This window comes from Lissotriton helveticus, chromosome 6, assembly GCF_964261635.1.
Source record: "Lissotriton helveticus chromosome 6, aLisHel1.1, whole genome shotgun sequence".
NCBI classification, from domain to species: Eukaryota; Metazoa; Chordata; class Amphibia; order Caudata; family Salamandridae; genus Lissotriton; species Lissotriton helveticus.
Window position 1 is genome coordinate 859,378,309 of NC_136067.1, and position 72,089 is coordinate 859,450,397.

Sequence of the window (72,089 nt, forward strand, 5' to 3'; positions counted from 1 at the left end):
TACGGATTTAGGGCAAGTGGATCCACCACAGATGGACCTTACCACAGCATTCGACTGCGTCAATAGGGAAAAGCTGTGGGCTCTAATGAGTAACCTGGGGGCAGACCAAGAACTTATAAAGATCATGAAAGCCCTGCATTGGAATACCTCGGCAAAAGTAAGGTGTATAACACAGAGGGGGGATGCACTGAGTCCTTTATCTGCACCAGTGGTGTACGACAGGGGTGCATTTGTTCTCCTTATACATAAATGGCTTAGAACAAGCCCTACTATGTTTAAATGTGGACTCACCGAGAGTAGGAAGCAGAGCAATACCGGTTCCGCTTTTATGCAGACGACGCGGTCTTGTTGGCACGCACTCCACTGGGCCTACAGAGATTGATAAATGGCTTAGTGGACTTTATGAATAACTTAGACTTGTCTGCCAACCTGACCAAGTCATATGTACTGGAAACAGGGAGTAAAGTAAGGAAAAGCTATAACTATAGAATAGGCGCCCATAAACTAGAGAAGGTACAGACCTTCTCATATCTGGGCATTTTATTTGATGGGCATCAACATTTTAAATCTCTAATGGAAGAACGTTGCAATAAGCTAGCGTCCAGCACAGGCGCAATCATGAATTTTGGCACCAGGCTCGGACGCTGGTCCCCAGACCAAATGATGGGTTTATATAACTCAATCTGTTACGCCAAAACGGCGTACGGGGCGGAACTCTGGGGGTTTGCTGAGGTCGAGAAACTACAGGTAGAGGAGAACAAATTCAAGAGAAGACTCCTCAAGGTCCCACAGTGTGTCCCCTCTTACATTGTTCACGAAGAACTGGGTGCGGCTCTCCATATAGAGGACAAAGTTCAGGTCAGACCCCTGTTAGCTTGGCTAAAAATCTGGAACAACCCAGAAGCAGAATTAACCAGACAAATAATTACGGACTGTCTAAGTAGGGACAGGGGAATGAACATTCCATGGCTAAACTATCTGAAGGCCGCTTTTGAAGCAACCGGTCGCAAAGATCTCTTCTCAAACCCGGGTGGAATAACAGGTGGGGATAAGGTTAGTGTAAAGAAGTTTTTTTTTATGTATAAAGCATCTTCTAGAGATTGGAACAAAAAGTCGGTCAAAGCCTATTGACTGGTGAGGTCAAGTGAAGGAATAGAACCATACCTGGCCCTCATACATAACGCCCAGGACAGATTTTTAATTACACGTTTTAGGCTTAATCTTTTACATTATTTATTAGCTGATCCGGCAGGTTTTAGTAGCGTTATTGAGCCAAAGGGTCCCTAGGGTTTTTTTATGTATAAAGCATCTTCTAGAGAAGGGAGAGATTGGAATAAAAAGTCGGTCAAATCCTATTGGCTGGTGAGGTCAAGTGAAGGAATAGAAGCATACCTGGCCCTCATACATAACGCCCAGGACCAATTTTTAATTACACGTTTTAGGCGCAATCTTTTACATTATTTATTAGCAGATCCGGCAGGTTTTAGTAGCGTTATTGAGCCAAAGGGTCCCTACAGCTGCGATCAACGATCTCCGCAGGATACCCTTCATTTTGTATTATTGTGCCCTTTTTATTCATTACCAAGGCGCCGTTTTTTAGTACATTTGCTGAAGAAGAATACATTCAAACAGGCTAAGGTGGCCCTTTTATATTTGCAAATGGCACAAGACCCCCTGACTCTACTCTCCATTGCGAGTTTTTTAAGATTAGCAGTCAGGTTAAGAGAAACAAGAGAGGTCTGTTGAAAGGAATCCCTAAGGAATATATGGGCAAAGTGTGGGGAGAGGATCAGAATCAAATGGGTTGTAAATAGATCAGTTTGTGAAATCCCCTTGAAGGGAAAAATGGACATATATGATATTGTTTTAAATTGTACTTTTATGGTGTTTTCAAATGCCGAATAAAGTTTCTTTGAATTGAATTGAATTGAATTGAATTGAACTGCTTCATATTCCAATGTGTGCTTCGGAAATGTGGAATTACATGTGTATATAGGTTCTTACCACTCTAAGTTCAGCCCATTTCTCAGTTTTCCACAGTACATTTTTACAGGTTGGACCTGCTGAAATTTTCCAGTGAAAAATTGTGGGGTATGGTAATTATTACATTACTCATAATTCCGTTCCCTGTACAAACTCTAATTTGAGTGGACATCAATTGTAAAATATTATATATTTTTTATATATTCTACGATGTATAACACTCCACACAAATTATAATAGAATTTTTAGTAGGACCGGGTATAATTTCTATTCTGCTGGAGTCATTGGAGTCATTTCAGTAATTCCGCTTTACTTTTTGATACGAAATTACCAATAATAACATGCGTAATTAGGAGTAATTAGGAGTAATTTTTGGGAAAAAGGTAAACTGTGAGAGTACATTTAGGGAGCGCGAACAGCCACTCACGCTCGCTATTTGTTTTCTGCTGCATTTAGTGCAATTTGGGCGCAAGGATGTATTTGCACTAACAAAATAGCGCTGAATGGTAGGAGTAAGTTGGGGGAAAAATCCTACCTCAAGAGCACATTTAGTAACCGTGAGTGCCTGCTCAAACTCACTCTTCATTTTCTATTGGATTTAGCTCTAGATTAAGGAGTGAGTTCAATGAATTTTATTGTGTCAGGTAATTAAAATTGGTATAAAATAATAAAATAGCAAAGCATCAGTCTGTCAGAGGGCATGCGCTGCTCCATGCTGTAGAAAGCTTAACCAAAATACAGAATCTTATAAAAATGGTCAAGAAATAAAAGGCAGGTTGTACACTGCTCCAGCAGAGGTAAACCTATACAAAGTTAAAATGGAGAAAACATTTAAAAAACAAGCAGCTTGTATCTAAAGTGATCTGGTGCTTCTGTGCTCAAGAAATACCCGCTGCTTTCGCTTGCAGGCTAATGGCATGGAATATTGAGTCAGCCTACTTGCCAAAACGTGCCAGGGTCATGAGGATTCTGTTTGTGAGGTAGAAGTGCATGGCGTCCTTGCAGGTCGAAATCCCATTCTTTAAACACAATGGCTTCAATAAAGTGTATCTTTAGGTAAAAATTCAGGGAAGCAGCAAAACAGATGAATCATGGACTCTCTCTTATAATTGCAAAACTTGCAAGGACCTATTCCAGAGACTGATGCACAGCCAGAGCGAAATTAATTGATTGGGAGTACTATTAGGGGTCCATTAGGATGTCGGGCGGTGGCACCACCGCGGCGGTGGCGGGGCGGAAAAACAGCTTTTTCCGCCCGCGAGCAGCGGAACTCACGTCCGCCACATTAGGATAGGTAAACACAGGTCATGTCCCGTCCGCCGCGGAGCGCCGCGCCCCGCCATCAAGGTGCGCCCGCCACCGCGGCGGCGGGAGCCAATCGAGACCCTCCGCAGCGCCCGATGACGTCCGCCCCGCTCGACAAATTAGGATGGCCCAAACAAGCAGACGCACCGCAGCGGAGACACCGCACGGCTGAAGCAGGCGGAAAGTCGACAGCGGAGCACGAACGCCGAGACCCGATATGAACCCCCTGAACCCAGCCATCCACATGCATCCGGTCATGTACCTGCTGCAACACTATCGCCAGATGGGCCGCCGCGGACGCCACTACACATATGCACCACACAACACACATGCCGACACAGGGCCCAAGCACAACACTGGCATCCTGCTGGGGGGCACAACACATCCACATGGGCACCCACACATCACCCACCTCACAACAAGGCACCCCACGGCATCCGGAACACACAACGTCCGCCAACCTGCAGCAACGTCACGGTCACGGACACGTCACCGCCGCGGTCAACACATGCGCACTATGCAGAAGGCAGGGCCACACCAAGGCATGGGAAGGTCCCAAACATCACAGTGACACACCACCCCAAACAACACTGCACCCCACCCGAGCTAGTCACAGGCCAGGTGCCTATCCCGTGCACCCCCATGCACACCAACAAGCACTGTAACAACAAGCACACTACACACACACTGCAACACACAACCAGGGACACAGGCACTGCAGGATTGGCTGACAAGGAACACACAACACCAGTGCACTCCCCACAGCCCACACAATTGCATACAATCATCCACACAGGGCAAGACAAAACAAACAACAGGCATACAACTCCTGGCTGACACATGTGTGTCTCACACCATAATGGGGCACACATACATACACTAAAAACTGACGCCCTCCACAATACACACCTCTGCCACACCCAACACCACACATGCCATGTAAGCCATGCCACCAGGACTATGTCATGTCTGAAATGGGGTGGCTGAGTGGGCTAAAGAATGGTGATGGATTAAACCCAGATCAGTTGACTGGGGGTGAGTGTTTGATTTGCTCAAACGCTCCGTCCATCATCCCCTTTTGTATCGCTTTGTTCGCCCTAAGTTTGGCAGGGTATGCTCAGACGTGAGTCCCTTGCTAACTTGGCCACTGGATTCAAGATAGCCTGGCTGATGAGGATTATGAATCCCAAACCGGTCCCAGGATGCTTGTTTCCGGTCCATGGAAGACATGGCTTGGCAGTTCGGGCTGGACTGTTCCCATGAGGCACAGGGTCAGACTGATTTGCATATAGCCATGTCTGAAATGGGGTGGCTGAGTGGGCTAAAGGATGGTGATGGATTAAACCCAGATCAGTTGACTGGGGGTGAGTGTTTGATTTGCTCAAACGCTCCGTCCATCATCCCCTTTTGTATCGCTTTGTTCGCCCTAAGTTTGGCAGGGTATGCTCAGACGTGAGTCCCTTGCTCACTTGGCCACTGGATTCAAGATAGCCTGGCTGATGAGAATTATGAATCCGAAACCGGTCCCAGGATGCTTGTTTCCGGTCCATGGAAGACATGGCTTGGCAGTTTGGGCTGGACTGTTCCCATGAGGCACAGGGTCAGACTGATTTGCATATAGCCATGTCTGAAATGGGGTGGCTGAGTGGGCTAAAGAATGGTGATGGATTAAACCCAGATCAGTTGACTGGGGGTGAGTGTTTGATTTGCTCAAACGCTCCGTCCATCATCCCCTTTTGTATCGCTTTGTTCGCCCTAAGTTTGGCAGGGTATGCTCAGACGTGAGTCCCTTGCTCACTTGGCCACTGGATTCAAGATAGCCTGGCTGATGAGGATTATGAATCCGAAACCGGTCCCAGGATGCTTGTTTCCGGTCCATGGAAGACATGGCTTGGCAGTGCGGGCTGGACTGCTCCCATGAGGCACAGGGTCAGACTGATTTGCATATAGCCATGTCTGAAATGGGGTGGCTGAGTGGGCTAAAGAATGGTGATGGATTAAACCCAGATCAGTTGACTGGGGGTGAGTGTTTGATTTGCTCAAACGCTCCGTCCATCATCCCCTTTGTATCGCTTTGTTCGCCCTAAGTTTGGCAGGGTATGCTCAGACGTGAGTCCCTTGCTCACTTGGCCACTGGATTCAAGATAGCCTGGCTGATGAGGATTATGAATCCGAAACCGGTCCCAGGATGCTTGTTTCCGGTCCATGGAAGACATGGCTTGGCAGTTCGGGCTGGACTGTTCCCATGAGGCACAGGGTCAGACTGATTTGCATATAGCCATGTCTGAAATGGGGTGGCTGAATGGGCTAAAGAATGGTGATGGATTAAACCCAGATCAGTTGACTGGGGGTGAGTGTTTGATTTGCTCAAACGCTCCGTCCATCATCCCCTTTTGTATCGCTTTGTTCGCCCTAAGTTTGGCAGGGTATGCTCAGACGTGAGTCCCTTGCTCACTTGGCCACTGGATTCAAGATAGCCTGGCTGATGAGGATTATGAATCCGACACCGGTCCCAGGATGCTTGTTTCCGGTCCATGGAAGACATGGCTTGGCAGTTCGGGCTGGACTGTTCCCATGAGGCACAGGGTCAGACTGATTTGCATATAGCCATGTCTGAAATGGGGTGGCTGAGTGGGCTAAAGAATGGTGATGGATTAAACCCAGATCAGTTGACTGGGGGTGAGTGTTTGATTTGCTCAAACGCTCCGTCCATCATCCCCTTTTGTATCACCAGTACTAAGGGCCAACACAAGACGACCATACACATACACGCCTGGGCACACAGAAAGGAAAACACACACACCTCATGACATCACAGACATCTACAAAACCACTTAACAGCTGCACACCCTGTGCTGCCAGTGTCCCCCAAGGTGATCTGTGAACAGTGTATGCAGCAATAGCAAATCACCAACACGAAAACTGCATGGCCTGTACAATATCATCACAGAGTACAACATCAGCAGGGCCAGAATGGACTGAAGTCCCTGTCCCCCCTGTCTAAAAATCATATGGCCACAAAGAGCCTTGCAATGGTGAATTTCAAAATAGAGCATGGTACTCAGTCAAGCAAATGCAAACAAGAAAAGGACTTTAATCAGCAAGGAGACTGAGAAAACACACCAGAAGTAACTGTATTTATTCACATATTGCATGCACAGATGTAGCTACACAACATTAGTAGACAACAGCAAGTCACAAAATCATGTACAAATGGCACAGACTATGCACTGGTCAAACACAATCAGGAAGTGCAGAGTCCATGGCAGGGGTGAGTACAGCACATCAGAGCAACAGGCCCAGAGTCCTTGGCAGGGCAGGGGAGAGTACAGCACATCAGAGCAACGGGCCCAGAGTCCTTGGCAGGGCAGGGGAGAGTACAGCACATCAGAGCAACAGGCCCAGAGTCCTTGGCAGGGCAGGGGAGAGTACAGCGCATCAGAGCAACAGGCCCAGAGTCCTTGGCAGGGCAGGGGAGAGTACAGCACATCAGAGCAACAGGCCCAGAGTCCTTGGCAGGGCAGGGGTGAGTACAGCACATCAGAGCAACAGGCCCAGAGTCCTTGGCAGGGCAGGGGAGAGTACAGCACATCAGAGCAACAGGCCCAGAGTCCTTGGCAGGGCAGGGGTGAGTACAGCACATCAGAGCAACAGGCCCAGAGTCCTTGGCAGGGCAGGGGAGAGTACAGCACTTCAGAGCAACAGGCCCAGAGTCCTTGGCAGGGGTGAGTACAGCACATCAGAGCAACAGGCCCAGAGTCCTTGGCAGGGGTGAGTACAGCACATCAGAGCAACAGGCCCAGAGTCCTTGGCAGGGCAGGGGAGAGTACAGCACATCAGAGCAACAGGCCCAGAGTCCTTGGCAGGGCAGGGGAGAGTACAGCACATCAGAGCAACAGGCCCAGAGTCCTTGGCAGGGGTGAGTACAGCACATCAGAGCAACAGGCCCAGAGTCCTTGGCAGGGGAGAGTACAGCACATCAGAGCAACAGGCCCAGAGTCCTTGGCAGGGGTGAGTACAGCACATCAGAGCAACAGGCCCAGAGTCCTTGGCAGGAGAGAGTACAGCACATCAGAGCAACAGGCCCAGAGTCCTTGGCAGGGGTGAGTACAGCACATCAGAGCAACAGGCCCAGAGTCCTTGGCAGGGGAGAGTACAGCACATCAGAGCAAAAGGCCCAGAGTCCTTGGCAGTGCAGGGGAGAGTACAGCACATCAGAGCAACAGGCCCAGAGTCCTTGGCAGGGCAGGGAAGAGTACAGCACATCAGAGCAACAGTCCCAGAGTCCTTGGCAGGGCAGGTGTGAGTACAGCACATCAGAGCAACAGGCCCAGAGTCCTTGGCAGGGCAGGGGAGAGTACAGCACATCAGAGCAACAGGCCCAGAGTCCTTGGCAGGGGTGAGTACAGCACATCAGAGCAACAGGCCCAGAGTCCTTGGCAGGGGTGAGTACAGCACATCAGAGCAACAGGCCCAGAGTCCTTGACAGGGCAGGGGAGAGTACAGCACATCAGAGCAACAGGCCCAGAGTCCTTGGCAGGGCAGGGGAGAGTACAGCACATCAGAGCAACAGGCCCAGAGTCCTTGGCAGGGCAGGGGAGAGTACAGCACATCAGAGCAACAGGCCCAGAGTCCTTGGCAGGGGTGAGTACGGCACATCAGAGCAACAGGCCCAGAGTCCGTGGCAGGGGAGAGTACAGCACATTAGAGCAACAGGCCCAGAGTCCTTGGCAGGGGTGAGTACAGCACATCAGAGCAACAGGCCCAGAGTCCTTGGCAGGAGAGAGTACAGCACATCAGAGCAACAGGCCCAGAGTCCTTGGCAGGGGTGAGTACAGCACATCAGAGCAACAGGCCCAGAGTCCTTGGCAGGGGAGAGTACAGCACATCAGAGCAACAGGCCCAGAGCCCTTGGCAGGGCAGGGGAGAGTACAGCACATCAGAGCAACAGGCCCAGAGTCCTTGGCAGGGCAGGGGAGAGTACAGCACATCAGAGCAACAGGCCCAGAGTCCTTGGCAGGGCAGGGGTGAGTACAACACATCAGAGCAACAGGCCCAGAGTCCTTGGCAGGGCAGGGGAGAGTACAGCACATCAGAGCAACAGGCCCAGAGTCCTTGGCAGGGGTGAGTACAGCACATCAGAGCACAGGCCCAGAGTCCTTGGCAGGGGTGAGTACAGCACATCAGAGCAACAGGCCCAGAGTCCTTGACAGGGCAGGAGAGAGTACAGCACATCAGAGCAATAGGCCCAGAGTCCTTGGCAGGGCAGGGGAGAGTACAGCACATCAGAGCAACAGGCCCAGAGTCCTTGGCAGGGGTGAGTACAGCACATCAGAGCAACAGGCCCAGAGTCCTTGGCAGGGGAGAGTACAGCACATCAGAGCAACAGGCCCAGAGTCCTTGGCAGGGGTGAGTACAGCACATCAGAGCAACAGGCCCAGAGTCCTTGGCAGGGGAGAGTACAGCACATCAGAGCAACAGGCCCAGAGTTCTTGGCAGGGGTGAGTACAGCACATCAGAGCAACAGGACCAGAGTCCTTGGCAGGGGAGAGTACAGCACATCAGAGCAACAGGCCCAGAGTCCTTGGCAGGGGTGAGTACAGCACATCAGAGCAACAGGCCCAGAGTCCTTGGCAGGGCAGGGGAGAGTACAGCACATCAGGAAGAGGTGTGGCGCCGCGGCCAGGGCGACTGACGCTGGAATCTGGGGACCACGGTTCGATCCCCGGCTACGGCAGCAGGTCAGCCCAGCACCATGTGACTCTGGGCAATAGCTCGCTTAATCTTCCCGACGGCCCCCCAGCGCCTAGAGACCCTTACGGGTGATTGTGCGCTTTACAAATGTGGACTTTTATCAGAGCAACAGGCCCAGGAACACACCCAGATCGCTAACAATGGTCTAGACTAGCACACCTCTCTGTGGCACGGGAGTATGAGGGTGTTGACAACTCACTCCTGGCTGTCATGTGCAGTGGGACCTGGCTGTGTGTCAGGGACTGCAGGTCCACTTGACTGGTGTGACAGAGGGACATGTGATGTGGCTATAACAGAGGGCCTGCAAGGTGGAGGGCTGTGCGGACCAGGTGGCACCGTGGCACGTGGAGGTGGAGTCATGCACGCCCTTGACACAGTGTGGGTGGGAGAGGTTGGAGGGGTGCCCTTCCACTTCTTCGGAATATGAAATTGCTTCCCTGTCATGGGGTTGATGGGAAGTGGCGTTGACACCACCGGCACACACCCCAACTGTCCCACATCAGGGCCAGACACTGGCACTCCCTCTGGAGAAGTGCTTGATCCTGCAGTACGCTTGGGCTGGCTACGCCTCCGGACCACCTTACCCTCTCTGGAAGGTGTACCCCCTACAGTGACCACCTTCCCACTTACCCCAGGGGTGGTGTCTACAGTGCCCTCCTGTCCCTTCTTGCCAGGGATGGCCACACCACTGCCCTCCTCTACCTGAGTCACTGGCCTGGACACAACACTGCCCTCCTCTGCCACAATGACTGGGCTGGTCACAACAGGGCTTCCCTCAACCTGCCTCGATGTACTTTGTTCTGGGGTTGATGTGGTGGGTGGTTGTGTCCCTGTGCTCTCCCCAGGTGTAGCCATGACATCCCACACATCCTCTGTGGGCATAGCTGAGTCAATTTCTGGTGATGGCTCTGCAGCATGTGAGCCTGATGTATGACAAAATGCTCTTCTGGCCTTGCTCTTCTGTGACTTCACCTTGTCTGTGCATATTGGGGGGGCCCTGCTCTTCATTGGGGATGGAGTCTGTGGACGGGATTGTTTGCTTTGGGTCTGACCTGTGCTCCTAGTGTTGTATCGTTTAGTTGATGTAGGTCCCAAGTGGTCACTGTCATCTGATGTGGCCACTGACTGGGTGGACGTCACAGGCACCTGAGCTGCAATGGGGGCATGTGCTTGTTGGAGGGCTGACGTGACTGTTCCTGACAATGACAGGAGTGTACGATGTAGGCCACCCACGTCAGAGTGTATGCCCTCCATGAATGCCAGAACCTGGCCTAATTTGTTATCGTGTGCACTGAAGGCATTGAGCAGGGCGGTCTGGCCCACGCAAAGTTGCCGCAGGAGCTCTACGCACTCTGCACTGAGGGCAGCAGGGGGGACAGGTGCAGGTGCAGCGGTGCCATGTGTGAATGTCACACGTCCCCTCTTAGTGACACGGATACGGCCAGCCCCAGAGGAAGTGGATGGGAGGGTGGGCAGTGGCCGCTGGTTGTCAGATGCTGCAGCAGACTCCCCATCTCCTGTGGCTGATAACAGGGACGCATCCCCCCTGCCCTCAGATGAAGTGGTACTCTGTGTCTCAACCACAGATTCCTCATGCATACTCCTGTCACCCTCAGTAGCACTGGTGTGCTCAGTGTCACTTGGCTCCGTCTCACTTTGCTCTGCTGCCGCTGTCGTGCTGGTCTCGCCACCACTTTCAGGATCATGTTCCACCGTGGTGTCTTGCGAATCTGCATTAGTGACAGAAACATCGTTGTGTAAGTGTCATCATCTGGTCACACGATTTCAGATCAATGCAGCACATGAGAGGCCTAGAGCTACATGGTAACCACCACACCCTCCAATCACTGTGCAGCTACACACCATATAGACCACAACAGTGCCTGTCATGCGGACAAACAGGCAGGAGTGGAGCAATGTCGATGTCACACAGCACTACACCCTGCCCATGGATGGTGTTCCCCCAGCCCACATTGACCTGCCCCATGGACATGATGTAGCCACAACACACATCACCACTTACAGCCCAAAAGGGATCCAGAGGGGAATACACACACCTGTATTGACTACACATGCCACATTGTCAAATAGGCCATTACAATCAACATGTGCCAATCTGGGTTCACTTTGTCGTCAGATGTGTGGGCCTCTACCATGAAGGTGCATGCAAAGTAGACAGACATAGTGTCACACTCATTAAGTGGACACAGCTGTACGGCAGAATATGGACTCCACCCACCATCACAAAGAAGAGTGACCATGTGGACACCAAAAATTGGTCAAGGACTCAAAACTGCAGGCAGGAGCAGCACAGTAAGGCCATAGTGGCCCAATGCCTCATACAGACACACATCACAGTTGCCACTCATATCACATATCACAGCATGTCAGCACACGCACATCACATGTGTCACCGCTGCCACAGGCACTGTACACATGCATCCACACCGAGACAAACTCTCCCTCCCCGGATACTCACCATGTCTGTCTTGCTGCTGAAGCCCCTTCAGACGTGCATCCAGGTCTGGATTGGTCACTGCCAGTATGCGTTCCATCAGCGGAGTCATGGTGCGCCGTGCCACACGCCCTGTGCGTGGTACCATCCCCCAGGTCATCTCTGCCACTTGCTTAGCCAGCCGGCTGATGTCGTCCCACCTCTTGTGACAGTGTGTGTGTCGTCTGTTTGATACCCCCAGGGCTCGCACCTTTGCTGCTATGGCCCTCCAGACAGCCTTATGTTGGTGTACCTTGAGCTGCAGGTATGAGAGTAAAGAAGGCCAAATGAACAATTACACAATGTCATATGTCTGCATCTATCAGTACAGCAGCCAGACACTGATTCGGGACTCACAGTGACCTCCCTCCCTCCAGAACTGGGGGTACGCTCACAAGGCCACTCTGCATGGCATAAACATTAGTGAATGCATGCACACATTGAGGTTTGTAGTCTCCATGATAATCACACTAAAGCATGATGCTTCAACACAAATGCATCGACAGCACTGTGTAATTCAGAAATTGTACAGGGCACTGATGGGGCACATCCACTAATCAGTGTGAAGCAACTGTAGCATGTAAGTTGGCTGATGGTCAACGTTTGGCTGTGCAGCCACTGAACCTACTCTGTGGGTCACACTGACTATGACTACAGGGTCACCCTGATATTTCATCACAAGCGTACACTGTCCTGGCATCTACAAGGCAAACAACCGTTGGTTATGTCTGCCCGAAAAAGTAGCAAATCCCACTCACACATACAAGTATAGGCCTAGGACAGAGTCACAATGCAAAACACACACTCCCACCACCTGGAAACATCTTGTCTGTCAGTGTTTGTGAGCACCCCACATCCAAAAGCACATACTGCAGCATCATGACTACACGTCTGACACCACCCTGCCCTACTGCTCCCTTCATGGTGACTTACCACGACATTGGGGCCACCAAACAGGCGTCGGTACTGTGCCAGCACCTCGTTCACAAGGACATCCAGCTCCTCACTCGTGAATGGACCGGCACGGATCTTATCTGTTCTTGACATCCCTGTGGATATGGCAGACCTGTGGCGGAAGTGAGTTGTGAGGTCTCCCAGGCAGCAGGCTCTGTGAGCATCAGGAGAGGGTCCCAGGCAGCAGCAGGAGAGGGTCCCAGGCAGCAGCAGGAGAGGGTCCCAGGCAGCAGCAGGAGAGGGTCCCAGGCAGCAGCAGGAAAGGGTCCCAGGCAGCAGCAGGAGAGGGTCCCAGGCAGCAGGCTCTGCGAGCAGTGGGAATGTGTGGCTCACTCCCACAGATTTATAGCCCCCTGGGGTCGTTAGGAAGCTAATAAGCTGCTACAATTGGTTGTCTGGGTCTGCCTTATTCAAAAGCATCCAATGACCGCCTCCGCGGCAGCGGAGCACAGCTTCCTCAATTTTCAAATCTGCATCATGCCACCGCGATCATCGCTGCCATTGGCTGTATGCAATGCCCCATGGCGGTGATGCACCGCCGGTGACCGGCGGTAGGTACCGCGACTCATGCGGCGGAGCATAGCCACCGGCATGTACACAAGTCTATGTGCCCGGGGTGCGCTACCGCGATGGTGCATCATTCAAAAGCATCCAATGACCGCCTCCGCTGCAGCGGAGCACCGGTTCCGCAATTTTCAAATCTGCATCATGCCACCACGATCATCGCTGCCATTGGCTGAATGCAATGCCCCATGGCGGTGATGCACCGCCGGTGACCGGCGGTAGGTACCGCGACTCATGCGGCGGAGCATAGCCACCGGCATGTACACAAGTCCATGTGCCAATGGCTACCTTGGCTGGGTAGATGGTGGTGCTGGGGTCACACCGCCGGGGACCGGCGGTAGGTACCGCGACTCATGCGGCGGAGCATAGCCACCGGCATGTACACAAGTCCATGTGCCAATGGCTACCTTGGCTGGGTAGATGGTGGTGCTGGGGTCACACCGCCGGGGACCGGCGGTAGGTACCGCGACTCATGCGGCGGAGCATAGCCACCGGCATGTACACAAGTCCATGTGCCAATGGCTGCCTTGGCTGGGTAGATGGTGGTGCTGGGGTCACACCGCCGGGGACCGGCGGTAGGTACTGCCATTTTCGTACACATTGCTGTGTATGTCAATCCTGCACAATGTATAAGCACCCTGCAGCTACATGGTGTAGGGCACATCATTGTACACACGATGCCACACAGCCATGTCATCCACAGGAGGACGCACGTTCAGTGTGAGCCACTTTGGCCTGTGTTTCTGCCATTTTAGTAAGGGTTTTGATGGATGATGATGATTGACAGACGTCAGGTGCTCTACATAGATGTCGTGACGTTTAATGTGTTGTTGGTCAGTGCAGACCTTGACCGGGCTGGTGCCACTGCATTGTATCGTACCTGACTTGTGCATTCACAACTGATCATGCACACAACCAGAAGTGTCCCTGCTACTGTGATCATTGTGTTAATGAATGGTTGCAGAATGTACATGATGCATTGAGGTGTGGCAGGTACAGCAGATGGGTATGACAGACATGTTAAGTCACATTACATTTGCTGCTCTTGTTGCACCATGTCTGCACATGTCAAATGTTCAACCATTATATCCGCATTCACATTCCCCTATGTGTTACTGTCATTGGGTATTGTCACTGGAGAGGCCTGCCCTCTGTGTGTAGCTATTGGCCAGCCATGTAACCAGATGTACCATGCATCTCTCTGGCCCTTGTTGGTTTCCCATTACATCATTGATGCGTTGTGCTATGGCCATCTCATGATGCTTGTCATTGACCTATTCATTTTAATCCTCAACTAGGAGGAGGCCGAATCTCCTACGTCAGTTGATTGTGCTTGACGACATGGAGAATGAGGCAATCATCAGGAAATTCAGGCTGGACAGACCAACATTGAAGATCGTGTGAGATCTATTGGAGCCCCACCTGCAGCCTCGCCGTCACTATCCTACGGCATTCACAGCCACCTACAAGGTAATGGCTGCACTACACTTCTTTGCGACTGGTTCCTTCCAAGAGACCGTGGCTAAGGCTGTGGGGATGTCGCAGCCCATGTTCAGCATGGTGCTGAGGGATGTACTTGAGGCCATGATGATATATCGCAATCGCTACATACATTTCCCCCAGGGACGTGAATTGGCTGCCGTTAAGGGGGACTTCTGTCGACTTGGGCGCATCCCACATGTAGTCGGTGCCATAGATTGAACCCATGTGGCTCTGGTGGCACCGCAGGCGACGGAGCACATTTATTGGAACCGCAAACACTACCACTCCATGAATGTGCAGGTGGTGTGCCTTGCGGACATGACAATATCACATGTGTGTGCAAAGTATCCCGGTTCGGCCCATGATTCCTACATTATGAGGAACAGCATGGTGCCACGAATGATTCAGAATCTGCATCCCGAACGTGCCTGGATTGTGGGTGAGTTACACTACTGCTATCACGTGCTATGTGTCACTGGCTTTACTGTGGCCGTACAACATTGCAATGGGTGTTTATCATTCACAGGTGACTCTGCATATCCCAGTAGGCCATGGCTGTTGAGCCCACTCCGGAATCCATGAACACCAGCAGACATCCGCTACAATGAGGCCCATGGCAGGACACGACGGGTAATTGAACGGACTTTCGGCCTGCTGAAGTCAAGGTTCCGGTGCCTTGACAGGACCGGAGGCGCACTCGCATACTCGCCTGCGAAGGTGTGCAAGATTGTTGTGGCATGCTGTATGCTGCACAACCTGGCCATCCACAAGGGGGCCCCCTGCTCCTGGACGATGGTGAGGAACCAAGGCCACAACCTGCTCAGGGACCTGAATCCAGTGATGAGGACAGTGGAGAGGAGGAAGGAGTTGACCTACGCCAGCAGCTAATCCAACGCTACTTCACTTGAAGGTGTGTGACGAGTTACAACGTCTACATAGTCTGGTGTGGTAGCTTTTGTTGTGAATGGATATGCGCAGATGTTCCCAATAGCCACATGTTCTGTCACCTATGTATGGTATTGTTGGAATTGACGTTACGTACGGAGATGTATTCTGGACCGTATTTGTGCATATCAGCTAGACAATGTGTAGTGTACCTGTGATAATTTGGATATTTGTGGAGCAGTGATCTGTGTGTGTTGGCACGATGAGACCAGTGACTGTAGTTCTGTTGTGTCTCCCTAGGTGCTCCAGAGTGTTCCTGCCCTGCATACTGTACATCATGTTTACACATCATGGACATTATCATCAATGTTAATACTGCACTAAAGAATTCAATACACAAAATCTGGAGTGTCAGGTATTTTATTTTCGGGGTGGACATGTGAATTGTGCGGAAATATTTACAGGAAGGTGGGGAATGAGCAGTGAGTTGACAGTCATGGTCGCAGAGATGCAAGAGTAGACACCACATGGATGTGGTGACCCAGTCCAACTGACAGGTGCCATTGCCAAGGCAATGTGGGGAAAGACAGTCCAAACAGTGAATGCAGTTGGGGAGAGGGTTGTCTTCACGGCTGGCTCCGTGACTGGCGTGTGTCAGGTGCTTTGCCTCCAGAGACTCCCAGGCTCTTCTTCAGGCGCCCCCTAGATCTTTTTGGCGGTGGGGGGTCTGCTGAATGGCCAGCGGCGTCAGAGGACTCACCCCTCTCTGTTGGCGCAGAGGAGGATGGTGGACTGTCATCATGCTGCACAACAGGAGGGGACGGAGGTGGTGGTTGGGACACAGGCCTGTCCCTCTGCAATGCCACTTGCTGGCCCATGAGGTCCACCATCTGTCCCAGGCGGGTATCGATGGACCTCATCAGCAGGATGAGCTCCCTTAATAGTTCATCCGACCGGCCACTTTGTCCCTGGACCTCTTGGTAGGCATCCACAACTCTGGTGAAGTGGTCCAGGGATGGTGTCCACTCCTCCTGAGGTCTGGTGTTTACCCTGGCCCTCCCACCTGCTCTGCTGCCACGGACCTCTTCCCTCGCCACTGGTGCGCAACGCACTGGCTCCCTGCCCTCCACAGGTGTCGCTGTGGGCTGTTCATCCCTAGGGACAGGGAGGGTGCTGCAGGTGGTACTGGTGGTAGTGGTGGTGTTGGTGGCAGTGGCTGCGCTGGTGGTTGCGGTGGAGGCAGAGGCCCTGACAGCAGGGGTCTGCTGCGTTGTTGTTGCAGCAGAGGTGGTGGTGGGGAGGATGCGGGCCTGGGACCTCTGGGTCTGTGGCACACCAGATTGGCCGGCCTGGAGCTCATCATCCGAAGTGTCCTGGGAGTCCGCATCTGTGAGTCCATGTGCCGGAGGTGGAGACTGGCTCTGCTGGTCATAGGTGTTGTCCCCAGCAGTGAGTTCTTCATCACCTGTGGAGTAGATGGGGAGTGGTCAGTGTTTGTGTCATCTGCGTATCATCATCTGTCTGTACACTAGTTAAATATGCTGTCATCAGTTGTACAAATCATGGCAACACCGTGTTACATTACATAGTGCAGAGTTACATCATGGAGTCATAAAGGTTGAATGTCTATGCATTGCGTCCAATAGTTATTTGATTTCTACACACACACTTCATGAAGAATTACGGTACTTACATACTGTAAGGTGAGTGTGCAGGGTGCAATAGCTGACACTTGCTCCTGGGTGGGGGAGGCCTCCATGCTGCTGGGCTGTGGGACAGGGGGCATGCTGGGAGTGGTGATACAGGCCTCCCTCCCTGCCTCCCACAAACACCCTCCAAGTGAAGATGGCTACCAACCTGTAGGTTTGTTTGTTAAACAGTGCAATGGCTGACACTTGCTCCTGGGTGGGGGAGGCCTCCATGCTGCTGGGCTTTGGGACAGGGGGAATGCTGGGAGTAGTGAGACAGGCCTCCCACCCACAAACACCCTCCAAGTGAAGATGGCTACCAACCTGTAGGTTTGTTTGTTAAACAGTGCAATGGCTGACACTTGCTCCTGGGTGGGGGAGGCCTCCATGCTGCTGGGCTGTGGGACAGGGGGAATGGTGGGTGCAGTGAGACAGGCCTCTCTCCCTGCCTCCCACAAACACCCTCCAAGTGAAGATGGCTACCAACCTGTAGGTTTGTTTGTTAAACAGTGCAATGGCTGACACTTGCTCCTGGGTGGGGGAGGCCTCCATGCTGCTGGGCTGTGGGACAGGGGGAATGCTGGGAGTAGTGAGACAGGCCTCCCACCAACAAACACCCTCCAAGTGAAGATGGCTACCAACCTGTAGGTTTGTTTGTTAAACAGTGCAATGGCTGACACTTGCTCCTGGGTGGGGGAGGCCTCCATGCTGCTGGGCTGTGGGACAGGGGGAATGGTGGGTGCAGTGAGACAGGCCTCTCTCCCTGACTCCCACAAACACCCTCCAAGTGAAGATGGCTACCAACCTGTAGGTTTGTTTGTTTGTTAAACAGTGCAATGGCTGACACTTGCTCCTGGGTGGGGGAGGCCTCCATGCTGCTGGGCTGTGGGACAGGGGGAATGCTGGGAGTAGTGAGACAGGCCTCCCACCCACAAACACCCTCCAAGTGAAGATGGCTACCAACCTGTAGGTTTGTTTGTTAAACAGTGCAATGGCTGACACTTGCTCCTGGGTGGGGGAGGCCTCCATGCTGCTGGGCTGTGGGACAGGGGGAATGGTGGGTGCAGTGAGACAGGCCTCCCTCCCTGCCTCCCACAAACACCCTCCAAGTGAAGATGGCTACCAACCTGTAGGTTTGTTTGTTAAACAGTGCAATGGCTGACACTTGCTCCTGGGTGGGGGAGGCCTCCATGCTGCTGGGCCGTGGGACAGGGGGAATGGTGGGTGCAGTGAGACAGGCCTCACTCCCTGCCTCCCACAAACACCCTCCAAGTGAAGATGGCTACCAACCTGTAGGTTTGTTTGTTAAACAGTGCAATGGCTGACACTTGCTCCTGGGTGGGGGAGGCCTCCATGCTGCTGGGCTGTGGGACAGGGTGAATGCTGGGAGTAGTGATACAGGCCTCCCACCCACAAACACCCTCCAAGTGAAGATGGCTACCAACCTGTAGGTTTGTTTGTTAAACAGTGCAATGGCTGACACTTGCTCCTGGGTGGGGGAAGCCTCCATGCTGCTGGGCTGTGGGACAGGGGGAATGGTGGGTGCAGTGAGACAGGCCTCCCACCCACAAACACCCTCCAAGTGAAGATGGCTACCAACCTGTAGGTTTGTTTGTTAAACAGTGCAATGGCTGACACTTGCTCCTGGGTGGGGGAGGCCTCCATGCTGCTGGGCTTTGGGACAGGGGGAATGGTGGGTGCAGTGAGACAGGCCTCCCTCCCTGCCTCCCACAAACACCCTCCAAGTGAAGATGGCTACCAACCTGTAGGTTTGTTTGTTAAACAGTGCAATGGCTGACACTTGCTCCTGGGTGGGGGAGGCCTCCATGCTGTTGGGCTGTGGGACAGGGGGAATGGTGGGTGCAGTGAGACAGGCCTCCCTCCCTGCCTCCCACAAACACCCTCCAAGTGAAGATGGCTACCAACCTGTAGGTTTGTTTGTTAAGCAGTGCAATGGCTGACACTTGCTCCTGGGTGGGGGAGGCCTCCATGCTGCTGGGCTGTGGGACAGGGGGAATGGTGGGTGCAGTGAGACAGGCCTCTCTCCCTGCCTCCCACAAACACCCTCCAAGTGAAGATGGCTACCAACCTGTAGGTTTGTTTGTTAAACAGTGCAATGGCTGACACTTGCTCCTGGGTGGAGGAGGCCTCCATGCTGCTGGGCTGTGGGACAGGGGGAATGCTGGGAGTAGTGAGACAGGCCTCCCACCCACAAACACCCTCCAAGTGAAGATGGCTATCAACCTGTAGGTTTGTTTGTTAAACAGTGCAATGGCTGACACTTGCTCCTGGGTGGGGGAGGCCTCCATGCTGCTGGGCTGTGGGACAGGGGGAATGGTGGGTGCAGTGAGACAGGCCTCTCTCCCTGCCTCCCACAAACACCCTCCAAGTGAAGATGGCTACCAACCTGTAGGTTTGTTTGTTAAACAGTGCAATGGCTGACATTTGCTCCTGGGTGGGGGAGGCCTCCATGCTGCTGGGCTGTGGGACAGAGGGAATGCTGGGAGTAGTGAGACAGGCCTCCCACCCACAAACACCCTCCAAGTGAAGATGGCTACCAACCTGTAGGTTTGTTTGTTAAACAGTGCAATGGCTGACACTTGCTCCTGGGTGGGGGAGGCCTCCATGCTGCTGGGCTGTGGGACAGGGGGAATGGTGGGTGCAGTGAGACAGGCCTCCCTCCCTGCCTCCCACAAATACCCTCCAAGTGAAGATGGCTACCAACCTGTAGGTTTGTTTGTTAAACAGTGCAATGGCTGACACTTGCTCCTTGGTGGGGGAGGCCTCCATGCTGCTGGGCCGTGGGACAGGGGGAATGGTGGGTGCAGTGAGACAGGCCTCACTCCCTGCCTCCCACAAACACCCTCCAAGTGAAGATGGCTACCAACCTGTAGGTTTGTTTGTTAAACAGTGCAATGGCTGACACTTGCTCCTGGGTGGGGGAGGCCTCCATGCTGCTGGGCTGTGGGACAGGGTGAATGCTGGGAGTAGTGATACAGGCCTCCCACCCACAAACACCCTCCAAGTGAAGATGGCTACCAACCTGTAGGTTTGTTTGTTAAACAGTGCAATGGCTGACACTTGCTCCTGGGTGGGGGAAGCCTCCATGCTGCTGGGCTGTGGGACAGGGGGAATGGTGGGTGCAGTGAGACAGGCCTCCCACCCACAAACACCCTCCAAGTGAAGATGGCTACCAACCTGTAGGTTTGTTTGTTAAACATTGCAATGGCTGAAACTTGCTCCTGGGTGGGGGAGGTCTCCATGCTGCTGGGCTTTGGGACAGGGGGAATGGTGGGTGCAGTGAGACAGGCCTCCCTCCCTGCCTCCCACAAACACCCTCCAAGTGAAGATGGCTACCAACCTGTAGGTTTGTTTGTTAAACAGTGCAATGGCTGACACTTGCTCCTGGGTGGGGGAGGCCTCCATGCTGTTGGGCTGTGGGACAGGGGGAATGGTGGGTGCAGTGAGACAGGCCTCCCTCCCTGCCTCCCACAAACACCCTCCAAGTGAAGATGGCTACCAACCTGTAGGTTTGTTTGTTAAACAGTGCAATGGCTGACACTTGCTCCTGGGTGGGGGAGGCCTCCATGCTGCTGGGCTGTGGGACAGGGGGAATGCTGGGAGTAGTGATACAGGCCTTCCACCCACAAACACCCTCCAAGTGAAGATGGCTACCAACCTGTAGGTTTGTTTGTTAAACAGTGCAATGGCTGACACTTGCTCCTGGGTGGGGGAGGCCTCCATGCTGCTGGGCTGTGGGACAGGGGGAATGGTGGGTGCAGTGAGACAGGCCTCCCACCCACAAACACCCTCCAAGTGAAGATGGCTACCAACCTGTAGGTTTGTTTGTTAAACAGTGCAATGGCTGACACTTGCTCCTGGGTGGGGGAGGCCTCCATGCTGCTGGGCTGTGGGACAGGGGGAATGGTGGGTGCAGTGAGACAGGCCTCCCTCCCTGCCTCCCACAAACACCCTCCAAGTGAAGATGGCTACCAACCTGTAGGTTTGTTTGTTAAACAGTGCAATGGCTGACACTTGCTCCTGGGTGGGGGAGGCCTCCATGCTGCTGGACTGAGGGACAGAGGGAATGGTGGGTGTTGTGAGACAGGCCTCCCTCCCTGCCTCCCACAAACACCCTCCAAATGAAGATGGCTACCAACCTGTAGGTGTGTTTGTTAAACAGTGCAATGGCAGACACTTGCTCCTGGGTGGGGTAGGCCTCCATGCTGCTGGGCTGTGGGACAGGGGGAATGCTGGGAGTAGTGATACAGGCCTCCCATCCACAAACACCCTCCAAGTGAAGATGGCTACCAACCTGTAGGTTTGTTTGTTAAACAGTGCAATGGCTGACACTTGCTCCTGGGTGGGGGAGGCCTCCATGCTGCTGGGCTGTGGGACAGGGGGAATGGTGGGTGCAGTGAGACAGGCCTCCCTCCCTGCCTCCCACAAACACCCTCCAAGTGAAGATGGCTACCAACCTGTAGGTTTGTTTGTTAAACAGTGCAATGGCTGACACTTGCTCCTGAGTGGGGGAGGCCTCCATGCTGCTGGGCTCTGGGACAGGGGCTATGGTGGGAGTTGTTGTACTGACTTCCGGCCCCATACAGGCCTCCTCAGCAGAATGGCTGGCTACATGTTGGTTAGCGATGGACAGTGTATTGGTGTTTGGGTATTACAAGGAGGTACAACTCAATGTGGTGTTAAACATTTGTCTGTACTTACCAGCCTCCGCTCCTCCGGCTACTCCTGTGAGACTCTCAGGTAGCAGGATGGCAAGCACCTTCTCCTCCCATGGTGTGAATGTCTTCTGTGGGATGGGAGGGCCACTGCCAGTCACGTTTACCAGAGTCCAGTTCTTGCTCTTCTTCTCCTTGACAACCCTCTTGAGATCATGCCACCGCTTCATGATCTCCTTCTTGGATCTTGGGGTGGCCCCAACTGCATTCACCCTTTGGACAATCCTTTCCCACATTTGTGTCCTGGTGGCTAATGGTGTCTTTTGGACTAGGTTACCAAATAGTTGTGGCTCTACTCACAATCTCGTTGACCATGACTGTCAACTCACTCTCGGTGAATTTTGGCATTTTTTGTGATGTCATGGTGTGTGGGGGTTGAGGTGTTTGTGGGTGCAGGGGTGTGTGGGTGCAGGGGTGTGGTGATGAGGTGTGTTGTGTGCTGGGGGTTTGTTTGTGATGGTGTGATGGTGGTGTTGATGGTGGTGGTGGGTAGGTGGGTGTAGTGTGCTATTTTGCCTCTCCTCTCAGATGTGGTGTGTGGCCTTCTGTTCTGGAAAGATGCAAAGGATTGTGGTGAGTGGAGGGGGTGGCTTTGTACTCAGCTGTGTGGGTGTGTCCAATTGGATTGTGGTTGTCAGGTGTGTTGTGGGTGTGGTTATGTTGTTTTGTATATTTGTTTGTAATTTCTGTATCTCTGTGTGTGTGTGTTGTAGCTATTGGGGGCAGGGCTACATTGTTTATGCAGTATTTGGCATCACTGCGGTGCTTTCACATCGACCGCCATGTATTATATGTTCGTCCGCTGCGGTGACTTTGCTGCTGCTTGTCCGCCATTTCTCCCATTCAATCGTGCCTGCGACTGCGGCGGTCGGTGTCTGCGCTTCGGCACACGCCACCCTCGGGGATATCGTAATTTCCCGTGCGGTGTCTCCGCTTTCCCTGTGGGTGGTTTTGTCTTTTCCGCTACTTTTCCGACCGCCGCGGTCGGAGTTTTGGCGTCACCGCACACGTCGGGCGGTTTCATTTTCACCGCTACCGCCGCGGTCGGTCTGTAGTGGCGGTCTATCCTAATTTGTCCGCCGGTTGATCCGCCTTCATGGCGGGCGGGGTGGTTTTCCGCCCGCTATCCTAATGGGCTCCTCAGTCTTCCTCGGAGACGTTTAAGCCTGTTCTCCCTACTTAGTGTAGCTTTTAAATAGGGTTGCATTTCAGGTCCTTCATACGAATTTATGAGTTGAGCCGCATAGCTTCTTGCTTGGTCCGTGTCCAGTTCAGCCTTTCTTGGGAGAGCTCAGGACTGTGCCTTCTAAAGTGTTTTGATGCCTTAGTATGAGAATGTGGTGGCAGCTAGACTGGCCATATTAACTTTTGAATCTTTCTCTGCCTGTAGATCTCCTAAAGTACTTTCTTTAAGGTATCAGATTTTGCTTGCTGTGTTGAGTACTACTATTTAAGAAAGGATGCCTTACATTCAAAATCCTGCCCAGTCAAGCCAAACTCCGGATGGAGGAGCGAGTGGCGAGTGTATTTTGGAATACGAAAGAGTCTTCTAGAAACAATGATTTGCATTTTATCCAATAGAGAAGAACATTTCCCAGGGTAGGCCTGGTGCTCATACGAAAAGATTGGTATTAGCTCGGCACGTATGACTCGAATGATACCCTCAGTTGATGGAGAGTAGAGCTGGGAATTTAGTTTGGATAAGGCAAATATGATTCCAGCAGACTTCCTTGTGATATGTTTTAGCTATAATCTGGGCGTGCAAGTGTCAGTGAACCATACACTAAGGGGCTCATTATGATGTCGGGCGGACATCAGTCCGCCCGCCATCGTTGCGGTGCTGGGACCACCCACCGGTAAGGCGGCAGACCAGCTGAGAGAATTAGGATGTGCCTGCCACTGTGACGGGCGCATCCAGGGCCCTGACCATTGAGGATGCTGCTGCTGGCTGCAGCATCACAATGCCAAAATGCCATGTAGAGCATTTCTATGCACAACATAGCAGGCACCACACAGTGCCTGCCACCTTGTGCCTGGAAATGTAGGGGCGTACCATGGGTACACCCCAGTGCACATGCACCCTCCCCCACACAGAGGGGGCCCTCAACGGACCCCTGAACCCAGCCTCTGCCAGTTTTTCCATTGTGGTTCCACCACCATGGAAAGGCTGGCTGACACCAGCATTGTAATCTGGCAGACAGTGCCTGCCAGGCACCACCGCCATTTTACCCAAGCTGACCACTCCGCCAGGCAATCGTGACGATTGCCTGTGGCGGAAGCGTGGAGGGCGGTATTTGTGACCGCTGCGGTCACAAAGCGATTTCCCCTGCCATTCTAATGTGGCAGGGGAAATGGGAGTCAGATGGCAGAGGGACTGCCACCGCCGGCCCTGAGGTGGCGGTCCCTCCGCCATCCAAAGGAGCCCCTTAGATAGTTGTAGGTAGATGCGTGTGCGATTGTGAGGTGCCCAAACCTCTAGCATAAATTTGATTTGCTTTCTTAGCGCAAAATGCTTTCTTGCACCCATTTTGTACACAAAAGAAAAGTTTTGTGGTAAGAAAAGTGCGGAATTACTCTTGTCACGTAATATTACATAACCTTGTGGAATTCTTAGGAAATTCTGCGTAATTGCACTAAATTACAATTTTCGCCCACCCATAACGTTTAGGAGAAAGAAAAGTAGGCAGAATATGAACTTTTAAATTTGGTCACTGATTCTTTACATCTGCACACCATCTTTGAAAGTCCAGAGGCAGTTCCCACAGCCCTGTGACAAACCAAATGCATACAATCTTGAAAGGCAAGGCTGGTCACTTTTTTTAGGCGGAATGGCAGGAGAGCCAGGAAAAACGCCACTGGCTCTGTTTCAACAACAGAGAAACATGGCTCCATGCAACGTCCTTGCTTTCAAAGCCGGTTAAGTCTGAGCTCAGTTAACAAGCAACCTGTAGCTACATTGCCAGAGGCTTACTACACCACAATTATTGATTTGAAATTCTTCATGTGATCGACCTCACTCTAACAACAGTAAATCACATAAAACAAAGTAAAGGATATGAGAAACAGGTTAACTGAACAGTATCTAATGGAAAAATACAGGTCCAGAAATATTAAGCTATTGCAACAGGGATGCATCACTTGTTTGGCACAGCTCCTATGCAATATCTTTTTTGGGATTTACAAAGTTACACAAAGTCTGTTTTATGTGACTTGTCGTGGCTTTGCAAAAACAAAACCCCACAGCACATAGTGCTGCCTTGCATCAGGTAGGCATTACATAGGTGGAGCATAGGCATCCACCCATGCATTTTGATGCAAACCTATATTTACAAAGACTTGTGAACATGGGCTTGCACTAACTAGTGTGCCTATCTGAGGCTGCCATAATGAGAAGAAATATCTGTATTTCTCCTGGTTACTTTTTCTTTGCATCTGTGCTGCATTCTTCAGCATACATGCAAAGAGGAATAAGTCAAATGTATTTTTTTGTGTGCAGGTGGTACCCCTTACTGCACAAATCTATCTTGACCTTAACACATACACACTTGCATGATGGCATATGGGTACTTGCATTGGCACTAAGCAGCCCAAAGTGCACCCGCGCAAGAACAGAACTGAACTGGACCATATCTCTGTAAATATGGCACAGTTCTGCACTCTCCTTTCAATCAACTTCCCTTGCTACGATTTGTTGTGTGAAATCTTAGTAAACCGGAGCACAATTGCCTCATAATTATGTTCTTGGCGTTGTCCACCTCAAAAAATATGTGTTAACAATGGAACATATTTATTTACAGTTACTTTATGACTTAACATTAACTAGTGAATAATGGCTAGACAAAAATGTGCTCTAGACGAGAATTCAAGCTTACCTAGTTAGTGATGGTTTATCCACAGATTGTATTAGACAAAGGCTCTCTAGTGATGGGAGATTTGTTACACAAACTCAAGCAGAGATTTTAAAACATTTTACGCAACGCAGTACAGTAAGTGAATGTACTGTGTAGTGCAAAAGGGAGAGAGCAGAATTGCACCATAATTTCAAAGAAATAGCACACCTCTGCTCCATGGACGTCTTTTGGAGATAGTCTGTGGTCGCATCTGTGATCTCTAGCTTGCACTTCCTGGACACTCTGAGGCCAAGGGCCAAATGACGTCCATGCTCTGCTCGTTCCCATTTCAGGTGCACTATGGGCTGCCTAGCACGAACATAGGCAACCTTGCACAATAGCGCAAGGGAGCTTGCTGTACAGTTAGGATAGTTGTTGTGTAGGGCACAAAAAATATCCTCCTTGCAAAAAACATGCAAAGAGGAAAAAATTAGAAGTTATACTAGCCTCTGACAGGTACTCCATTTGGCCCAAACCCATCTGTACAACTCTTTGTAAATATTGGTTTGCATCTTAGTCCAAGGGTGAATGCATAGGAACTCCCATCTCCTACTCATAGAATGCCTCCCTGATGCAAAGTAACTTAAGGCCGCCCAATGACAGTGTTACATTACTTTTTTATTTTTATTTTTTACAAAAAAACAGTTGCATTATTTTGAAAAGGTTTCTGCCACAAAAGGGACGCAAACTAAAATGTCAGTTGTAGTCCAATATCTATGAGGAGTTTTATTTTTTTTTAACCTGAAATTTAATTCTCTGTACCCCTGTGTCCATCTTGGTAACAGTGGCCCAGCAAAAGAGGGGGCGGGGGGGCATTGAGGGAAATTTGACAACTCTGGTAGGAGATTGTGGATGGGAAGAGCAGCCCAGCATTAGAAGTTGGGAGCAACAGGGCTACTGTGATGGCTCCACCAGTTACTCACGAATGGGAAGAGCATCCCAGCTGAGGTAGGGGTAGCAGTTGGAAATGCATGGCATGTCTGCTAGGCACTCATATATGGTATACTAGCTCGGTAGGAGAACCGTAGGAGAAGAGGAGGTGGAAGGGAGTATAGTATGAAAGAGGAACAGGGAAGCAGGCAGACAGGACAGCCAATTGTATTCAAGACAGAGGTGAGGTGGTATTTTTAGGATGTTCAAATCTGTGAAATGCTGTGAGCTGATAGCAACACTGATTGACAGCCCTCTTAGACAACCCTGAAGCCAGCTGAACCACCCCAGACACTGGTTAAAAGCGGCTGTCCGAAAGCTCTTCTGTAGGTATGTATATATGTGTATGTTGTGTGTATTCTGCTGTGTGGTGTGTGAGGACAAACGTTCTTACCAGACAGCTAACGCTTTCTGTAGGCGATACCTGAAATTATTTTAAAATGTGCAACTTCTAAACAAAATCATTTACATTCTTTTGAAGATATAACTTTTCTACCACCAACTAGGTTGCGATTTTCCTTGCAAATTAAAGAATTCTCTGAAGATATTGAAAACCAAAAAATATTATTGAACATTCTCTGTAAAATAGAAATACAAATATGGATTTTTTTGTGGGATTGTCAGTTCTAGAGCCCTAATGTAACTTGTAAGGGGAGTCCCCAGGATGCAATTTACATTTTTTTCTTACTTTTGGAAACACAATGAATTTCTTGAACCACTGACATTTAAGTGACTGATTATGAGGTACCATACTTTGGTGGAAATTTACTAATTTCTAGTCCTACACATTTCAACAAACAAAGGCAATCAAAGGAACTCCATTGCCCAAGGGGAAGACAACAGACTGATTGCACCATACCTAACAGATATGGCACTGCTGCTCTATTTCCTAGCGTTGTTGTACTTACCTACCTAGCGCAAAGGTGTGCGTATTCTCTAGCATAGGTTTTGTACTGGAATTACTATGCTGAGTTAGACTTTAAAACTTTCCCCACATTGTAAGAGGACTATACAGAGCAGCACTCATGCCAATGTGGGAAAACATAAGATAGATGAATGAGGAAGGGTGCTGCACTCGGATTTCTATTCTGTTTAAGGTGTTTAAAGCGATAAGTGTGCTGTACCAGATTAGTGCCTGTCCACTAGTAAACTAACAATGTATATGGCCCAGTGCTGTGAATCACTGGGACTCTGGTACGCACTACGCAATTTATAGTATTCCTTTATATCATTTTGTTTATTTCAACATGTCATAATACCATAAGTTTATTGCATTTTCACAATATTCATCATCAATATCATTTGTAAAACAATGAAATGTTTATAACAATAGCATAAAATTATGCCTAACGCAACAGTTTCCAAAACACAGGTTTACAAAGAAAACAAACAAAAATAAAAGAAACAACCCAATGCATTTCGGGGCGCAATAGCCCCTTCGTCGGGGGTCTAAAAAAAGGGGGAAGATACAAACAAGGAGAGTATTAATCATACGTGCTAAGCAATGTTGCACCTTTTAGACCATCAAAATATGTTTATCCACGCTTACCTAAGTAATAAGAAGTAACGTATATCCTGTGTATACTCTGTGTGAATGTTTTAGGCAGTTGTCTGTGAAAACCAAAGGTGTATAAACTCGTCAAGTTTCATATACAGTGGCGACCTATTCAATATCAAAATAACTGGGCCAATTAACGAAAATAGTGCTTTACCTGTAGAGACGAATTTACTAGCGTTTCTACATGATAGGAAACAAAAATGAAAAAAACGGGTTTGACACATATATGTAACCGGAATGGGAGATACATGTGCGGAACTCTGGAGCTCACCTGCGCGTTATATGAGTCTCGTTACTGCGTAGTGAAAACCTGAATCAAATAAACGACTTCCGTCAGTACACAAACACATATTTGTGTTAGAGCGATAAAATGGTCAAGAAATAATCGAGGCTCATTACCTGCGAGTCTACATTGCAAGCTTCGATCTCGCAGCTGTTTTCACTCGTGAAACTGATAAAACAGAGAAATTGGGGCTGTTATAATTTCCCCACGCGCTTAAAAAGCGTCAGAGAGTAATTTTTAGAAGACTCTATGCCAGGGCTTACCGTCCGATAACTAAATGTTGTTTTCAGGGCAGTGTCTCCGTCGTCTTGCTCACCGACCGGAACCTCAAGCGGATGCGCGAGTCCTATCTTTATTTTTAGCTCTCATGTTGATGGAGAGTAGACATGGCCAACAGACTACCTAATCGCCTTAGTGAAGATAGTTATACGGCGGTAAGAACATTGAAACGGTATAAAAAGCGGTATAAAAAAACGCGCTTAAGAAACAATTGGGAACTTATTGAAAAATACGATCGGAAAAAATATTAGCAAATATAGCGTCATAAGGAAAATATATAGTCTTTCCTCAGTCATACCTGAAAATTAAATGTGCGTGTATATTGTGCCTTAACCTTGATGTCCAGGACCATTAGTACACCATTTTGAACAAATAGACTATCTGTGTACAGTCGCAACATAATATGTCATTGTTAATTGATTTATGCAAATTTTCGGATCTTTTACCTAATTATAACAGCCCCAATTTCTCTGTTTTATCAGTTTCACGAGTGAAACTGCGAGATCGAAGCTTGCAATGTAGACTCGCAGGTAATGAGCCTCGATTTATTTCTTGACCATTTTATCGCTCTAACACAAATATGTGTTTGTGTACTGACGGAAGTCGTTTATTTGATTCAGGTTTTCACTACGCAGTAACGAGACTCATATAACGCGCAGGTGAGCTCCAGAGTTCCGCACATGTATCTCCCATTCCGGTTACATATATGTGTCAAACCCGTTTTTTTCATTTTTGTTTCCTATCATGTAGAAACGCTAGTAAATTCGTCTCTACAGGTAAAGCACTATTTTCGTTAATTGGCCCAGTTATTTTGATATTGAATAGGTCGCCACTGTATATGAAACTTGATGAGTTTATACACCTTTGGTTTTCACAGACAACTGCCTAAAACATTCACACAGAGTATACACAGGATATACGTTACTTCTTATTACTTAGGTAAGCGTGGATAAACATATTTTGATGGTCTAAAAGGTGAAACATTGCTTAGCACGTATGATTAATACTCTCCTTGTTTGTATCTTCCCCCTTTTTTTAGACCCCCGACGAAGGGGCTATTGCGCCCCGAAATGCATTGGGTTGTTTCTTTTATTTTTGTTTGTTTTCTTTGTAAACCTGTGTTTTGGAAACTGTTGCGTTAGGCATAATTTTATGCTATTGTTATAAACATTTCATTGTTTTACAAATGATATTGATGATGAATATTGTGAAAATGCAATAAACTTATGGTATTATGACATGTTGAAATAAACAAAATGATATAAAGGAATACTATAAATTGCGTAGTGCGTACCAGAGTCCCAGTAAAACATAAGATAGGAACATTTCTCCTTGTTAGTGTCTATGATGAGGATGCATGTGTTTTTGGCACAAAGCCCTGTCTTACAAAATTATTAGATGTGACTTTGCATCAAAAACCATAGGTGGTAGCGTGGGAATGCCCATGTATCACACATGTGAGGACCCTTTGAGTCAAAGTAACGCAAAGGAGCAGACAGAGCTATTTGTATTATTTTTAGGGCTACTTTATAGAGGAAGGAAAAACATTATTTATCAAGATTTTGCGTTCGTTTGCATCATCTTTTGTAATGTTGTACCAGAGCAAAGGGTTGATTAAGCTGCTCTTTTACATCTTTTAATCAATGTGATAACTCATGAGTAAACTAGTCAATGAGGGGGGAGACAGCCAGTGGGAGAGTTCAAACTTGGTAATGTCCATGGCACACCAATGCATCACACATTGCCTCAATACTGAATAGGCATGTAAACAGTTGAAAGCACCAAGAAGATCACGGTCAAACTGCGCTTGTGCATATGTTTCTTTTATTTATGGTGTCCAGTGTCACTGAGAATATTTATTTAGTTTGATATTTATTTATAACAGCATTGGAGTGTCTCACCTTGTGTTGGTGTCCGATTCACATTGGGTAATTGGAACTGGAAGGAATATATATATATTTATATATATATTCCTTCCAGTGCACTCTGGAATGCACTGTTCTGTTGTTCAGGATATCGTGCTTTATTAAATTAAATAGTGCAAGTGGTCATATATATATATTTGTTCCAGCTCCAATTACCCAATGTGACTTAATAAACATCAATGGATCTGTCATTCTGATGTAAATCTGGCCTCTACAGAGTTTTACAATTGGCTACTAACTGCTATTGACCTTAAGGAGCAGTAGGTGGGCAGGAAAAAAACCCTCTGGCCCTTGGATCTCAGAGAGGCTGAGGTAACTAAGAAAATCCTGCCGTCATTAAGAAAGGATCTGGCTCCAAGACAATAACCCCGCTGAAAGAGACCTTCAGGGAACTTTTTCATGTAATGAAGTCCCTTTCCTCTCCTTCAGTCTCCATTCACACAGATAGTTCCCAGGACCTCTGTGACAGAATGGTTAACTTTTTCCACTCTAAGATCTCATAAATATAGTCCTCTTTGGAAAACCTCATCTCTGAGCCATCCAACATAGTCCCTGCCACTCCCCACTCTCCTCTTAATTTTCTTACAGTCCACCAGGAGGCAGTTAATTTATCTGCATTCCCCCCTCTGACTCAAGAGCTCACATATCACCTGCTAGGGGGAACTGCCTCCGGCTCACCGCTGGAGCCCTGCCCTTTGAAGAGCATGAAATTAGGTAGGGAGATAATTGTCCCTCACTTTACGTCTACTCTTAATGTAGCCATTTCATCAGGGCAGTACCCCATTATCTGGAAGTCTACGGTATTTAAACCTCTTTTTAAAAAGGACTCTCTGGATCCTTCTGAATTAAAAAACTATCGGCCCATCTCCTTGTTACCAGTCCCCGCAAAAATCCTGGAGAAACATCTCAATCTCCATCTTAGCTCCTATTTGGATGAACACCATCTGCTCGATGGCTCTCAGCATGGTTTTAGAAATGGTCACAGCACCGAGACTGCGCTAACCTCTGTAATCAATAACATTCAAACTCAGGTTACTAATCCTCTTAGATCTTACTGCAGCCTTTGATACCATCTCCCCTATGAGATTGGTTGGCCGGTTTAAGGAAATTGGGGGTCACGGGCCCGCCTTGAAGCTGCTTACCTCATTTCCTACTGACTGGTCACAAACAGTAAAAATTGATTAATTTTATTCGGACACCAATCACATGTTCCGCAGAGTCCCTCAGGGCTCTTCATTGAGTCTGACTCTCTTTAACATCTGTGTTGCCCCCTAGCCAAGGCCGTCCGATCCTTTGGGCTGGAAGTGCTGTCCTATGCTGATGACACCCAAATTGTGGTGTCTATTACCAACAGCATAGAAGCGTCTGCAACAAACTTTAAAAATTGCATGCAGGCAGTGGCCTCCTGGATGGTAGATAACTACCTTAGACTCAATGGTGATAAAACAGAGGTCTTGGACTTTGGAAGCCAACCGTCTACATGGTCTTACGCCTGGTGGCTTGAAAAGCTTGGTTCATGTCCCTGCCCAGGTCCCATAGCACAGAAACAAGTGGTCCCAGTAGACAATATTAAAAAACAGATGATTACACAATTATTCACAATATACACAAAGAAATACATACACAAAATTACTGAAAGATGTTGTTTAATCACAGCAAATATATGAAGAGACACTTTTAGTATTGTATAAACATTGTAACCGGAAAGGAGGAGGGGGTAGTGGGGAAAGTACGTGATTTGGTGAAGGATGAAGTGGTGTGAACAGTTCAGAAGATTGGAGCAGTTACAACAACAAGAGTACCAGAGGGTCAAGGTAGTAACAAGGGATACTCGGATAATGGCTGAGAATTAGTACCACTAGCTATATCACAACTCTTCTTTATAGGATAAAAGTGAGCCAATCAAGTGTATGGTCTTGAACACCCATCAGTCACCACTCAGAACCGCCCTTCATCATTTGGGGTTCTGGGGACCCGCACACCAAACTGCCTGATCTCAACCAGAAAAGGGCCTAATAGATGATAAACGGTCCCTCCTGTGGGCAGCGTGGGGTCACCTTTTGTCAGGAATAGTTGGTTATATATATATATATGAGTGGCGTGGCTGATGGGGTAACAGAAAAATGTGCAGTGCAGAGAAAATGTGATACCAAAAAATGAGAAAAAAGTAGATAAAATTGGTTTAGGAAGCAAAAAACTAATTTAATTGGATATAGCTTCCAATGCCAACATTAAAAATAGCCAAGACAGAGAAAATTTATAAACTGTCTAGTAGTGGAACGTGGTCCACATGTTTCAGCAAATAGCGGCCATGTGGCCTTGCTTTCTTCAGGACCTTGTCAAAACGACTACTGCTACTGCAAACAGAACCAAAGTGTAAACAAATAAAAAGAAATAGTGTTCTAAAAAAGTGAAACAACTCAGATACTGGTATACAAGTCACCTGGACCTCCTAGGTGTACTCTTCCGTATCTTCTTACAGATTCGGTTGTTCACTAAAAGAGTCAAAAGAATAGCATGAGTACATCACACACAACCTGTCTCTAAACATCCTTGTCCACATTATCATGAGTAAACTTCATCATTAATGAGGCCTGTAAAGAAAATAAGGCCGATTGCACTGTGTATACTAGTGTCTCCTAGTGTACATAGGACTTGAAGGTTTTCAAATTTCATATAGTACATCTTACCCGATGTGTAAGATGTGAAGACCTCACCCCACCTGGCTGCGGCTCAGGACATAAGTGAAGCACCGCTCTGTTGAGGTGAATAAATGCAAAAATGAATCACCCACCACAAGCGTGTTCCAACACAGCATAGAATTCGCTCAATCTCATAATCTCCGTGTACAGATGGTGGAGATCACTACCTTCTGTTCAATATGTAAAAAATGCATATTACAAGGTGCTGATCCCAAAAGGGTCCTTCTAGTGCATTTCATAAGATGATACTGCGATGATGATATAAGCAAGTTTTTCTACAACTGAGGTCCGTTATAAAGATCACATGACCCTCCTCGTTTGTATGAACTAGCCCGATAGGAAGAGCGATATTGTTCTACCTTTATCGGTTCTTAAAGGAAAATGATTCTTCCAACTCTAATAATCATATAGTGTGCCTGAAAGCACCCGAGCACTTGTACTAATGCGTCATGACACCAATAGGAAGAGCAATGTTGTCATAGCTCAACCGATCTTACACAGGCACCATAAGTACACCAAGCCCCTCTTGTCTCCCTACGATGATTCAATAGTGTGCCTAAGGCACCTACACGCTTGTACTAACGCGCTAGAATATCAAACATAGCCCTACCTCTCCGTCGGTACTCCAACGCGGCATCTGTGCCGTCTGGGGAGGTAACGCCGGCTTGCTGGAAATGAGTTTAAGTTAGTCTGCCCCAGATAGACAGAGTACACCACGTGGTAAACGACCGAGCCTCGCCGTAGGTCGTATCTATGCCGGCAATGTACCGAGTGCTGTGATTGGTTGGGCACTCGATACATTGTCCAGTCATATCCCGGTGGCTCGTAGTCATGGTGAAATTGATAAACAAAGATCGGCAAGGTTCCAGGGCGGACCCGACTAGACTACGGAGTGATGTGGGCCCCTTTATTACTGTGAATATTAACAATATATAGCCTTGGTTCACCAGACAGGAGCAATTATTGCCCCCTAGTCAGTGACGCTATATTGAGTATGTAAAATATAATGCTCCTGATGAAAAACCAACAAGTTACAGTGACTGGAGGAATAATAATCACGACCCTCTGGGTCATATAGACAGAACACTAGCAAATTGGGATGACATAACGTCAGCTGGCAGAGTCCTGACCTCACAGAGAGGACCAGGGTATGTCGTCATTGAGCCCTCTACGGTCGGTGCCAAGTTTCAGCACCCATTTCTGTTCCTTCATTAACAGAAAGTTACTCACATTGGTCACATGTGATGGAATAAACGGTTTCTCTAGAACCGTCCATTGGAAAGAAGTGGGTGAGTGATTTAAGTTGATGAAATGGGTAGTGAGTTTTGTCGCCTGCCGTTTACAGTTGATGGTACTCCTGTGTTCAGACAGCCTCACCTTGATTTTGCGGGTTGTCATCCCCACGTATCTGAGTCCGCAGGGGCAGGTGATCAGATAAATCAGTTTATCACTGTTACAATTGGTGAGTTTTGTTTGTCTCCAGGGCCTAGATGTGCCGATGTCAATTTCAGTGGTTTTAGATGTCTGTGCACACGATTGACAGGTACCACATGGATGGTGGCCAGACACTGGAGGCAGGTCCCACAAGGTGCCTACCAACCTGGGTGCTTCTTCTCGCGGTCTGGTGTGGACCATCCTGTCCCTTAGATTAGGTCCTCTTTTAAAGGCAAACAGCGGCTGTTGAATGGACTGGGGTCCCGAGTTCAAAATAGGCCAACGTCTCTTCAGAGCTTTTTTGATGTTATTGGATAATGTACCAAAGGTATGTACAAACGTGAGCCTTTCCAAGGACTCTCTGGATCCTTCTGAATTAAAAAACTATCGGCCCATCTCCTTGTTACCAGTCCCCGCAAAAATCCTGGAGAAACATCTCAATCTCCATCTTAGCTCCTATTTGGATGAACACCATCTGCTCGATGGCTCTCAGCATGGTTTTAGAAATGGTCACAGCACTGAGACTGCGCTAACCTCTGTAATCAATAACATTCAAACTCAGGTTACTAATCCTCTTAGATCTTACTGCAGCCTTTGATACCATCTCCCCTATGAGATTGGTTGGCCCGTTTAAGGAAATTGGGGGTCACGGGCCCGCCTTGAAGCTGCTTACCTCATTTCCTACTGACTGGTCACAAACAGTAAAAATTGATTAATTTTATTCGGACACCAATCACATGTTCCGCAGAGTCCCTCAGGGCTCTTCATTGAGTCTGACTCTCTTTAACATCTGTGTTGCCCCCTAGCCAAGGCCGTCCGATCCTTTGGGCTGGAAGTGCTGTCCTATGCTGATGACACCCAAATTGTGGTGTCTATTACCAACAGCATAGAAGCGTCTGCAACAAACTTTAAAAATTGCATGCAGGCAGTGGCCTCCTGGATGGTAGATAATTACCTTAGACTCAATGGTGATAAAACAGAGGTCTTGGACTTTGGAAGCCAACCGTCTATATGGTCTCACGCCTGGTGGCTTGAAAAGCTTGGTTCATGCCCCTGCCCAGGTCCCATAGCACAGAAACAAGTGGTCCCAGTAGACAATATTAAAAAACAGATGATTACACAATTATTCACAATATACACAAAGAAATACATACACTAAATTACTGAAAGATGTTGTTTAATCACAGCAAATATATGAAGAGACACTTTTAGTATTGTATAAATATTGTACCCGGAAAGGAGGAGGGGGTAGTGGAGAAAGTACGTGATTTGGTGAAGGATGAAGTGGTGTGAACAGTTCAGAAGATTGGAGCAGTCACACAACTCACAGTTGACGTCCAAAATGCTTATTATTTAGCCACTCAGAATGTTAAACAGTTGTTAGCCTCGCCCAAACAATGAAACACAGTAAAAAAAAGTCTGTTGTTTATGGGCTGGTATGGATAAGAAAGTCGACATTTCAATCCCTGTACAGCATAGGTTGATTTTCAACTTACTATGGGGTCTTCCTCAGGACTCAGACGTGGGAGGGGAGTGTAGTGGGGCACCTAGGGTAAATGAAATCAAAGTAAATGGGCGAAGTTCTAAAAGTTAAAACAAAGACTGTGGGCTAAAGCTCCAAATATTTACCAGGGGGAAACCCTACAGGGAGGGCTGAGACACAGGAAGGTCAGGCACGTGTGCTCCTAGGGGACAGAGTGTGCTACCAGCACCTGCAACAGTAAGGTGTAGTAAGAATGGCCAATATGTCCCAAAAGGGAACTAACGCGGAAGCTTACCTGAAGCGTACCCTTACTGTGGGCAACGCCACCATCGCCAGGACTCATCAGGTGCCAAAAACCTTAGCTTACCTCATCTGGGCAACGCCGCCACCGCCAGGCGTCACTGGGTGCCAAAGCCACGCCGCCCCCCCGAGACTACAATCCCCGGCTGCCTTAGCGGCAGCGCGCTCTATTGACGCCGCGCCAGCGCCAGGAGGTGCATTTCAACAGCGTAGAGACCGGCGGAGTGGTGGAACAAACGCGGAAGCCTACCTGAAGCGTATCCTTACTGTGGGCAACGCCGCCATCGCCAGGACTCATCAGGTGCCAAAAGCCTTAGCTTACCTCATCTGGGCAACGCCGCCACCGCCAGGAGTCACTGGGTGCCAAAGCCGCGCGGCCGCCCCGGGACTACAATTCCCAGCTGCCTTAGTGGCGGCGCGCCCTATCAACGCCGCGCCAGCGCCAGGAAGCGCTTTTAAAATTACGCAGAGACCGGCGGAGTGGGGGAACAAACGCGGAAGCGTTCCTGAAGCGTATCCTTACTGTGGGCAACGCCGCCATCGGCAGGACTCATCAGGTGCCAAAAGCCTTAGCTTACCTCATCTGGGCAACGCCGCCACCGCCAGGAGTCACTAGGTGCCAAAGCCGCGCCGCCGCCCCGGGATTACAATTCCCAGCTGCCTTAGTGGCGGCGCGCTCTATCAACTCCGCGCCAGCGCCAGGAAGCGCATTTAAATAGCGCAGAGACCGGCGGAGTGGGGGAACAAACGCGGAAGCGTTCCTGAAGCGTATCCTTACTGTGGGCAACGCCGCCATCGCCAGGACTCATCAGGTGCCAAAAGCCTTAGCTTACCTCATCTGGCCAACGCCGCCACCGCCAGGAGTTACTGGGTGCCAAAGCCGTGCCGCCGCCCCGGGACTACAATTCCCGGCTGCCTTAGCTGCGGCGCGCTCTATTGACGCCGCGCCAGCGCCAGGAGGCGCATTTAAACAGCGCAGAGACCCGCTTCGCGGGACGAGCCGGGCGAAGCCCGGGCCAAGGGCGGGCCCGTTTAAGCCCGTTCAAGTACGGTCAAGAATGGGACGGGCCACCCCCTTAACATTAGCCACCGCAAATAAAGGTCAGTGACTTTTAGTATAGTATTGGTGTGCTATAAATTGTAATTGAGGAGTGTAAAGTGGAATTCCCTTTATAGCAAGTATGGCTACTTCACCAAACGAAGGAGTGAATGGTAAGAAGTCCACTGGAGGATTATTAATGGGCACCCTGGATAACTTCCTTATAAGGGTATCATCAGCTTTGGCCAAGGATATTGATCTCACAGAACAGAGACTATCCCTGGACACTCCCTTTGACAAGAGATCTTCATTGGGAAATCTGGCAAGGGTTAGATCACCAGTTCATCAGCAGGCTGACTCACAGGATACGCTGCCTCCTTCGGGGGTGGAAGAGAGATCCCTTTTATCACAGTCAGTGATCATTCTTGAAGCAAGCACAAACTCCTTTAGTGGCAAGGGTGCACCTAACGCTGAAAAGAGAGTTCCTTCGCCTAATATTAAAACTCGCTCAGCCTGCCATGCAAAATCTGGATTTGTTCAGCAGGAGGCGGGGGTGACAGCAAAAAGAAAACGCACCGGGGCACAAATGCAAGCAGGGGGGAGAAAAGCTAAAATTGGCAAAATGGCTGCATCTAATGAGGTGCCTGTTGTTAGGTCATTCTCTAGCCCTACACAGCCTGTTTTACTTGCTAAAGAGGGGCATAGTAGTCACCAAGCAATTGTGGGCGGTGATGCACAATTTGACTTGGGCCCACTGTTCTGGAAAAGACTGGAAGGCACTTTTAAGAAGATATGTCACCCAATATACGATCGGTTGGACTCTATTGAGAATAGACTGGTGTGCCTTGAACTTTCACTTTCATCAGTTCAGAAGCAGGTGGGAAACTGGAACAGTGCCCCAACTTGCAATTGCAAAAAAAAACTGCATGTCGAAAAACAGCTGACTCCAATATTGCTGAAGTAGTAAAGGGGGTGATAGCACTATTCAAAAAGTCCCTACGGTGCCCACTGATGTACCTCTGGCTCCTAACTCGATAGGGGCCGAAAACAGCTTCGAGGGATAGGACGCGTCAGGTAGATGATAGTAGACCTGCAGCTATATATCAAAAAGCCTCCGTGACATCCCTAGCACATAGTGTAGCTACCCTACCCACTATTGATCATCCACTTGATTCAGCCCCCTATGTGGTTGCTCTGGTGGGGGTCCCTCTGCCGGTTAACATACGTGCAGAAATTTTGTTTGCCAGGAGAGTGAATTGGTTAGGTAGGAGCTCTAAGTCTATGGTGGGGGACTGTGTTATTATTAACTTTAGAGATTGGTGGTGTGTTAAACGTATCTGTAACTGGCCTCAAAATGACCTGTCGCCGGGGATACAAACATTGCCCTTGTCCTATTTCTATGGATCCCCGTATTCCACACAGAGGGATATTTTTCCATCGGGAGAGGCGTTGAATCCATGTCCCTTGGGGAACATAATGTTGTTTAATAGATTCAATGCTTTGTCAGGGCTGGGGGATTGTGACTGGTGGTATGTGTCTCAAAGTTCCATCCAGATTAGTATAGCCTCAGGAAATGGGGAGGACGTAGAAAGGATGGTAGGGCAAGTAATAGGCCAGGGAAGCAGGCAAGAAGGGAATGTTGGTCACAGGCAAAATATTGCATGTGTAGACATTGTAGAGGTGGCTAGAATAGAGTCATCTATGGAAAAGCAGATTTTTGCAATCCAGGCCCCTCTTTTATCTCCTATGGCTGATGAACTTGTTAATAGATCTCAGGGGCTAGTATGTCATACATCTTTCATTTCGTGGAATGTGGCGGGTGTCGCCTCTAAACTTGACTCACCACATTGGATGAAATTTATTGATAAATTTGACATTTGCCTCCTCCTGGAGACCTGGGCGGTTGAATCTGTGTTTAAAGTGGGCTATTTGAACTTTTATGTCCCTGCAGTTAAAAGTAAAATGGGCCGCCCCATGGGCGGATTAGTGATTTGGGTTAGGCAGAGCCTTAAGTGTAATACCCAACTTCTCCTGGTGTCAAATTGTGACATTCTTGCCGTGAGACTTAGCTTTCCGTCCAATTTAAAAATTGATATTTTTAATGTTTCTGCCAGGGGCCTACCAGGTAGTAGGAAATCTGATGTTGTAACAGCTTTGGAAGTGTTGATTGAGACCATCCCAGCTAATGTACTCCCATTAGTCGCAGGAGACTTTAACACCACTTTCGAGCCAGTTGGACTCGATGATCTGAATTTAACAGAGGATGAGGAATGTAGGTGGGGAGTCCCTCAACTGGATATGAAACCTATAAGCAAATGGACAGAGGCCGTGATACAGTTGAAGGGTCTCTGCATGGGGAATCAGTTGAGGGCTGCTAATGGCCGAACATTGTCGGATAGGTTGGGTAAGCAAACTTATGATAATGGTGTTAGGGCTAGTAATATAGATTATCTACTTGTTCCCCTCAAGCTGTGGCACACTCTTGTTGATATGGAGATAATACCCCGCATCGAGAGTGACCACAACCCCCTGACTGCGTTGTTCAGACTGGGCCTAGATAAAGTGGACAAAGTGACCCGGGGATCTACACCGCCTGATTTAGTTATAACAAATGCTGAGCGCCACCTTAAGTGGTGCCAAGTTGCAGAGCATCCAGATACTATGACTGACATTGAGATAGATCTGGGTGGTGTGCTGGCAACTATGGAGGCAGATATAACGTCCGAGTCATTGTATAAACCTTTTATGGAAGCCCATGATAATTATTTTTACAAAACTTAAAACACACTCGTAAAGCTGAGAGTTGGTACAATGGTACCTGTAGACAAGCTAGGGGGGAGCTGGGTCAAGCATTAAAAATTAAGGATTCTTCCAAAGTAAAGGTGGCCCTAGCCAATTATAGGCATAAACAGTTTATTGCTAAAAAAGCATGGAAAGAGAGTAGGTGGCAGGACCTTAAGGTGGCATGTGAGTCTAAAAACCCGAGATCCTTTTGGGACATTTTTAAATGGGACAGGGGTGGGCGCCATGAGAGCCCACAGAATAATGTTGCTCAAAACTCATGGATCGATTATTTTAAGCCACAGTACGCCAAAGGTGAAGTCGACGATAGAGAGGGGATTTACGTCTATACTTTTTATAAGGAGGCCGCCTTCACTGTAAGTGAAGCTGATAAGGCGTTAGACTTAGTAACTGAGGGACGCCCCCAGGTATGGATTGCATCCCTCCTGATCTATTTTTAAATGATAAAAACAGGTGGGGGTTGTATATTACGTATCTTGCAAATGCCATAGCTCGAGGGATGGAAGTCCCCCAATCTTGGAAAGGTGCAGAAATAGTGCCTGTTTACGAAAAAAGGGGACAAGTCGTTAGCAGGCAACTATAGGCCTATTAGCCTGATCGACTCCATCCAAAAAATCATGGTCCGTCTGGTATTGGGAAAAATCCAGACCTGGATGGAAGAAAGAAATATCTTGAGTTCCCACCAGGCTGGCTTTCGACCCAGGACCAGCACGATAGATCAGGTCTTTCGGTTCATCATTCTTTATTGGCGTTCTGTGGTATTGGAGAAAGGTACCTTTTATGCCGTATTTGTTGATTTAAGGGCGGCTTATGATCTGGTCCCACGTAATAAGTTGTGGCGAGTCCTGGACGAGCTAGGGATGGCCCCTGAGTTGTTGAGTTTGATCATTCGCCTACATGAGGACACGTTCGCTCGGGTTAGGTGGGGACGACAGGGCGAGGTTACGGAATCCTTCCCCGTTGAGCGGGGAGTGCGGCAAGGTTGCGTCATGGCGCCTACCTTGTTTTTGCTCTTCGTGAACGGGGTGGCTGACTTCCTCTCCCTGGTCCCGACCGAGGCCCCTGTGATGGTTGGTAAGCGAGTTCCTATCCTCATGTTCGCGGACGACACCTTGATAATTTCAAAAACGCCAAGTGGGCTTCAATGTGCCCTGCGGCGTTTTGAAGATTTTTGCTTGGACCGGGGCTTAGAAATAAATACAGCGAAAACAAAGTTAATGGCCCTTACGGAACACAAATCGACCAGGTCTGCTAAACCTTTTAGAGCGAGCATATACATGAACAAATCCCCACTACAGTGAGTTGACGCCTTCACATATCTGGGGGTTACCCTCCAGAGAGATATGGGCTGGACTAGCCAATTAGATCTTGCAGTATTAAAACATCACCATCAGCAGGTCTTCTTCTGAAAAGGTTTAATGCCTCAGTATCGAAACCTATTAGCCCATTACTGGAGTTATACGGGATGAAGGTGTTAAGTTCGGCCCTTTATGGAGCAGATTTTTGGGGGTTCGACAACTTAAGTAATTTGACGCTAGTGGAAAATTAGTTTTTGTGAAAAGCGACTAGCGTTCCGCAAAGTACCCTCCTGACGCCTTTAATGTGGGACCTGGGGAAAAAAGCTGTTCAAGATCTTGCTTCCCTACGGCCGCTATTGTATTGGCGTAGGTTATGGGCCACAGAGGAACTACAGCATTATGCATGGGGCCTGAAGGAAATAATTGCTAAAGATTCCTTCCATAAAATACACTGGCTGAAGGCCATCAGGTCCTTGTTAGTCAGCCTGGGAATGGGAGAATTGTGGGATGATCCCGCAAATGCGATATTCCCTTCCAAAAAAATCTTGAAGGCTAAGTACTGGGAGATGGTTAATTCAAAAGCATGTATAAAGGGTCTTTCTTCTCATTTAACAGGTCGTTTTCTTGAATTTAAGGCACAACCGAAGCTGGAGTTATATTGGGATGCCATAGAGAAACAGTATGACCGTAAACTCTATTTCCAACTTAGAGTAGGCACCCTTCCAATAAGGTCATTTACAGCGAAATGGGCAGGAGAAAACGGCAATGATAAATGCCCTAGGTGCAGGGGCGATCAAGAATCTATAAGCCATCTTCTGTTCTTTTGTCCCTTATATGCTGCTCCTAGATCAATGTGGGTGAAACCTATTTGTAAATTAATTGGCACCCGCAGACTTGAAGAGGCATTAAGAATTCTATGTACTGACCCCAGTCTCCCAATTGCTATAGCTGTGGCTAAGTTTTTAAAATGGGCTTGGGTAATTCGGTTAAAACAGTTACGGCAGTAAATAGAGGATTTTATATTCATCCACCCAAATTAGTTGTGGAAAAGAGGGGAGGTATTCTTTTAATTGAGCTTTGAGTAACATTACCCTGGACTGTATATATTGATGATTTTATGGATATATGATATTCGACAATAGTCTCTTGAAAGTTTAATCATGTTTTATATATTTATTGTATAAATTTTAATGTAATTTCATATTGTAAAATGTGTATTTTATGTATTGCTTTTATGACTTAATTGTCGAATAAAGTTCATGAAATGAAATGACACATGAGTTGCTGGCCATCATCTGATGCCAACCTGAAGTACAGTTTAAACCATTAACTAAGCAATTTACATACAGCGTAGAGGAACAAATATGTTCCATCAAGGTCGGCCGTTTTATTTTAATGCCTGGCCATTGTGCTAAAATCTAGAAAAACAGAGATGCGAGTATATATTAATTGAGGCAGACACATATCAGCAATATATCTGCTCTGATGTGGAAAAACCTTTTAAGCACGAGGGCACACAATCTGGGGAGAAAAACGGGGAAGCATTACTCTTTCATCCCAAAGTCAAAAAGGGCAAGATACATACGCTAGTAATACAGCAAAAGAATGACTCACCGCTCCTCGGCGGTCCCGTTACGATTATACTGGCAGCACCGTGCCTGAATCTGAAATCGTAACATAAAAACCAAGGGGGGCGCATAAAATTGGAATCACCACGGTCGCGGTTGCAATAATGAATAGTGACAGAGGTACTTACACATTCACTCACACACTGACACACCACTTATATATCCAGCAGTAAGAGAGGCAGTTGCACACACAGTTACATACCCAAACACTTACTAACACAGCCAGTAAGCAATCCATACGGCCAACCTTATACACAGTTACAGACCCATGGAGTTACTAAGACAGCTAGTCCCATAGTGGCATAGTTGCTTGAACTTCCAGTGAAACACCCATAGAGCGGCTGATACATTCACTCAGCTATCCCTCAAGTCCTGACATAACCTCAGCCATCCAGATAGGTAGCCCTTTAAATATGTAACAGGCCTGCTACAGCAGACTCTGTGTGTGTGTAGTGTTACTGCCAGGTTGACTTGGGATTAAAACACCTTTGCAATCCTTAAACTCCCCTTCTACGTTATATATGACACTTGTAAAGTAGGCCATATGGCAGGGTGCTATATGCTTAAAAGGTAAGGCATGATTTTTGAGGTTTTAGTCTGTTAAATGCACAGAAACGTATGCCCATTGTACATCCAGTCTCCTACCCATACTGCAACTCCCACACTTATTTACAAAAGCATAATGCCACTAACACAGTCAGACAGCGACAGAGGGACTTAGACATTCACTCACACACTAACACAGCACTTATGTATCCAGCAGTAACAGAACCAGTTGCACACACAGATACATACCTCAAGACTCTGTAACACAGCCTGTAAGCTATCTATTCAGCCACTTAAATACAGATTTACAGACCCACAGAGTTACTAAAAGAGCCACTCAATTACCAATATAGTTACTTAGATATCAATTGACACATCCACAGATGGACAGATACACTCACTCAGATATGTACTCTAAAACTGAATAAAGCTGGTGAGCCAACCAGACAGGTTGCCCTTTAAACATGTCTTAGGCCTGCTACTGAAGACACTGTGTGTGCAGTTTTAATGGTAGGCCAACTTGATATTTAAACCCCCTTTGCCAAGGCTTAAACTCTTCTTCTGCTGCATATAAGTCACCCCTAGGGTAGGATGTCGCTATGCTACAGAACAGAGTGCCATGTGCTGAAAAGGTTAGACAAATGTTTTGAAGTTTTAGTGAGCTATATGCACACTTACAAATCCATATGCCCAGTTAAACATCCAATCTCACACACATACTGCAACTAATAAACCTATTTAGAAAAGCGTAGAGTCATTTATACACCAGTCACACAAAGGCGGAGTCATTTACACATGCACTCAGGCACCAATACAGCACTTATATATCCAGTAATAATAGAGCCACTATACATACAGTTACACACATCAAGACGTACTAACAGAGCAAATGTATATAGCTACCTACATACACATTTAATCACCCAAACAGTTACTAATATAGGCAGTCATATTGAGACATAGTAACTTACATATCCATTGACACATGCACAGAGGAAATGGTACACTAACTCAGATATGTAGTACTGACACAACCAAGGGAGCCATGCAGAAAAGTTGCCCTTGAAACATGTCTCAGGCATGCTACTGCAGAGCCTTTGTGTACAATTTTACTACCAGGCCAACTTGGCATTTAAAACTCATTGGCAAGCTTAAAACTCTCCTTTTATTACATGTAAGTCACTCCTAAGGTAGGCCGAATGTAAGCCATAGGGCAGGGTGCTATGTGCTTAAAAAATGAAGCAATTGTACTTGTAATTTACATAGAGTCACATGCCCACTTAAAAACCCATATACCCAGTTATATAACCAGTGTCTCACCCGTACTGTAACTACCATACCTGTGTTCAAAACCATCGATGCACTCATACACAGTCAGACAGCGACAGAGGCACATACACATTAACTTACACACCCATACACACATGCATTCAGCAGTAACTAAGCTAGTTGCACACACAGTTACATAACCCAACATTCATAACAGAGCCAGTAAAGAATATATATAAGTATTTATGTACACACTTAGAAACTTATAGAATCAGTAAGAGAGGTGGACATATACCGACATAGTTACTTAGACATCCAGTGAGACATACACAGAAAGACTGATACAGTCGCTCAGATATGTATTCAAGTACAGATACAACCAACTCACCCTTCCACACGAGTAGTCTTTCAAACAAATCTTGGGCCTCCTATTCTAGAGTCCACCTGAACAGTTTTAGTGACAGGTCATTTAGCACTCCTTTGGCAAGCTTTAAACTCCCCTTTTTCTACATATCAGTCACTCCTAATGTAAACCATAAGTAGCTCATAGGACAGGGCTATATGTGCTTAGAAACTAAGACATGTACTTTGACATTTCAGTGAGTTGCACATACTCTTACAGACCCATATGCCCGGTTATATATCCAGTGTCTGACCCATACTGCGCCTGATATACCGATTTACAAAAGCATACAGCCACTGACACACAGTCAGACAGTGACAAAGGCATCTTTGCATTCACTCACACATCCACGCACCACTTATCTATCCAGTAGTAACTGAGCTAGTTGCCACACAGTTAAATAACTCAACACTCATTAACTGAGCCAGGAAGCAATCCATACAGCTACTTTTTCACTCCCATAGAGTTACCAAGAGAGGAAGTCACACAGTGACATAGTCACTTACACACCCAGAGAATTAGCTGCTTGAACATGTCAGGGGCCTGCTACTGCACAGCATGTGTGTACAGTTCCAGTGACATGACGACTTGGCATTTAGAAATCTTGCTGAGTCTTAAGCTCTTGCTTTCATAGATATATACTCAAGTAGTGACACTGTAAGTGACCTATTGAGACAAGTAACCCTTTAAACATATCTCAGGTCTGTTACAGAAACATCTTTGTGTGCTGTTTTACTGTGAAGTCGAGTAGGCATTTAGAATGCTTTACTAAGCTTGAAACCTCCCTTTTCTACATATAAGGGACTCTAGTGTAGGCTGTAGGTAGACATACATTTATGCATTCCCTGAGACACCCATATACACTGTAAAGTATACATCAGCATACCCAAGAAGTCTCCGAGCCACAAGCTAACACACTCAAACACACAGTCATGCATACATTGACAAACCCAGGCACACAATCATGCCTCCAGGAAGATACGCAGACATACACTCATACATTTTTATTATTATTTTGGAGTTTTATATAGCACAAACTAGACCCGAAGGTATCAGAGCACTTTACATGAGAACCAGTTGCGTTACAGATGGTCAAATTCATTTTCATGTATTAGTTTTTTTTGTTTTAGTTAGTTACTGGCAGATTAAGTGATTTGCCCAGAATCACAGGATGTTGAGTGTCCCTGCCAAAATTCGAACCTGGTTCCCCAGCTTTGAGGTTGACCGCACTATCGTTAGGCCACATCCTCTCTCACTACATCCACTGACACATCCAGTGACACACTGATACATACAGTGATATACCCAGACACACACTCAAGCATACACTAACACACCCAAATACACAAGTATGCATACACTGACACACCCAGTCACACACTGGTACATACACTAACACACCAATGCAAGCACTGATGCATATAGTGTCACTGCCACAGATACATTGATCCATACACAGACACATCGAGGCACACACTGATGCACACACTAACATACTGTCATGGTCATGGGCTGTGGCTCTAGGGGCACTACCGCTATGATGCCGCTTTCTGGTGGTAGTGTTGTACAGAATTATGAGGTGAAAATTAATTTACAATGTTGTTCCACGCGCCACTCTTTGTGTGGAAAAATACATGCACCTTACACAGTGCGATATTGGTGCCGCTGTTCCTGTTAAGGTATCTTTCCTGTGTTAAGGACTGTATTGAGACTAGTAGTGCCAACTGTACTGTTAGTTTGCATGGTTTGTCTTTTTCTTTGTCTTTGTGTTTGTTTTTATGCCGTTTATCCCATAGCAAGCTTTCTGGTTAGCTCCGTCCCTGCACAAATTCACAGCACACATTCATATTGAACCCTGTGTCACGGCCATGGAAGGGAAGGGCCTCAGTATAAAAACGAGCCCCACCGGTCATGAATCGCTCTTTATTTTGTCCCTGATCCGGAGAGTGGACGCGTACGGAATCATCTGGTTTGTAGGCGCGCCTTCAGGGTTCTCCGACTTACGGAATTTGCAGCAGAAAGGGATTGGAAAGAGAACAGGTTACAGATACACAGAGCAAACTACATGAACAGAGATTGGTCGGATCTCAATGGTAAGAGTGCTTGCCACGGTCAAGGTTTGTGATTGTAATTAATCACCTTATCAAGAGACTAGTGCTGTTGGCAGTGGAACATTGCACCTGATTGACAGTGGAACAGTACCCTTGAAAAAGACTACATTTGTACAAAGTTGCGTGGCAGGTCCCGCATATTTATGGAAACGATGTTTAGAGACAATTAACGTCATCGTCGGCATAAGTTTTATAACTGTTGTTATAAATGTTGTAGTATAATAGCTATACTACCTTTTGTCTCCTAGGTCTACATTAATTCCTTCTTCCTTAACACCTTCCTTGCTCATGACGAGCTCAGCTCGTCATGAGGTATGGTGGCGCTGTGCTCATGACAAGCTGAGCTCGTCATGACCCGCACGGCGCTCACATGCGGGGATAATTCCCCTGCTGTGCTGAACGTTCCACGAAAACGGGTGTGGTCATGACGAGCTCAGCTCGTCATGAGCATAGCGCCACCGTGCAGCGTGACGAGCCGAGCTCGTCACAAGCACCGTGGCGCTGCACGCGCACCCCCTTCCCCCAGTGCCGTGGGGGAATTAGCCCCGCGGCAAATGGGTTAATCAATAATAGAACAGCTCACAGGCGAATATCTCTCACAAAGGGGATCACAGTAAGATAGTTTAGAAGGTAAATCCGGAAACAATAGACACACTCTTGATTTTCTCTTACAGGTCTTCTTTCCAGCTGCTCCTTCCCCAAACACTCTTCCCCCACCTGGCCATTCCAATAGTAAGCACCATCCCGGCATTCAGATTTGGTGGTGCCTGGAGGTGGACCTTCTAGCATTGAGTAAGCTCTGAGGATTCTCATCACCTGACACATACCCGTTCACACACTGAACCATACACTACAACACCGAGGCAGATACTGACATGCAGTAAAACGCCCAGGCACACATTGATCAAGAGACCCAGGTAGACAATGATGCATACCCTGACATAACCAGATACACTCTGAGGCACACAGAAACACCCCAGGCAAACACTGATATATACACTAACATATTCAATGAGGTACTGATGAATACACTGAAACACCCAGGGATGGACTCATGCATACACTAACACAGCTACGTACACACTTATGCATACACTGATACACCCAGGCACATATTAATGCTTATGCTGACACACTCAGGCACACACTGATGCATACAGTGATACACCCAGTCACACACTGATGCATACGCTGAAACATGTTTATGTAGACATGACAAGTAGCACACTTACAGTGGCTATAACATAGTGACATAACTGTTTATGTAGGTGCTTAAATGGTTAAATTACATAATTTAACAGTATCTAATGAAACTCTAAATGTATTCATTTGTTTTTCTTTGCAGAGTTCTATTTCTACTTAAAAACATAGAGTTATAATGCCGAATAAAACACAGAGACGAAAGAAACAGAGTAAATCATACTCTCTCCTTATAATAGGCAACGAAAAGGGACAAAATGCAGAGAATGTGGTTAAAGATAAAAGAGCTGCTAGTAAGAAAACTAATACATTTCCTAAAATAGCATGTGGAATAATGCAAAGTGAGCAAAACCATGGAAAAAGCAAGGTTTCAAATCATATAAGAAAGGAGAAAAACGGACTAACATTAAGATTAATACATTTTATAAAAGATCAGATAGTTTAACAAGAAGACACAACCAATTCAAGGAAATATAAGTCAGAATGTTTCGTAGTACAGCAATTCAGACTTTGGCACAAACTATAAGGCAGGATAAAAGGATACGAGAAGCAGTCAAACAAGAACAACAAATTGAGGCTGTAGTTGATAAGGTGTCTTTAATTCAAGATCTTAAGCCTTCTTAGCCAACACTTGTTTCATCGCGTTTACAGGGGTTACCCCGCAACTCCTTCAGGGCTAAGGGAATATATAAACAAGTACTTGTATGCAATGGTAATAAGGAATCTCTATCTTTCAAATTTTTGACAGACTGACTTCGGTGACGTGTGTGAATGATAAAATAGTGAATATTACTGTGTTGAAATCCATGTGAAACTGGTGTTGATTGTGCTTTTCGTACAACTCCTTTGTGTATCAATTTATCAATGGGGGAAAGAAAGAACAAAAAAAGGCCCCCTGTCGTCTATGTTATCATTATAAGACATACAAGTACAGTTGGTATTCGTGACTCCATTATATTTATAATCCTGTTGTTGTCAAGGTGTGGAAATGTGATCAACCCATTTGGTTTTATAATCCTGAGTTTATTCATTAATTCAATTTCATTATATTCATGGTGAAGTAGTGCTCCCTCATGCTGTCACTCAATAGTAAATGCATGCCGACTATATTGTGTAGTTAAACATGTGTATGGGAACGTATTTTGTTGAGACGCTGCAGGAATTTACAACATCAAAGCCTGAGATTACCTTTCGCAGGAGTGTATGCTTAAAAAATATTCTCAGCCCCAGCTACCCAAACGTGGAACAAACATCAAACTGGCTTACCCAACACACTTTGGGCTTTTTCAAATGTGGCCACTGCTCCATGTGCAGATGGGCCACTGACAGAAAGAAAGAATTTAAGGGACCTAACAATAGGGTGTATAAAATTGACAACAATTTTTCCTGTTACACAAAATATGTAGTGTATGCTATTGAGTGTGAGTGTGGACTAAAATACATTGAAGATAGCTCAAGTCAGACCCATCCTAAAGAAGCCTACTCTTGATGCCAGCGAACCAGGCAACTACCGCCCCATTTCACTGCTGCCTTGTTTCGGGAAAGCTCTTGAGGCCCTGGTAAACAAACAACTAACAAGTCATCTAGAAAGCCATAAGCTTCTTGATTCTTCTCAATCAGGGTTTCGAGCGGCACATAGTACCGAAACGGTGGTAGTTCAAGTCGTAGACAACATCAGGTGGGCCTTGGACAAAAAAGAATCAGCTATGCTGGTTCTTTTAGACCTGTCAGCCGCTTTCGACGCCATCTCCCATGACATTTTGTTACAGCGGCTCTCGGAGATGGGGGTCCGAGTGAAGGCCCTGGGCTGGTTTAACAACTATCTAAAAGACCGCTCCACCACTGTGTATTTAGGGTCACTGGCTGCGTGTAGCAGACCAGTATGCATTGGAGTCCCCAAGGGATCTATCTTGAGCCCTATGCTCTTTAACCTGTGTGTCACCCCATTGGCCAAGATAATCAGGTCCTTAGGGTTTGAGGCTGTCTCGTATGCAGACGATACCCAACTGCTGATCACATTTGGCCCGGACCCTACCGACACAATGATCCGGTTTAAAAACTGTTTGACCCACATTGACAGCTGGATGAGCCAAAATAAATTACAGTTAAACAACAGCAAAACCGAGATCATTTTATTCGGCAGGGCCGAAGATCACTGGTCAAGCAGCTGGTGGCTCCAGACACTCGGCCCCTGTCCATCTCCAAAACAAACCATCTGCAATTTGGGAATTACCATCGACAATAAGCTTTTCATGAAAGCTCATGTGAACCGAGTACTGGGCACCTGCTATGCCATCCTACAGAAATTACAAAACATCTTCAAGTGGCTACCAATTGAAACCCGGAAGCCACTGATGCAGGGCCTTATTGTAGGTCGTATGGACTACGGAAATGCCTTATTGGCCTCTATAAACGAAGATCTTTTCTCCAAACTACAGATTCTGCAGAACACCGCAGCCAGACTAATCTTAGACTTGCCTCCTAGATCCCCATCCGGTCCCAACCTGAAAATCCTTCATTGGCTTCCAATTAGGAAGAGAGGGCAGTATAAAATCCTGTGCTTAACACATAAAAGCTTCTATGGCACTGGCCCTGGTATCTTGAAAAAAAACAGATAAAATACCAGCCTGCCAGAACTCTGAGATCCAGCTCCAAACCTCTCCTAATTCCTCTTCTTTTTCTTATCTTGCCCCCCACCTCTGGAATCAGCTCCCGCCCTACCTCACGTACATCCCAGACAACCGACGCTTCTATAGGGAATTAAAAACGTGTCTGTTCTGAGGTTCTGTGGTTTTCGACTTCGCTCCGTATCTAGACGCCATTTTGTGACAGCCGCCATTTTGTGTTGCCTTTACTCAGGCTACACGGCGAACATAGTGTTTTTGATTTTCCAGCTGCTATGCGTCTCCTCTGTTAAAGAGTAACCCTTTGTCCTTGTTTACGAAACCGATGTCAGGGTCTGGCCGAGTTTGTTAATCCACGTCTAGACTGATTGATCCTTGTCTTAGTTGACTGTTTGGGTCCCATGATTCTTCTTTCTCTTTATCTTATTTGACTGGCCTTCGCTATTCTCTCATTGTATTCTCCTATTACACAACTATCCTTTGAGGCATACAAATACGTCCTGTCACCTGCAAATTGAATTACATGCCCTAGCATTGATTAACTTGAGGGGAGGGGAGAACACAGGGTCTGAAAGAAGGGTGTATTCGAGATACTCAATACCTTGTTTTCAAACTTTTACTATTTGTCAGTTTTGTATGTTTTGGGAGTCGATATTGTAAATATGTGTCCTATATAAGACTGTGCACCACGGAATTAAGTGGCAGTTTCCTGAGAACATACCACTTGTGTACTTCCTGGACAACTGTGCTTAGCTGCAGCTAATAAACCAGATTTTCTACGCCTAACAGAGTGTCTCGTGTCTCGGCAGGTGAACCCGGAGATTTTAGGCATGCCCTGCGCCGCTCGGCCCATAAGGCCAAGTTCTCCAGTCCTCTAAATGAAATGAGATAGAACTCAGGTAGTGAAATGGTCCGCAAGCACCTTGAGACCTAATGGTGATCTGTGCACTATACAAGACCTTCTGACTTTGACATTTGAAGTACCATCAGGAGCCTCAAAGACCATATTGGGGAACATATGAGGGCTGTAAAGCAAGGGGACACCAGATATCCAAATGCCACACATATAACAGAACTTAACTATCAAAGCACACATAGAACATTCTCCTTCTATGGTTTTGATGTCGCACACAAAGACCCAAGGGGAGGTGACATGGAACTAACACTGGGGAGGAAAGAGGCGCTATGGATTATGAGACTTAAAAGTGTCGAGCAGGGCTTGAACATGGTCCATGATCTTCAATACTTCCTTGGGGATTAGCCCGTACCCACTTCCAAAGAAAATGAAACACTGGCTGGATTACATATCCTTACATATCTGAATGTAAGCAACCATGTTAAACTTAAGCTCGTACTCTGAATAGATAACTGGAAGCTACTTTATGTGGAGTTAGGATTTCAAAGAACGCCATGCAATTATCATAGTTTATAGAGCACTCTCACTATCATCCCTACGTATTTTGTTAGACCACATATTGTTGTAATACATGACTGGTTCCACTTTAATGTAGTGATCTACTCGTACTCGATACCTGACATTTTGGAGACTATGTACAGTGAGGACTTGAGACCTGGACACTTAATATGTTGTAGACTATGTACATTAAGGAACTGAGACATAATGCCACTGTCCTCACCTAGCTATGTCACAGAATTCACATTCCATTGCAAAACGTTTCGGAATATGCTGTGGATCTGATACTAGCGAGAATTGAGACCGACTGCCACTGTGCGTAATAAGTCTAAGAATTTACAGTTACATTTTGAGGTTCACCCAACTATGACACGAAATTCCCTAACACAGTGCCACACGTCACATGTCACAAAACACACTATCATGTTGATTAGTTTGGGTCAGAACGACAAAGCACTTGGATATCATGTGAAATCTCTTATAAGGATGTACTTATGTATAAACCCCGCATGCACGCTACCACAAATGTCACACATGTATGGTAGTGCACCTCATTGCTGTCATGTGCCCCTGCAGATATGGATTTCTAGCAAATAGCTTTTAGCATTTGAGCATACCACCGGCCTTTCGCTACCAACATTTCGCTAGTTCTCACTACTTTCGATTCCAGTGCCCCGGGGAACCAGATACACCATTCTAAGATGCGCTCAAAATAGGCTCAGTACCCCCGGGAGCCCCAACACACCACTCTAAAATGGCCCCCAAAATGGGTACAGTACCCCCGGGGGCCCAGATATACCACTCTAAGATGGCCCCCAAAATGGGTCTAGGAACCGGATTAGTCTGCCACTTGCTTAAGACAACGCTGAGTTGGCCGGCTGCAGACTGCTGATTCGCACGGCGAACATGCTACGGCCTGGAGATCCAAGGGGTTCTACCTAATACTACCGGTAAGGAGTGAAAAAACAGACTTATTATAGTCAAAATACTAGACAGACAAATAAGGGATAATAATATTATTAGATTGTTAGTTTCTCTTTAGGATGGGGCAGTTCTTCTAAAAGAAACTCCCTTACACTTAGAAGCACATTAAGATATTCGGACACATAACTAAATAGTGTACCTCTCCAGGCGTAGAAATTATAGGAACCCCCTCCGGGTTGGAATTATCACCGGAACTAAGGTAGGGGGATCCTTCATGGTTACCAAGTACACCATATTAGAATTGACCAATTGCCATTCTTTAGCTTATGCACCCTTTTCTCTGTTATTTAGAGACTACTTGAAACTTCAACAAAATACATCCTGTACACATGCTTAACTACACAGTATAGGCAGCATGTTTTTACTATTGAGTGACAGCATGAGGGAGCACTACTTCGCCACACATTTAATGAAATAGAATTAATGAAGAAACTCAGGATTATAAAACCAAATGGGTTGATTGCATGCCACACCTTACCAACTGTATTTGTATGTATTATAACGATAACATAGACTAAAGGGGGCCTTTTTTTGTTCTTTCTTTCCCCCATTGATAAATTGGTACACAAAGGAGTTGTACGAAAAGCACAATCAACACCAATTTCACATGGATTTCCACACAGTAATATTCACTATTTTATCATTCACACAAGTCACCAAAGTCACTTTGTCAATAATTTGAAAGATAAAGTTTCTTACTACCATTGCATACACGAACAAGTACTTGTTTATATATTCCCTTAGCCCTGAAGAAGTGGCTGGGTTATCACCTGTAACAGCGATGAAACTTGGCTAAGAAGGCTTAAAATCTTGAATTAAAGACATCTGAAAATACAAAGACAAGCATCATTGTGATATTTTCTGAAACTTTATGTATTTACTTTTAAACTTGTGAAGAGGATTTGTAGATATAGTGCCGCTCGTAGCTGTTCTCTGTGACTACGTTCCTGGAAGCTGTTTTTCTGCAACTTGGACCCAGCCTTGACTCAAAGGAATTACTGCCGCTTGCACACAGGGGCTGGGACTGCGAGACCCAGGGTTCACAGCGCAAGTCCAACGCAGCGCACCTGGAGTCTCTTCCCGCCCCCTGCTCCTCCCAGCATCCTTGGCTATTTACAGCTCGCGGCCCCCGCTTCGCGGGAGCCGCTCGTAGCTGTTCTCTGTGACTACGTTCCTGGAAGCTGTTTTTCTGCAACTTGGACCCAGCCTTGGCTCAAAGGAATTACTGCCGCTTGCACACAGGGGCCGGGACTGCGAGACCCAGGGTTCACAGCACAAGTCCAACACAGCGCACCTGTAGTCTCTTCCCGCCCCCTGCTCCTCCTATTTAGCCACGCCCTCAATCGCTGAGCGGGACGCGAGCGGGATGCCGGACGAAGCCCGGACAAAGGGCGGACAGTCTTAGACAGTCCGAGACTGGCCGCGACTGGACTGGGCCTAACACTCTGTCCCTGCTAAGATCGAGGCTGTTATTTGTAGTAAGACTATTTCACCTTACACTTGAAATGCGATAGAGGATTATTGGCGCATCTCCCTGTTTGAGTACTACATATTTTGTGTCACATACACCCATCAAACGTTTGAGCGCCAACTCCCAATTGTTTAGCATGCCGAAAAAATTAGTTTCTACCACATCCAATACGATGGATAACTATATGGTTCAGGTGGTAACGAAAATAAATAGTGAGAGGCGACAGTCATTAGGATTGAGTCAATCTCCAGTTCTCCCCCTCCTGAGCCCATCTCCATCATCATCCTTATTGGTAGACACATCATTACAGGCTGCAACTGGTAGTGACGCCCTAGAGACTAATCTCCACGATAGTGGGAAGCATGTCCAAAGTGCACCCCTAGTGGCTGATCTAGAAGTTGACCTTGTAACTGACCCGGAAAGAGATGATGACTCCGACCCTGAAATACATGTCCATGCTACAGAAGGGGATCTTTTTTCCCCAGAGCATTCATCAAGGGCTGTCAGAACATGTAGAAAGAGCCAGCCCAAGCGTGGCGGGTTACGGTCAGGGTTGAGGAGGAAAAGGGTTTCACCACCACGGAAAGCTAAGGATAAGAGTATGAATGTTGGAGAGGACAGTGTAAACCATACTAAGCATATTGTGGATGATGAGTTACTTCTTAGGATAGCTGATATGGTTGAGTGTAAAATCAAGGCCATTATTAAACCAATGATGGTCAAAATCGACAAGCTCACTGCTGAGGTGAAAAAATTGGGTGGGATTCAAAACAGGGTTGAGGGGGAGGTTGATAGCATAGTAACCCTAGTCTCAGACCTAATAGGCAAAACTGGGGAGAATGGTCTGAGTGTGACAGAGGCAGGGAGGAATGTGACAGTTGGATCCCCCCAGGTCAGGTATTAGTAAATCCAGATAACCACCCTGAAGTGAGAGAGGATGTTTAGCAATCAACAACCGTTCCACCTGTATCATGTCAGGAGATAGATTCTCCTCACTTTATAGTAGAAGCTTCACCCCTGGTGTTGGTACTGGCAAACATTCCACCCTTGGTAGCTGGACAGTTAGAATCCCCAACATCCCTCTCTAGCAAGGCGCTTCACTGGTTGTCAGGTAACATGTAGATGGACCCAGGAGGGAAACAGCAGTTAGCAGGAGAGATTCTGACGGCTAGAAGGGTAACATGGATAGGGAACAGACAAAAAAAATTCAAAGGAGACTGTGTAGTGGTGAACTTTTCTAATTCGGCTGTGCCCCCGAATGTGCTGTCAAATATACTCCCCCCCCAATGCAGGAGTGGCACAGTTGTTCCACTCACCCTAAAAAAAATTTATGGCGAGCGGCACAATGTGACTTACCCTAAGACTCCAGGGCCATGGTGGGATATTGCGACGAACAGATGGGGTGGGGGTGTGGGTGCTCCAGCCAATGAATGGGGGATTAGCCTAGGTAATAGATTTGGGATCCTGTCAGGCTTAAATGATTGCGACTGACTTAAGAGGGATTGCAATACGGTATGTACTACACTAACTAAGGAAGGTAGAATGGGTGATACTGTAGCTCTGAGCACTGCCCTTATAAGTGACATCTCCATGCCCCAGACTATCGTTATGGGTGAATGTATTACCTTAGTGGATTTGAAGGGATAAATGGTGTATATCAATCATCTGATTCTACCACTGACGACACAGAAAAAAATAACACTGATTTAAATCCGGAGGAATTAGATACTAGCGTATGCGGGGGCACACTGATCAAAGAGGGCAGGGTTAGCGCTGACCCTCGTATTATATCTAATAGTAGTAATCCTCTCGCCCAATCCACCTTGATGTCATGGAATGTAGCAGGGCTCAGAAATAAGATAACATCTCTGGATTGGCTAGCCTTTCTGGATAACAAGGACATAATCCTCCTCCAGGAAACATGGCAGGTAACCCCAGAATTTAAGCAAGGATATCTACATTTTTATACTCCAGCCATCCCTAGTATACGGGGCCGACCAAAGGGAGGTCTGTTGACATGGGTCAAGCAGGATAGTAGATATTTTGTTAGCCAGCTGGCCACAAACAGCCCAGATATCCTGTTAGTCAAAATTAAAAGTGCTGATCATAAGGACCTCTTTGTTTTTAATATTTACTCTAGGGGGCTCCCAGGTGGTAAACCCACCGAAGCAGTTGAGCAATTAGATTCCCTTCTTGAGCGATATTGCACAAAAGGCAACTCTATTGTAGCAGGTGATTTCAACTGTTGCTTTGAACCCCTAGATAGCAATGATATGGACCTTACATTGGAAGAGGACTACATTTGGAAGATCCCTCAGTTGACATTACCACCCATTAAAAAATGGTCAGAGGCAGCTCTACAACTCAAAGTCCTATGTGTGGAGCACGGGCTACGTGCCACAAATGGAAGGATGGGTTCTGACAAACAGGGCGCCTCCACCTTTAATAACGGTATTTCCCATAGCCGCATAGACTATATTCTTACAAATAAGGAGTATTGGTCTAGTATTGACGATATGCGAATAGAGGAACGGGTGGAGAGTGACCATGACCCACTTATCCTGTCATTTAGATTAGTCGAGTTATCTAAAAATGAAGGCATGAGTGACTGTGTGGAGATAGCCCTCTCAAATAACTACAGGCGTATAAGATGGGCTAACTGCGCTATGAATGAGGAAGGTGTTGCTGCCATGAGGGACTTGACTGTCCAGGCTATAGGGGATTTAAGGAACAATTCCACTGTGGAGGCAATCATATTAAATGTAAGTCGGATTCACGACAATTTTTTTAATCAGTTAAGATCCTTTTTTATTAAAAAGATGACTAAAAAACAGAGTAGGCCTGTGAGAAAGGGGGACCAATGGTACGGCAAATCCTGTAGGTATGCATATAGGGCTCTATCAGATGCAGTAAAAACCAAAGATATAGCTAAGATCAAGACTGCCCGTGTCCTGTATAAAAAAACGCAACTTAAGGCAAAAAGCGACTGGGACGATGAGTACTGGAGGGAGCTCCTGAGTGCTAGTAAAGAAAGGTCTATGTGCTCCTTTTGGGATATGGTCAAATGGGGAAGGGGGATTAAAAGGGGTGAACCTACTAATTATGTTTCACCAAATGCTTGGGTCTCTCACTATGCGTCCCAGTTTACTGCTGTGGAAGACGAGGGAGAAGAGCGTGAGGCTCTCCTAAAAGCAATTGAGGGCGCAAACCACCTTTCATTTACTAAAGCTGACATTATTAAACTTTGAATAATATCCCAAGAGCAAGGGCACCAGGCCTGGACTCCGTTCCAGCAGACGTTTTTATGCATGATAAGGATCTTTGGGCCTCTTACATCCAATTGCTAGCTAATGGCATTGCGATGGGCTCACCAATACCAGAGTCCTGGAAGGGTGCCGAGATTATCCCTATTTTTAAAAAGGGAGAGTGCTCGGACCCAGGAAACTATAGGCCCATTAGCCTTATAGCATGTATACAAAAGGTGGTGGCAAGGCTCCTATTGCAGCGTATCCAGGGCTGGATAGAGGAAAAGGATATTCTGTCACCCTTACAGGCAGGGTTCCGTAGCCACACCAGCACGATCGACCAAGTCTTTAGATTTGTTCTACTATATTGACGTGTAGTGTTGCTGGGGGGGGTGTGCTCTTTGCAGCTTTCGTTGATCTTAAATCAGCGTTTGATTTGGTGCCTCGTATAAAGCTGTGGGCAGCCTTACAAGAACAGGGTATCCCTTTTGATATCCTGTCACTCTTAATTAGACTGCACGAAGATAATTTTGCCCGAGTCCGCTGGAACCAACAGGGTAGTGTAACCGACAAATTCCCCATTTCAAGGGGGGTACGCCAAGGGTGTGTACTTGCCCCTACACTCTTCTCATTATACATCAACAGGGTGACCAGCTATTTTGAAAAGCAGCCTACCGATGCGCCCAAGATAGATTGCAGGCTGATCCCCCTGTTGATTTTTGCTGACGATACGCTTTTAATCTCTAAGACACAGCAGGGCCTTCAAAAGGCCGTTGGAGTTTTTGAAGCTTTTTGTAGTGACCATGGTCTTGTCATTAATACATCTAAGACGAAGTTCATGGTCTTACATAAGGGCAAACATGTCAGAGGGAGGGTGGTTATGGGTGGGGTTCAATTGGAGCAGACTCATGTATTTAATTATCTGGGCATAACCTTATCATCTAAATTAGACTGGAAACAGCACACCAACCAGCTGCTCACGAAGCACGCACAATTGACAGGAGCACTCACAAAGGAATTCTATCCATCTCACACTAGGCCAATTACCCCGGTTTTAAAGATTTATGACGCCAAAGTTGGAGCAGCAGTCCTCTATGGGGCGGAACTGTGGGGGCTCAGCAACTTAAAAAGGCTGACGGGTGCGCAAAATAAATTTCTGCGCATCATCACAGGTTTACCGGCTTCCACTCCATTGATCCCTCTCCATTATGACTTAGGGTCACATGGACTCGAGGATATGGCCCGATATAGATCGGTTGCCTACTGGAGGAGATTATGGGTCACCCCTGAACTCTCCCAGTATGCACGGGCCTTCCTCGATGTGAGAGACTCAGATAAGGCTCACAAAATATCATGGATGAGGGAGGTAAAAACAATATACCAGGCTATGGGATTATCTCCGCTTTGGGATGATCCGGCAGGTACCCTTTTTCCACCTAGGAAAATATTTCGAGACCTGTACTGGAACATGCTTGAGACAAATAGATTTGGCCGCTGTATTGAACCATCTTTTACGGCAGATTTCTTACAACTCAAGCATTCTCCGGCCCTTGAGGCTTATTGGGACTGGATTACTATCCCAGGAGACAGGAAGAAATATCATCAGATTAGGGTGGGGTCGTTACCACTAAATTCCCTCACAGCAAAGTGGCGTGGGGGACAGGGATCGGCCTGTCCCTTCTGTCCCGATCAGCGGGAAGGCATTGGGCATGTTCTCTTTGCCTGCCCAGAATACAAGGTGCCTAGGAGATCCTGGTTAAAACCTATTTGTGTACAGTTAGGTCTCAAAACGGGTGGTGAGGCTGTCAGGATCTTACGAACTGACAGCTCCCAAGCCGTAGTCATAGCTGTAGCTAAATTTCTTCATTGGATGTGGATAATTCGGGCCCGCAAAATGAGTCTACAGTAATCTTGGCCTATGTTACATGAGATTGTAAAAAGTGCCTAGTGAGTAATGTATCTAGTGATGATTTTTAAATATATCTTTCTTCTAATGAATGTAAAGTATTATATGTTTATGCTTATTTTTCGTTTTATAACACAACTCATTTAATGATTGTAACTTATGGGCTCAATGTTTGGCGATAGGCCAACAATAACTGTCAATTGAGAATGGAACAATGAACTGTGTATTTTACTAGTTGCCAATGAAAGGCAATTTTAAAATTTGTTTTTTTTTTTTTAATTGTCATGGTTGTAACTGTCTTTTATGATTGAAAAAAATCGAAATAAAGACTTTTTGATTTGATATAGTAGAGTGGTCTGCTGGCCACACACGTGGGGATATGGTGGTTTCCCTACCTTATACACCGTGCCAGATTACCTGCCATAACTGATTGCTACTTGTGAGCGAACTTAGAGCGCCATTTTGCCTATTGCTGACCACCGACTGTAGTAGTTGATAAGGCATTTACCCTGAAGATGAAGCTATTTATTTTCATAGTGAGCAGAATGAGAACACTGGATTAAACAGTGTTGTCTGTGAACAGAAGGAGCCAAAAAAAGACTTGTGAATAGAAGTCATTTCTGTAAATTTTTCAGAGGTGAATGAAAGCATACGTCTAGCACTGAGCCTTTCATTAATGAAGAAAGCTACTTCGAAGAGAACTCATTAGTGCATGTAGTTGAAACAACTAGTCGATGGTATGAAATGATAGATGGTATTCCTATTCCAAAATAAGAGATGGTTCCTTGGAATGTAGAGAAAGTGATAGCTGAAGAGGTATAAGGAAGCTGTAGACCTGCCCCCTTGTACAATGGAACTCTAGCGGTATTTGTAGTGTTCATCAGGAATCAATTGGTATATTGAGAAGTTTCCTATGTAACTTTCCATGTAAAAGCCTGGACCTAAAATTTGTCAAGTTGCAAGGATTAGAACCATGCAAACTAAGGAAGTATACAAAGTTGCAGGGATTTTCACTGACATGTCTATCGAAGAAAGCGTGCATGAGCACATTTCATCACTTCAGAATGTTAGCTGTTCATCACTCTCAAGTATGAAATTTAGTTAGGAAACTTTACTATGTGAAAGCTCAAGCCTGATGTTAAGGAGAAATGAATAGAGCTCCGTTGCATTGGTAGAATAGCAGAGGTAGAAACAGTTTGTGAGGATGTTGAGTTTCAGTTTTTGTCTCCCTGAAGAGTAGTCTAGGGGAAATGAGGAGTTGGTATGTGCAGGTGTAGAAGGACAGGACACAGGTTTTAGCATTGATAACTTTACACAAGAGATTGCAAAGTTTAACACAGTTTCTTCTGAGAAAACAAACTGTGTTTGTATTTGTTTTCGACGCACTCACTACAAAAGCTAAACCTCGCAATGTAGTTGTATTCCTTAAAACTGATCAGGAAAAAAGAGATCAGTGGCAAGAATTTGATGTATTTTTATTTGCAGAGGTATGTTTTGATTTGTCAACACAGCAAATGATATGTAATATTGCTATAATAAGTTACAGAATTACAGCCAGAGCAATATATATCAACTTAGAAGTAGTATCAATTCCAGAAGAACTTCAAATATTAAACATTATGAATCATTTCTAATACAATATATACATCCTTTTCAGGCAATAGCTCAGATGGAGCCAAAGACTGGCACTGTAACCACCAACAGAGCTACAGAAAGGCCTTAAAGGAAGAGTTGTCTGCTTACCTTTAGATATTAAACACAATATTGAAACCTCTGGTGTAGAGAGAGATATTGATGAACCACTTATCATTCCAGTAAATGGTGTCCCTACCAAAAAACAAAAAATCTTTCAAGAGTTAGTGGATATTAATAAAGTAAAATAAGCTACATTATACCTGAAACTAGAGAATATGCATTACAAAAATGTTGATGTTCATGGAGATGTAAGTATTATGGAGGCAGAAATGTTCCCATCAAGTTGTCAGATTGAAAATCAGATCCAAATTAAAAGAAATATATGGACATTTTAGCTTCCATCCACTGCATTCAAAAGAAGTTATTGGCGATGCTATTGATCTCTTTCAAATGAAACAAGCAAAAGTAGCCCCCTTGAGTGTGTGGGAGAAAAGTTTAGAGGCTCGCTGTTTTCCACAACTATTTCCCACAGTAGCAGGTGGCGGGTATGGTGAGCGCTCCGTACAAATACCAGCAGCTGAACACAGATCAACGGGTTGTTTTCAGACGTATTGGTATCATCGTCATGGAGAACTAAAATGTATGTTTAGAAACCTAGGTGTAACTAATTGGTTTGTGGCCCTAAGTTGTGCAGAGTACACATTCTATAACCTGCATGACTTTTTTTTGTTCTCAAATTTCTTTTTATTGAACATTTTCAGTATTAGTATATGGTATTGGCACTTCAAGACATTTTTCCATTAGCCATATTCAGACATTAGAAGTAATACAGTTTCTAATCTATCTGGTAAATATTATGTAGAGTACAAGTGCATTTCAGATTTGTACAGCTGTAGAACACTAAAACTTCCCTTAGAATCTTATCTCCCCTTCCCACCCTCTCCCATTCCCCACTCAGTCAACAGTAACCAAGTGGAAAGGAAAAGAGAATAAGAAATAAGAAAGAAAAAAGGAGAGAGAGAAACCTGGAAGGCTCTTCAAATTGAAGCGTGTGTGCAAGCCATGGAAAGACTACGTGGACCGATATGTGTGAACTATCTGCGGGGTCTCGCTGGATGCTATGTTTGCTGTTCGGAATTGGAAGAGGTGCAGGGCTCTGATGAAAGGGAGGCACGTTGTTAAGGGGATGCCCCGCGAAAGGTAAGACACTAATGGATCCCAACAGAACTCAAAATGTTTACAATTATCCACAAAGATGTCTGCCACCCTCGCCATTGTGAGTGCCCTCCATAGACGTGCATGTCATTGAGTCATGGCAGATTTCTTCTTCCATGCTGCTAGTTTAGCAGCCCCTAGACATGCCCACATTATTGCCTTATCTCCGTTTGTCTGGTTCTCTAAACCGGAATTCCTAAGGCCCAGTAGAGAATATCTGGGCATGGTAGTGTCCAGGTACCCCAATATATATTTGATTTACACTAAGATCTCTGTGCAGAATGGGCGAATCATTGGATAGTCCCACCAGATGTGCCAGAAATCTCCCAATAGGTCACATCCCCTTCAGCACAGATTGTAGGATCCTGGAAACAATGTTTTCTGTCTAGTGGGGTAGAGATATCAATCATAAAGTATCACATAATGTGCCTCTCTCATGCCCGAAGAGTGCTTATTCTTAGCTATATCTCTCCATAGTGTCCTCCACTGCTCCTCTGCAATCTCGATCCATAGGGTATGCTCCTAAAAGCTCATATTCCGCGGTTTTGGGGAGTGCAGGGTGGAGAGCAATAGTTCATACAAAAATGAAATAACCCCCTTTGAGGACCCTGCTCTTCTTACACAGCCTTCTATGGAAGTTGATTCCACGGTGGCTGCTTCCCTCACCACGGGGTGGAGAGCCCAGAGTTTGAGCTGAAGGTAGTGAAAATATTTGGAGGGAGGGAGGTGGAAGTTGCGATGACAATGCTCAAAGGTTAATATGTCGTAGTTGTGGAAGAGATTGGGTAATGCCAGGCATGCCTTTTTGAGAGAAACAAACTCAAACATTAAAAACAGCAATGTGAAGACAGCAGGAGAATTTTACTCTTAGATTCCTGCTAATGTTTGAAGATATTTTAGCCACATGTTTCAAACCATGCTGTCTTTCATGTGCAACAATATAAATCCTCCTCTTGCTGAAGTCACTTATTTCTTTTGGTGCAAAGAGTACCAAACAGGAGGTGCTCCTCATATTCACATGCTGTTATGGATAAAAGATGCACCAAAGTTTTGAACAGCTAGTGATAACTCTGTATTCTCTTTCATATAACAATAAGTAATACGCATCATTCCGAAAGAAATGATGAATAAAGCTTGAGACACGTTTTGTGCTTTCAATCACATAGATGTGGCAAGTACTATCATCGAAAGTGAAGATGTAAAGGAAAATTTTACACAAGATGTCATTTCAAATTTCTATGACCTGTCATTTCCCAAGCTGCAGTCAAACATACACTGACACGAAAATTACCGAAACCAGATATAACCTGAAAAGAACAGAGGCCTCCAAGTATAATAATGACTATAACCGTATGATTCTAAAAATGTGGAATTCAAATACTGATATACAATTTGTTACAGACAACTCCATCGCTAATGCTCATTATGTCACTTCATACATTACAAAATCAGAAAAGACAGAGATGAAGGAGATGTGGGAGGGGAGATATTTCTGCAGAACAGACTCTTAACAAGAAATTGTAGAGCTTCAGCTTGAAAATGCTTTCCCATAGAGAGATAGGCTCCAATGAAGGCTGTGGAAATTGTTTGGGTAAGTCCAGGTCTTGGAAGCACATGAAATACAGGGTTGAAGTCTTTCCTGGAAATTCAGCAGCTAGGAGAATTCGACACAGAAAGTACAGACATTGTGAAATCAAATATGTTGGACACATACTATCCAAGAAGGAGTCAACATTTAGAAAACGTGTATTTTTATGAAAATTTTGATACAACAGATACAAAAGCAGTGTAACAGAAAACAGAGATGTAGGAAAATATGCAGTAGTTGGTTGTGATGATTGTTTGGTCCAACACACAAAAGGAAATCTAATTAACCACAGAAAACTTAGTATGTAAACTCCATACAAAAGAGAATTTTTCTATTTGGCACTTCTACAACTCTTCAAGCCTCAAGTTCTGAATTGGAATTACTTGGAGATTTTGCCAGCTACCAATATTCTTTCAATGCTGTGAAAGGGTTGTATGTCGAAACCATGCAAGAATTTACCACGCCTGCCTTAACAACGCAGTCAGAACCATGAATGCATCTTTACAACACATTCCTTTACCATGCAAGTCATTACAGCGACTTGCCTTAGGGCCTCACAGGACTGTGGAATAGTATAATCTACTATTCCAACTCCAATCTGTGCAACGGTGGGAAAAGTGTGTCGCTGTAACGACTTGTGTGGTAAAGGAATGCATTGTTAAGAAGCATTCGTGGTTTGGACCACGTTCTCAAGGCACAGCGTGGTTCGAGCCACAATGTAAAGGCTGTTTTCCCTGTCAAAGACATCATTGAGTATTCATTGTTTCAAAAGTACTTACAAATGCCAAATGATGAGATTGAACAGGAAGAAACAATTGTTGCTGAGAATGCTAAGGAGAGTTCACAAAGCAGCCAAAGTTCAGGACCACTAATTCACGATCCTCTTAAAAAAACAATTATTCAAAAGGAAGCTATAATAGCCATGAATGAGGTGGAAAGTGCAATGCAACACACGAGACAGGACAGTTTTGATTTAGAACTGTTAGCTGGACAACTGAATGAAGAACAGAAAGAAATATATAAAGATAAAAGAGAAAATAGAGCATGGATTCCTCCAAAAGAAGAATTAATGTAAATGCTAATTAGTTAAGCCGATACTATTATATGTCAGTAGTCACCTGGCACCAGGAAAAGCTTTTTATTCAAAGATTTCACTGCTTACCTACAGAGGACTACAGAATCAAATTTGTCAGGTATTGTAACAGCACCAACTGGATTAAATGCACATAACATTAAAGGAATTACTTTTCATTGACTACTTATGCTACCTGTTGAACATGACAATAAACTGGAATACCAGATGTTATCTGGTAAAGCTTGTCATGAAGTTTCAAGAGTACTAAACTGAAGCTTTTAATCATTAATGAGGTGAGCATGGTCTCAAAGTTAATGCTTGCCTTTGTACATTTGACAATGCAACAGATTTTAAAAACAGAGTATGATGTGCTATTTGGAGGAAAGCATTTAATTATCTTTGGTGATCTACTGCAACTTACCCCCCTCTAAGGACAGCCTATTTTCAAGACACTTCTCCATGATGAAACTCTTGGGAAGTATTGGCAATGTAAACATTTGGCTAAACTTCCAATACATGGACTTACTTAGGAATATGCATCAAGCATCTGACATGGACTGTGGACATATTCTGAAAGTCATTTGAGTAGGAGTTCTGACAAAGGAAGGTAAGCATTGCTTAGAAAGTTGTCTGATCGAGAAACCTTTCTTTTCTTAAAATAAGACAGCTGCACAGCTAATGTTCAATTTCCTTGAAGTAGGGAAATCCGTTGTCTGCCGAATGCCTACACGTTAGGAGTGCTCCAATTTCAATGAAGAATTGCTAAAAACAGAGAAAGAAGATTTTGGAAATTAAAGCAATCAACAAAATGGAATACCTGGGGGTGGTGACAGTACAGATAAGTGGAAAACAACAAGCAACATTTGATTCATTGGAGAAATCAGTTTCCAGGACTGCAGGATTAGAAAAATGGTTACGCGTATGCATAAACTATAGAGTAATTCTGTGCTGTAATTTAAATGTTGTGGAAGGATTATTAAATGGTGATATGGGTAAAGTTATTGATTTCATTAACTTTCCAAATAGCAATGAGGTTGGATACTTAGCCATACAAATTGATCAGATTAATGGCATGAAACAGTTGGGTAGATGTGTTATATGTTTTCTGCTTGTAAAGGGCTTGTATGTCCGACTGCAGCAGTTCCCAGTCTTTCTAGCATATGCTGTAACTTTCCATAAATATCAAGGTTTAAGTATAGACACAGATTTTATAAATATTTGTTGTACTGTATTTAAAGAAGGTATGTCATGTGTACCATTGTCTTGAGTAAGAACATTGTCTGGTTTGTTTTTGATTAATTTTGATGATAGGAAAGTTAGAGCTGATGCAAGTTGTTTCAAAGAATACAATCGTTTAAGAAGTATATACGCTCCTCATTTAGGAAAGCATCCCATTTCTGAAGAACGGATTACCTGTCCAAAGCGGAAGTTATAAGAGAATCTACTGATGTTATATTGCAGGTTACCATTTGTCAACTGCTAGACAAATGTTGTTCTCAATGTTTAATTTGCCACATTTTATAAATTCAATTGAACAGAAACCACAGAAGAGATTATGTTCTGCACTGTGTGGTTTGCTGCAATGTTTACATAGTAATAGGACTGTAATACATTGTGCTTCAGGCATTAGAGGTCTAGTAGATATATGTAGTGGATCAGTACAATTTACTCTGGACACTCAACAAGATGCACAGGAGTTTATAATGGTCATCCTTGGACTTTCAGAAGAAGATTAAATATGTTTTGATGACTTATTTGGGCTTAGTTGCTCATTGAGCCATGAGTGTGAAGATTGCTCTTTGACGTCAAGTACTCAAATTGATTTAGAGTGATTTCTGTACTGAACACTATCGGATTCCCAAACTGTGTCGAAGCAGACACCATTGCGCCATAGTGAAAGGTTATTTGTGTTAAGGTCAGGACAGTTTTTGTGCAGGAAGGTACTATCCATGGAGGCTATTTCTTATTTGTATGCTCATATGCAATAAGTTAAAAACAAGGAGAAATTAAGATATTTCTCCTTGTTACACCAGCCTCATGCAGGTGCACAATTTTGGCACAAACCCATGTTTACAACTGTTTGTAGATATGTATTTACATCAAAATCCACATGTGGATGCTTTAGAACACCCATGCACCACCTATGGAATGCCTACATGATGCAAAGTAATTCTAGGACGCACAATGCACTGCGTTCCATTTCTTTGTTTATACAAGCAATGCAAATAACCATTTGCTTTGCTTTGTAAATACCACAAAGGATTTTGTGTAGGTCTGCCTCAAAAAAGTGACGCATCCCTGATGCACAGTCTTTGAAAATCTGGTCTTAGATGAGCAGAAAGACCTTGGCTGGCCATTTATATTCTTCTGAAGTTAGCAATATCTAATCGTTAGATATGTTTTCTCTTGGTGATCCAGGACTGGTCGTATTCCAGAGTGTTTTTGCTGATGGGATGTTTGACTTGCAACAACTGTATTGAAGGTCACACAGTGCAGCAACTCCAAAGTTGGAGTACAAAGGAAAATTGATCTCTTGAGATGACCAAATTTACAAGCACCTCAGATTATCCCCAACGTTCATAGGCAGTAAAGGACAAAACAGAGTTGAATGGAGCAAGAAAAAAGAGGTGAGACCAGTTTGGAGAAACCCCACAGGTGTTGCATGCTACTTCAAATGGTCAGTCAGACTCTCCACTGAAATGTGTACAAATAGATTAGCTGGGGTATTTACCTTGTCCATGTGCTCATATAACCATCTGTCATCGCTTACATCAAACATTGGAAAAACGTTCGATGAGAACTGGAACCTTATCTAGATTTGATTTGAAATTTCTAAAACGTGCAAATTCCCAAGGGCGCCTTGCCGCTAGCATTATCCTACATCCAAATTAAATACCCTAAACAAGGGGTCAATAAGAGCTCTAGGGAAAGTGAGAACAGCCACGATTTTAAGTGCTTGCAAAAGTTGAGAAATTTAGTCTAAATTTTCACATGCATGGGCAGCCTGTTCCAGAGTTTACAAGTGGAATAGACAAAACTTTGGCTGCCCCATGAAGCTTTCCTGATTCTAGGAATGATCATTGATCTTAAGGAGGCGGATCGTAGCAGGCTTTTTGGGAAGTACCACCTGAATTTACTTTTTTGATACTCTGGCCCAGTTACATGCAAGGTGTTGTGTATCAAACATAGAGCCTTAAATGCAATTCTTTTCCTGACTGAGGGCCAATGAAGCTCTGCTAGGGCACTCAAAACAGATTTAATCTTGGGATTAGGCTGCAGGTCACATTCAACAGCATCTGGAGCTTGTTTAACAAACTCTGCTTAATGGTCAAAGGGCGTTACAATAGTCAAGTCTATATTGACTGCCAGAGTATGGTGGCCAGATAACAAGCAGTGAAATTGTGACACTGCCACTAGATTTTTTTGGGGGAGGAGGATTTATTTCATTCCTTTTGCAGGGGAAGACACAGTTTACATCAACTTACGTCCAGTGCTCCTCATGGAGACCATTGTAAAATGTCCTGGCTGGATACTGGGCCAGCAGCCTGTTCTTATAGCCTGGCCTGTGATGCACCCATGCTTAGGCATTACATTTCATGGCGCTTGAGTGACATTCAGAAGTGGTGTCACTTCATGGTCATCTACTCATCTCTATCACCCAGTGTGCTCCTGTGCAGTTGACTGTAAAGCACAGGGGTCCAGGCTGTCTGGCCTAATGGGTTGTTTCTGCAGAGTGAACAAAACAGGAGCAAGTCTGTAGAATGACTCGTCCATGGTCCCAGCAGTCCTGCTCTAGGACGGGGGGAGACCTCTGAGTCAGAACTAGGAGGTGGCAATTGCCCAGGCATAGTCCAGACAATCCTTGCTCCTGCACTGCCTGCTGGTTGCCCACATGGCTGGCTGCTGGGCTGTTGGCCTGCTGCGCCACTTCTGCTCCAGCCGCCCTACCCCTGTGCGTCCATATTAGAAGAAGCAGCCACCATGGTAAGTAAGTGGTGTAAGTATTTTTTATATTTACCTTACAAGTTCTAGGGTTGCCACCATTCTCACAGAAATGCATGCTGCTTAGTTATTGTTTTGAATTTCAGGAGCTGGTACGCATGGATATTTTGTCTCTGTTTAATGTAATTTGGATTAAAAAGGTTTTTTTCCAAGCAGTTTCATAGAGAAATGATAATGTACAAATGAACAGGAACAAGAATGAGAACAAACAAGATTACACTGACGTTATTGGCTGTAGCAGAGTGAGAGAGAAGGGACATGGATTTCATTTCTAGGTCGCTGGGGTCGGAGCTGTGGCCACTTGCTTTTCCTTGTACCCCCTCCCACTGCTTTTGTGACCCCTGGTCTCAGACGAGACAAAAGCTGTGCCATAATAGCTAAATACACACATTTTAATTTAGGTGGAGTTTTCTAATAATATATCTTTAAAAAATATGTTTTTACGTATTTAAATTAATTTAATGATTATTCAAAAAATAAGTCATTAGTTCAAAATTGCTACCAACATCTCTTCACATGTCTTGTGAATGTCTCTGACATTATAGCTGCGATCTCTGTATGATAAAGCATAGGGAAAGGTGTTAAAGTTTATTAAACTTTACAAAAACTAGAAAAATAATATTTTAATATAAAATGTTAATGTCATTTTTGTTCTATATTTATCTGAATTGTAGAGCAATATAAAAATGTTACAGCATTAATGTATTTATAATTTGCAATGTCATTAGTTTAAATATATTGAATTCAATAACAATTATTTTACTGAAGTTTTAATTATAAAGAAAAAGGAAAATAAATTGTTATTACCCATTAAAAAGTGTAAAACGTGATGTAGAGAATTAATTAAAAGTAGTAATTATAATTTAATACGCATGAATGTTACATTGCATTTTAAATTTAATGTTTCTTAAAATATGGTAATTTAATTATATTTTATAAAAAATAATTGTACACTCAATTTTACATTTAATAAACGTTCTTAAATATGTTGACTGAAATGAAAAAATGTTATATGCTAAAATAATTTTTTACTAGATTAAGGCCCTGATTATGATGTCAGGCAGACTTGCGTACGCCCGACACCGTAACCACCTGGAAACCGCAGTGACCATAGGTTAGCGGTTCCGACCTCGCAATTAGGATTCGACCGCCAATAGGGTGGTTGGAAACACTCATTTTGCTAGGACAGCTTGTGAGGCGGGTGATTAAGGCCCGCAGCACAAGCTGCCATAGCAAAATGGATATTTGTAAAACATCCCTGCACCATGTGGCAGTCACCTCACTATGCCTGCCACACAGTGCAGGGATGAATGGTGTCCCCAAGGCCCTATAGCGGAGGGTGAGGAGGGAAGCGGGCCCTTTATATATATATATATATTTTTTTTTTTTTGTTTTATTGCAGTTTTTCAAAAAATCATACAATGTAATCACTGTGCATACCATGCAGAGCATGTGAAGCAAGTGTTGACGGATAGCAAGTAAAGTCTTCTATAGCAGCATTAGCTCCTTAATCATAAAAAATAACACAACATCACAGGCTAAGATATCAAAAATCTTTTGGCATTCCTGAGCACCAGGAGCAGAAGCCTAATCCAGCAATCTTGTCTACATAAAATGCATTTCAGTCAGTGAGTTCAGGGTGGAGTAACAAATAAGAACAGAGTGGCCGCCAGACATTTTTGAGGCGGGAAGCGAGAGGCAGCATGGACGCATATACATTACTGGTTGAAGAAATCAAAACTCCTGCTTAGGGGTCCCACTGATACTTGGTCCTTTTAAACCAACAAAGAAGAAATTGGCACAGAAGCTGAAATATAAAAGATCATTTTGATTAAACTCAAATGAGTGAGACTACGTCACACAGAAGCCTTAGCAACTGTATGAGGCAGTCTGAGGAGTACAGAAAACTGGGGCTTTATATATATGCTTAGAGTTACATAGTAAGCATAAATGCAAGGGGCAGTCCTGGCTCAAGTAAGCATGCAAAATGACTAAGTTGGGCATA